This window comes from Vitis vinifera, chromosome 8, assembly GCF_030704535.1.
Source record: "Vitis vinifera cultivar Pinot Noir 40024 chromosome 8, ASM3070453v1".
Taxonomy (NCBI): domain Eukaryota; kingdom Viridiplantae; phylum Streptophyta; class Magnoliopsida; order Vitales; family Vitaceae; genus Vitis; species Vitis vinifera.
Window position 1 is genome coordinate 13572585 of NC_081812.1, and position 71055 is coordinate 13643639.

A 71055-nucleotide genomic window follows, 5' to 3' on the forward strand; every position below is an offset into this window, starting at 1 on the left:
TAGCACTACAAGAGAGCGACAGTGATAATGACATTCAATTTTGGATTCATGTAAAAGATATTCCCTAGATACAAGTAAACTAACTCAAAAAGGTAAACCTTACAGTTATGTTTAACCACTTTTTGTTCCAGCAATACAACGTAGAATACTCCAACTTATCTCATTTACAATTTTGATTTTCATTTAGCATTTTTCTTTTCTTCTTGAAAAGAAGCTGTTTTTACATTTTAATATGAGAGAAAACAATTCTTAGTAAGTTCTATATTTATGACATCTACAAGTAAATTTATTGTCGGATGTCAAAAATTTACATAAGGCGCAATCTTGTCCTAGCTGTTGAGATATGCTTCTAACAAATGGAAATGATGGTTGCTCTCTATATGAAGTAAAACAATCAAATTTTTTGAAACAAGAATAATTTTAAAAAGAACAATATAGTGGAATAAAAGTCACTGAAAATCAATGACAATAAATTGACAAAAACAAAGAATAATCTCTCATTCTTTTCATATCAAGAAGTTCAGGAGTTGAAGCTATATTTTATGCAAAATGCGTCAATGATTAAACAGTTCAGAATGAAATGAAGTTATTTTATTGAAAGGCAATCAACTAAATTATTATCCTTAAGACATACGTACCTTTATAATAGAACCATGGACCTATATGAGATGGCATGAGAATTTCATCAATACCATTAGCATAGCGTTGACACTATATGCAGAAGTATCACAAAGCACATAAATCAGCTGGTGCATGGTATAATTTTGTGTGTAAGACTAATATCCCATTTTTCTGAACAATAGCATCAAATATGATACACAATAGATGAACATTTTTTTTTTTTTGGTTTTGTTTTGTTTTTCAAATAAATACAATAAAAGAGTGTAGAGGAACAGAGAAGGAATGGTACAAAGGGGATATTTGACATGGTTTCTGTCAATAAAAGCAGAATTTACTGTTAGTTTTGAACTATCTTTGACCAATATTTTATTTCTTAGATGAAAAGGCACGGTTCTCTAAAGTATGATATGTGAAGGCAGCATGGAAAAGCAATATAAATAGTTAAAAATGACATGTGGGAATATTTCATATAGTTCATCTATTCTAAAATTAGTCAGACAAACTACTAAAATTATTTAGTAGACAGGAATTATAATATTCTCACACTAATCATAAGAGAATGAAATATAGATCTTTAATAACTAGCATGAAATATTCTCACACTAGCATGAATTTCGCATAGCAAATCAAAACTAGTAATTTGGACCAAAAATTCTGTACTTTTGATCAATCAATCATTGCATGGTTAAAACATCCATCCAATACCTATACATTAGATGAATGATAATAACCTGAAATTTGACCATAAAATCTCCCCACAAGAAAATTGGGCTTAATTGAATATATCAAGTGGAGCAGATAAAGGATCAAGCTAATATCTCACTGAAAGAGGGCTCATATAAACAACATTAATGTTCAGTCTAGTCTCAAAGAAGAGAAAAAAAAAAAAACCATTAAGTAAGAGATTATATACAGTTTTGTAGCCAACCCAGTTAGTGATGTGTCAATCATAATTCAACAGCAAATTCATTGACAAGGAAACCCGCAATTTGATTACATGACAATGTTAATGCCATCTTTCAACATGCATGCACACAAAATAAGTTTTGTTTGCGGTTTACGCAAGTCTGTCCAAAAAATGTATGTTCTGTTTTGCATGAGATACGTAAGTGAATTCTATTTTAGGGATTTGATTTGGACAATCAGTAATTATTCATTTTCAAATGGTTAGCTATGGTAGTTCCATATATTCTCTAATTTTACTATTACTTCTGTAATTTCAAATTCAACCTAGCCTTAATTTGTGGTTCAATTCAATTGCCTTTCAATTTGTTTGCTAAAATCATTTAGAAAAGGTCAAAATAGAAATATAATGACACCACTTAATAGTAAAATGTAAATATATAGATATACATATTTATTTTCCTTTTCATGCAACTGGAAAAAAAAAAAAAAGACAAATAAATGGAGAAAAGCAGTTCAATCCTTTTTTTTTTCCTCTCCACTTGGACCAATCCACTTACTCGGCTTCCAAAATTTTGCCTAGACAAGATATGCCTTATTTGCAAGATGGAAGACCTTGGATGCTAGACAAGAAATGAGAAATGACAGCTTGATTTCGGTTTGTATGTATTTGAGATATTGCTTTTTCTTGCTGGATTCCAGTCTCAGAACTAGTAAAATATGGCAAGTTACTCAATTTAAGTTTATCCGCATAATGGAGAGAGGAGAACTTAACTACGATTCTATAATAATTCAGAGTAAAACTTCTTAGCACATTGTCGGCAAGAAAAGCCAGATATCCAGCCAGCACATTTATACATTGCAGCACGCCAGCTTGCATGTCTACCGTGTGTCTATCAATATCAACACTCTCAACTTGACCGTTCACTCATCGTACTACATTCTTCCACCTAAACCCCAAGTCCGTGTCCCCATTGTCTCTTTAACTTTGCCCCATTCTATTTAAGGCGAAGCTTGCATCCCACAATACAGCACCCACTCGATAGCTGTTGCCCTCATCTCCTATTGCTTTGAGTTGCTATCTTCTCAGGTTCATGTTTTGAGAATCATTCTTCTTCATAATATAAACCCTAGTAACTATGAGAAATTTAGTTCTTCAAGAGCCTGAGGTGAGAGTGACCGATGATGTTACAAGCAGTTTGAGCTATGCCTGGCAGTGCATACGAGTTCCAGTCATTGCACCACTTCTCTGGTTTGCAATTTTCGTGTGTGCAGCAATGTCTATTATGCTTTTCATCGAGCGGGTTTATATGGCAATTATAATCTTGTGTGTGAAGGTGATGAGGAAGAAAAGATACACCAAGTATAAGTTGGACACCATGAAAGAAGACCTAGAGCTTAATAAAAGCTACCCCAAGGTGTTGATCCAAATTCCTATGTATAACGAAAAGGAGGTATACCTAACTTTTCCCAAACATTTATTGTTGCTAGTTTTATATAGACTATACACAAAACTTGCAGGGTTATATATAGAAACATGAATTATCACAACCTTCCATCCAAAAAATCCACATGAATCTAAATTTTGGAGCAACAAATAAAACAATCATTCAGTTATAACAAAATATTGTTCAATGACCAAATTTTCAGATCAGAGATGTCATTCTGTATTGAACGATAAACAATCAATAAATTTCTTTTTTATCGTCTGCATGTCAAATTCTATTCTCATTTAATACAGAGAAAGAACTTTCTTTCTCAGAAAGATCCATGCACACATATATTTGCACATAAAGATATGCACTACAAGCAAATATGACAGCAAATGAAGAAGAAAGATGAAGAATAATTCGTGTAACAAATCTTACATAGTTGGGATAAGATTTCTAATTCTGCCACAAAGTTGGAATTCAGTAAGATTTAGTAAGCTGCATATAAATATAAACTTATGCATATGCATGGATTACACTTCTTAAACAATTTTTTATTGTTGCTCCTAATTGTTTTTCAAATGATAATTCTACCCTGTCCTCTTTAGATTTTGTTGTTTTTCTTGCCCCTTTTTGTGGGCGCATTATTAGAATTAAACCCCCAACAATCCATCTCCACCCCCTCACCCTCTTTCAATTATACACATATTATAGTTCACTTCAAACTTTTTGTTGAGATTGAGGATGATAATTTATTTTCTTTTAATCTTAAACATTTTTATTACCATAATTGCTTAGTACATGTGCTAATATAATAAATGGTTTATACACTTGTACTGTTATTCAAGCTTAAGAATTTCCAAACCTAGGCTAGCTTTATAACATTAATTGCACCCCATCTTAATCACGCCCACAAGCAGGTAGATTCCTTTGCAAAAGCTGTGATCTAAATTGTTCCATTCCAATCTTTAGCTCTAGATACAAACATCTGTATATAAGCATTATTGATGCACCAACAAACAAAAAAGAAAAACGCAAGTGCATCTGAACAGGACGCAACCATTTTGTGCTTTACCGCAGCTTACCAACAAAAGTAACGAAAAGACCAGTCGGTGATGGACTTTTCTTACTGACGCCATCAGGACTGGCCGTTTCCATGTTTGGAAAATCATGTGGGGCCAACCAAATGGGGCTTAGTGTTGTCTTAATAACATGATTATGTTTGCAGTTGTGGAATAATTGATACTTCCCCTTCTCCTTCTCCAGGTTTACAAGCTTTCCATTGGAGCAGCATGCAGTGTTTCATGGCCTTCTGATCGCTTCATAATTCAGGTTCTTGACGACTCCACCAATGAAGCCTTGAGGGTATTTTTCAAACTAAAAATAACCTCAACTATCAACAGTTTTAAAGCGTGAATCCACGATAATATATATATATATACATGTATTTTTAGGTGATGGTCGAGTTGGAGTGCCGGAAATGGATAGACAAAGGAGTGAATGTGAAATATGAGACTAGGAACAACAGGAATGGCTACAAGGCTGGTGCTCTTCGGGAAGGTTTACAGAAGCAATATGTTGAAGATTGTGAGTTTGTAGCAATCTTCGATGCAGATTTTCAGCCAGAGGAGAATTTTCTTTGGAGGACCATTCCTTTCCTGCTAGAGAATCCAGGGTTGGGCTTGGTTCAGGCTAGATGGAAATTTGGTAAGACCATTAAACAAGATTATAACTACTTCGTTACTTGATAAGCGCTGATAATTGTCCATTCTTTGTTGATGATTATTTGATGGCTATTAAGACCCATGCATCATTTTGCATAGTGCAAGCATGTCACATTCGAAGAGAATTGCTCCATCAGTTCTCTTGTATTGAGGCCAAGTTGTCAAGCTGTTTCTTTTTTCCTTGTTTTTAGTGCTTCAACAGTTAACACTCCACTGGAAGAGCTGTTGTTGCTCAGCTATAGCTTTTGGTCTTGTTCATTAGGTACTATACATCACATAATGGTCAGGTTCACCTGGTAAGCTCAACCCACAAGCCTGTTTCCATGACTCTATAGATTAAGATGCTAGTTAACCTCAGCCACAGCTGTCCCTCTCGACAAAGTCAAATACTAAGTTCTTTACAAGCAATTTTACAAGTTTAAGGTTTTTAACTGTCAGTTTTTACATAAATCTATGCTTTTATTTCTATTTAGAATATGATAGTGAGAACTCTGTCATTATTTTTAATATTTTATTCTTCTACTGTTTTTGGCTGTTATTTTCATTGAAACCACCAAAATAAACCGCTACACTACTGTCCGTGAAAACTCACCATAATCTAGTATTAACTTTTTATTCTTGTTTGATTTTCTGTTATCTAGGCAATTCTTAGAACAACAAAAAAAAAATCACAAATTTCCAAAAATTTCCCTTGTTTTGGGCATTCTTACCATAGTTTGCTTTTGCCTATTATTCTCTGCTAACAGAAATATTAGCCTGAATATTTTTACTCATTATTTCATGAACAGAAAAATCAGCTCAAAATTTTCTACCCATTATTTCATGATATTGATCTAATTAAGCTACTTTGACATTGCTATTTTACAAGATTTCATGTAAAACTTCCAAAGTTTTAGAGTATGATCAAGTTCAAATTTTGAAGTTACTTTCTTCAGGCTGGGTTTCACTCTATAAACCTGACCCATGGCTTACTTACACAAGGAACTCAGTATCTATCAATTGTTCTTTTCCCCATTCTACTATTGATTGCATGATTGCTTAAGGTAATTAATATTGATTTTCTCTCCATAGTGAATGCGGATGAATGTCTAATGACCCGACTCCAGGAGATGTCACTAGACTATCACTTCAGTGTTGAGCAAGAAGTGGGCTCCTCGACATGTTCCTTCTTTGGGTTCAACGGTAATCTAAAATAGAACTAAGCTTTTAATGAAGATCGTTATTTTTATGTGCTTACAAGAAAAACACCAGCTGAGCTTCTAGTGATTATGTTCATAGGTACCGCTGGTGTTTGGCGGATTCAAGCAATAAATGACGCTGGCGGATGGAAAGATCGAACCACAGTGGAAGACATGGATCTTGCAGTCAGGGCTAGCCTTAAGGGTTGGAAATTTCTCTTCGTGGGGGATTTATCCGTAAGTTTTTCAAGTTCATTTTTTAATTCACAGCAGCAGTGAATGTCTTTTAAGCATCAATATATCATTAATCTCTCAACACTCACACTCTTCCTAGGTGAAAAATGAACTACCCAGTACCTTCAAGGCATATCGATATCAGCAGCATCGCTGGTCTTGTGGCCCAGCTAACCTTTTCAGGAAAATGACCAAGGAAATCATTCTCTGCGAGGCAAGTAAACCCAAAACTTTGGCAATAAAACATCTAATTTAGGTTAATCCTACTAAAATAACTTTTAGATTGTATTAAAAAATCCCTCACAATGAAGAAATCACATAGAACCTTTTATCTTCTGCAGAAGGTATCAACCTGGAAGAAATTTCATGTCATCTATGCATTCTTCTTTGTGAGGAAGATAATCGCGCACTGGGTCACTTTCTTCTTTTACTGTGTGGTTATCCCATTAAGCGTTTTAGTTCCTGAAGTCGCTCTCCCAAAGCCGATAGCCATTTATATTCCAGCAACCATTACATTTCTAAACGCAGTCTGCACTCCCAGGTAAAAATAGAATTAAAAATAAATAAAAATCCAAACACAACCTATAAAGTCATTTTTTTTCCCCTCCCATGTTTCCTCAAATTGTCAATAATGCTCAACACAGGTCTTTGCATCTGGTTGTCTTTTGGATCCTGTTTGAGAATGTCATGTCACTCCATCGAACTAAGGCGGCAATTATAGGACTTCTAGAAGCCAATCGTGTCAATGAATGGGTTGTGACTGAGAAGCTAGGCAACCTAATGAAACAAAAGAATGCCAAAGCATCAAAGAAATCACGATCTCGAGTAGGAGAAAGGTATTTTTTCATTTTTATTTTTATTTTTTGTTTCTTGTCTTTCACACTTCATCATATTTCGAGGAGGTTTCCCAACCACAAAGATGACAAGTAGACCAGTTAAATTATGGAACTTTGCACTCTCATAACACAAACCATGATCACTAGCACCTAGTTTTAATTTCTAACTTTGTGATGTTACAAACAGGATCCATTTATTGGAGCTGATAATGGGGATGTTTATGCTACACTGTGCAATCTATAATCTCCTATTTAGAGAAGACCATTTCTTCATATATCTCATACTGCAAGCTGGAGCTTTCTTCATAATGGGATTTGGATACGTGGGGACATTTGTATCCAACTAGAGCATAAGACAACCTGGGTCAAGCCATGGACAGTACAAAAGCATAGAGAGCAGGCAGATCAGTTCTTTAGATGCGTGTATCACTAAAGGGGAGAAAATGGTTAAACATACCTAGTAGAGTATTAGTGTACAAGAAAATGGTTAAATCTACCTAATGGAGTATTAGTGTATGTGTGTTTAGAATAGTTTGAACAGTTTCTCAATCTTATATTCCCACATGATATGTTATAGAACAGCAACTGAATATTGTGTTGCAAGTAAATGTGTTGCCTAGTTTGTTCTTGAAGATAAATTTCTTCCATATATGTGTCGTTTCATTAGTAAATGACTATTATTATATATCAATCAATGAAGAAACCTGAAAGGACTGTTGATCTACATTTCTTACACTCGGGGATTTTCTCTACCCAATTGTTTGACGATACATGTGAAGTTTCACATAGAATAGCAATCAGCAGGAACTTAACAACTTCCAACAGATTACAAATGATCACTAAGGATATCTTAATTTCCAGAAGACACCAAAAATAAGGTATTCTCCTCCTTCACTGATGCACCGAATGCCAGCAAGAAAGGAGACTCCAGGCCCCAAAGGACACCAAGTCATTCCATGTTCCAGAAGGATGTTCCAACTTTTAAGGCCCACAAACTCCCAACTTTTAAGGGAGGAAAACCCTTATCAAACAAGAAGGGTAGTCCTTTTGCAATTGGATGAACAATATATGACATTTTTTCTATAACTGGGGCCATAATTTTCTTAAATCATGAAACCAATCTCCAGGTTCTCAACTCAAAGGCATTTGACCTTCATGCCAATGGAGTTAAAATATTTAAGCGCCCTAATTTCATTCTCATTTGTCACCCATTGGGTGCTACCTTGAAGTTATCACAAATGCAGATTGATTATTTATCATCACTTGTCTTACCACTTGTCCAACACAATGTCACATTTTTTTTGATAGGTAAAGATAATTCATTAAGAGCCAAAAGGCTAGAGAAAGGGTATACACGGAGTATACCAAGATACAAAGAGGCAAAAAGCAAAAAGATAAACAAGCCAGACCCTTACTTGGTGGCTAGCCAGTCTACAAAATCTATCAAAGAGAGAGTGTGTTCCTCTATATACACCCTAGCTCAATTCACAAAAGTGTACAAAAAAATGGATTTAATATCTTGGTCGTTCCTCTCAATATCATCGAAGACCCTCTTATTCCTTTCTTTCCAAATGGTCCACATCAGGCAGAGGAGGGCAACTCTCCAAGCTTTCTCCCTTTTCTTGCCCACGAAAGATCCATGCCATCCTAGGAGGTTCCTTTTCACAGAGGATTGCATCACCCATTGCACCCCAAAAAGGGAGAAGATCAGAAGCCATAACATTCTGGCCTTCTCACAAAACAAGAGAAGGTGATCTGTGGTTTCGTCCTCATATTTGCACAAAAATCAACTGTTGGGGATGCTCCAACCAAATCTCTTCAGGTGATCAATGGTGATCAACCTACACCAGGCCGCCTCCCACCCAAAGAAGCTAGTCCTAATTGGAACCCAAGGCGTCCAAATAGTTTTAGCCGGGAAGGGGGGCTTGATGCCCCTTGAGAATGAGTGTAGAAAGACTTGACAGAAAAGGTCCCATTCTTGTTCTCTTTCCACCGGAGCGAGTCATTCACACCTCTTCTAATGGTCAAAGGATGAAGCTTGCTTAATAAGCTTTCTACTTCTCCCACCTCCCAATCATTAAGGTGCCTATTAAAACGAAGCCCCCAACTACCCCCAACTTCATTTTCCTCCCAAGCCTCAGCAACCCAGCCTTCTTTGTTGACGGAGAGATTAAACAAGAAGGGGAAAGCTTCTTCCAGAGATTGGTTTTCACACCACAAATCCTTCCAAAACTTCACTCTAGTGTCATCCCCTATGATAAAGCAGGAGTGAGAGCGAAAGTTCTTCCAACCATTTCTGATGGCCTTCCATACCCCCACCCCATAACGGTCTCTTACTCCTTTGGAGCACCATCCCCCCTCTTGAACGTCATACTTACTAGAGATAATTTGCTTCCATAGGGGCTCATTCTCAGCCAAGCCTTCGACAGAATAGCCATTCCACCAGCTTCTTACTAAGTCTTTGAAACCATCTATTTTCAGCCACATATTTTCAAAACGGAAGGGGCTTTTGCTTGAGGAGAAACCACCAGCTTCAAGGACTATTGGGCTGTGATCAGAGACCAAACGAGGGAGAGCAGATTGTGTGATGACTAAAAAATGGTCCTCCCATTGATCCGAAATCAGGAAACGGTCCAATCTAGAAGCAGCTTGAGAGTTCAAACCTCCTATCCAAGTGAAAGGACCTTCGGCCAGTGGAAAATCCCTCAGGCCCAGCTCCCCAATCACCTCTGAAAATCTCCTCATTTCAGCTGTGAGCCTAGAGGCATTCCTTCTTTCCTCTGGGAATCTTATAGCGTTGAAGTCCCCTCCTATGCACCAAGGGTCTTCCCAGAGGCCACGGATGGCTCCAAGCTCCTCCCAGAAATCTTCCTTTTCACTGCCCATCACTGGCCCGTACACTCCAAAGAAAATCCAAGAGAAGCCATCAGTGCAGTTTCTAAAACGAACAGAGATGGAGTACCCCCCGCTTTCTACCTCCAAATTCTCCAAGACTCTGTTATCCCAAAAGAGAAGGAGGCCTCCTGCCACACCCCTAGCATCCACTGAGGCCCAATTAAGGAATCTTCCTACTCCTACACTTTTTACCATTTGCATAGATATTTCTTTCACCTTTATCTCAAAAAGACAAACCAAATCTGGTTTTTGATTCCTCACCATTCCCTTGATCAATTTTCTTTTCTCACAATCGTTAAGCCCTCAGACATTCCAACAAAGAATTTTAATTCTCATTAATCAACTGGAATCAAATCCCAGGAGCTCTGACCGGATTTTTTAGTTGTCCCCCCATAACTGACAGAGCATTCAAGTCTTTTTAACTCTCTTTCGAAACGGGTGGTGCAAGATTTTTTCTTCTTCCTTCTCTTGCATAGGGAGTTACTTCCAGTCCTCAGCTTCAATTTCATAAGCATGGCCAGAATTTCGACTTCATTCCCTTCGACAGGCATTCCCAAGACTTTACTAAAGTGAAATAGTTTGGAGAGCTCCTCTTTTGACCATCCTTCTTCGCATGGGGGGACAGGCGACAAGTCTTTCTACTTCTTCACATCTTTTTCCAGATCAGGTCTCGGGGTTTCATTCAGAAACACTATCGACCCATCTCTAAGCATCATGGCCAGAGGGTTCGACGTCGCTCCGACCTCCCTTAGCGTCGATTCCAACAGACCAGAGCAAGATCCCCTTTCCCTCTCAAACCCTGAATCTCAGAATGGAGTAGAAGAAGAGGAAAACTCTCCTCTCGAGGAGAACGGAGGTTGAGAGAACATACCTTGTGGTTTGCGAGCTTCAACGAGGGGACGGGGGGAAGCTCAATCACAGGCGGCGACGCCAAGCCATGTGGATTGCGATCTTGAACGGGTGGGGAAGGCTCATTTGCAGGCGACGACACTTCCAAATGGGGCGTCGCTTCCATCCGGCGGGTCTTGTGAGCTTTAACGGGGAGGGGGGGAAATCTCAGCCAATCCAAATGGGGCGTCACTTCCAACACAATGTCACATTTCACCAAGCCTATTGTATTGACCTTTTTCTTATGCATTTTGTTTAATAAAACCCTACCAAGTACCAATGTCAAAAACATTTTGCTCTTCCCAATTATTGCAGTCATCAATATTCATGCAAATGACAGATAATCATCTGCAAAATATCTCATCTTGTCACCATTTGACATTACTTTCAAGCTCTAATGAATATACTGCTTTCTAGTTATTCAATCCTTTGTATTGGAATGAGTCTAAGGCTATTCAAGAAAAGGGAAAAAGGGAAACAACAAAAAATTTAGAAATTTTTATTTCTTTAGTCATAATTAGTAAATATTTTATTTTAGTCTCATTTAGAATTGGGAGGTTGTTTCATTAGAAATTTCCCGGTAAAAAGAGTTTTTATATTTCTAAACTTTCTATTTTCCAAAAATCACTTTTTCTAAAGGTTTTATTCTTAATAACTGAGGAAACTTTCATGATCGAGCCTTTCACACTCTTCATAGGGACCCAAACCTCTCGATGCTAACTTTGTTGGCCACAACCAATACCAAGTAATCTAGGTCATTTAACTAGTTGTAGGAATCAAACCCTAGACTGTGCATCTCTACCACACGTCCTCGCATTCGCCCTAACCAATTGGGCACCCTGATGGGGATTAAAGTTTCTATCTTCTTAAAAACTGTTTTTTCTTTAAAAAAAAAAGGTTTCTCTTTTCTAAATAGCTTTTATTTTCTAAAAGTTTCTATTTTCTAAAAATTATGTGTTTCCTAAAAAATTTTACTTTCTATTTTCATTTAAGAAAAAGGTATAATAGTTCTAGGAAAGAAAGGGGCCAATTGATACTTGAGATATGATTCCCTATCGGAGGTGAGAGTTGGTTCACAATGGAGTCAAAGTCCTTTGAAATCAATGTTGAGAAGGTCGCTTAAGAGGAAGCATTTTGAAGAGGGGCAGAGGTTCTTCTAGTTGGATTAGATTCAGAAACGTGAGCTTATCCCAATTGTTAGAGGGGTTGGAAGCTTGTTGCAATAAATGGGAAGGACTTTGACGTAGGACAAACGAAAGTCTAATGTCCCACATCGATTGATTAGTAACAGTGGTTTGGCCTTATATATGGAGCTACCTCTACCTCCCATTAGCTTAGGCTTTTGAGAGTGTATGAGGTCCCACATCATTTGGTATCAAAGCAAGGTTCCTAGCTCGCTAGCACGGGCGTCAACAGATAAGTGGGGGAGTTGGACATAAGATGGATGGAAGTCCAATGTCCCACATGGGCCACAGCAGCTTATTACTAACATTGGTTAGGTTTTATATATGGGGTTATGTCTACCTCTTATTAGCCTAGGCTTTTGGGAGGGTATGTGGTTTTGCATCATTTTGTAAGGTTTGGGAGGAAGGAGGGAGGTCTTTTAGAATGGAAAACCATTCAAACGAAGCTAGAAGGTTTATTCAATATTCGGTTAAGTCCATGGAGGCCAAGAGGTTCACATTGATCTACCTTGAAGGTACGGTACTAGACGGAGAGTGGTCCATTCTAACCAAGAAGTTGAGGGTTCTTGGCGTGGTCTCTTTCTCTCAATTTCAACAATGAGAGATGATACACTAGAGGTCAAAGGAGGGGAGTAGAGGGCAAGTAATGCTTGCAGGCCTTTTGCTAGGGTGGGATGGAGGTAAAATGGTGTAATGGATGAAGGGTTGTTGCTTCAATTAGTCTTTGACTAAGGGGCAGCAAAGGGAGGTGATTCTAAAGAGTTGTTTAGTGGGGAGATGGGGGAAGTTTTCTAATTCCGTTCTTGATTTGCCTTCATTGAAGAGATGGTCTACTAAGGCTTGGCACTTAAAGGGAAAGAAAGGCAGGTAAGTATGGGTGAGGCTATCCCTGCTTGGACATGCTCTCCTTCTCTTTGATTTTGAAGAAAGCTTTGATGTAGTGTCTGTTTTAAGTAGTGGACAGAGGAGGTTCTAGAACAAATTATTATTTTTGGATAGTTCAGCTCTTGAAGTAGGATATTTCCATAAAGGAGTGCATGCACAAAAAGTTTGGATGAGTATTTTGGGGATACTGTTGCATTTGTGGTGTTGGGAGGTGTTTAGAAAGTTGGATGACCAGTGTAGAGGTTTTGTGGTTGTCAATGTAGATACAACTCAGTGCAACAATCTGCAATAGGCAAGAATTTTAGTGAAATCTGATGGAAGAAGAAAGCTTGGAACTTTGCAGCTGGTGCTTAGCCAGACATGTTTTGCTGTCTAGTTGTGGTAGGAAGTTTCCCCATGGCTGTCTTAGGTGGTTAAAAGAGAATCTGGCAGCAGACTGGAGGTTAGGGGTAAAGAGGTGAGTAAGCCATGCATTGGGGGAAGAAGCGTGGGTGGTTTCTCTGTTATTAAAGTTTGGCATAGGGAATGTATCACTAACTGAAGAACTATCAAGGCAGAAAACAAATAGCTTGCTATGATGTTGCTATAGAAGTCTCTGTAGGTAAAGGTGGGAGTTGAGGGAGGTAGTAGGTCCACTAATGTTGATATGAATGACAGGGTGGGCCGTAAATGCATCAAAAGAGCCCAAAGAGAAATGGAGTGAGCAGCAGGTGGTAATGATGGAGTGGGCAACGTGATGTGTTAAAACTCCTAAGATGAGCTAGTAAAGGCTACAGTGATGGACCAAGCTGGGGTAGGCCTTTCAAAAGGGATGGGCAAGGGAGAGCCCTTTCTTCAAGAGGGTTCTAGGGTGGACCCTCAACTTACTAGTTTTAATGGGCTTGGTTTTGGGCTAGGAGAACAAGCAAACCAAGCCCTTTTGAACTTTAAGGGGCTTAGGGATTCTTTTTCCACTGAGGCCTTCTTTATAAGAGGAATGGAGAATATAAGGGAGAAGTATGGAACTACCATGGAGGAGGAGATGATGGTTTTACTGGTGGAGAATAGTCTTTTGAGCTCTGACGTGGCCCTCTTCGCTGAGGTGACAAGGCTTCCAAGTTCTATTCCTCTCCCTGCTTCTTTTTGGGGATGAAGGTTTCTCTTTCTTCTTCTTTCTCTAAGGGTACTTAAGCTCTTAAGGGTCATGAGAGGGTCTCTGATGTAGTTTTGCACGATGGTGGTAGTGGCCCGCTGAGGATGGTTTTGGTCACGGTGGAGTTTCTAGGGAGGGAGACAAGGTCACTTGATGCTTTGGTGGAGATCATTAAGGAAGAGGGAGTGGTTCATAGTTTAGCCTTGAGAGGGGATATCCTTTTGGAGGACTGGTCTTCCAACAGCTTACCTGTGTTCAGTAATTGGCTTGGAATGTCAATGAAAGGGTATGAAACAGAGATTTTGGAACTTCTTCAGAAGATAAAAGGCTACAAAGGAGGTGAAGTGTCGGGTTGGTGGAAAGAGGAGAAAGAACTCCATTTCTTTGAAATTCGAAAGGGAATTAAACAAGCTTGAGTGCTTTGTGAAGTATAAGGGTTGTCTGTTAGAGGTGCCAAAAATAGGGATGAGAAAAAAATCATAAAGTCAATTATTAGAGCTAAAAAAATAGACCTAGTTTGTATTTGGTATGTTTTAAGGAATCAAAGGTGCTTTTGTTGTTGGTCCCAATGATGAGGAGCCATGAAGTAGGAAGATTCTTTGGTTCAAGTGCAGAGAAGGCAAGGTCAGTTGGGGGGGCTTTCTGTTTTACTAGGTTGTTATGGCATTGGTTTTGTATTGAGTGGTGGTTGTTGTTGCCTTTTTCCTTTTGCTTGCCTTTTTGACATTATTTGTATACTTTGTGTGTACTTTGGTGCACCTTTTTTCAAGCACTTCCAATTTAATTGCTGATTTTACCAATAAAAAAAATCATAGTTATAGACTATTAAGTTACTATACAGATTAGGATTTTTTTTTTTTCAACATGGTTTATAAGTTTTTGGGATTTTCTAAAGTTTGTAAATAAGACTATTTGATGTAGAAAAGAGATTAATAAATGAATGATGAATGATACCAATTTTTCTGCATACTTTACTATTTCTGATGATAGGACTCCATTATGTTTCTTCTAATAGATAATCTTAGAAGACCTTAATGAGACTCTTAAGGTTTTCTATCTTTTCTTCTCTATATCCTTTTTTTTTTTTTTTGGCACTTTTATTGCATATGGCCATAGTTTTAATTCCTTGTTCCTTTCATTCAATCCGAAACTAGTGGAGTTCCAGTCCACCTATTTGATTATAGACAACCACCCTAGGATTGTTTTATATCATTTCTCTTGCTATTTATTCACAAAAAATCCTTATATCTACTGTTCTCAATACATGTTTCTTAAGGGCCCAGCTAAAGCTAGAGCATATTTCTCTACTCAAGGAAACAGTTGAGGAACAGGATGAATGCACAAGAAGAGTAAACTGATAATTACAGAAACAGAAACTGAAGAATATCTTTTATTTTTTGATAGGTAAACAGAGCAAATATATTAAAAGCGCTAGGAAAAGGCATACAAAGTACACATGGAGCATGCATGTAGCAACCTAATACAAGCAAAAGGAAAGAGAAATCACAAACCAGACCCCCAAAGTAGAGGCAAAGACAAACCACAAACCAGGCCCCCAAAGTAGAGGCTTCGCCTCAGAGCTAGCAAAACAAAAAACCACAGACATAGCAAACAAACCCTTAGGAGAAACTGCCACAACCCCTCTTCCTTGCCCTTCCTGAAACTACCATCTTTTGCCCCCTAGGAAATTGTAGTCCCAACACACACCTTACAGGGTCACTGACTGACCATCTCCCCCCACTACTCCAGCTCCTCTGACTGAAGAATATCTTAGTTCAGTCAGAGAAGAAAAGACTAGCTTTTTTTTTTATCACATTTACATTTTTTTTTTTGATAGACAGCTTTTTTATCACATTTACACTGCAAGCTTGAGTTAAATTTCACCATGACATCAGGGGAACAAATGTAACTCACAAAAATTTTATCCCAGCTTTCAAACATTAAAAGAGTACATAGGAATCGCTAAGACAATCAAATTCATATGTTTCATTAATTATAAAAAATAATAAATTTCTAATCACTCTAGTTCATCAAGTTTGATTTCATATTGCTCCCCAGACGAGAGGATTTTTACACTAACCATACCTCTTTGCCACTCAGAATTCCCCACCAATATCAGCCTTTGTGCATTTGTCCGTGCTGCTCGTTTGAACACCCTTGAAGATGAGGCCAAGTGGTATGCATATTACCAAATCAGAAACCACAGTCAAGGTAGGAAGCTATAAAAACCCAAACATGAAATTGCATACCATTTGAGTGGTTTGCTCTCCAAAACCAAATCAACACTTTGGCCTTTTTCCCTGAGTCTTGTAGCAACTGCAGCAGCTGCTCCTTGAAGATAATGATCCAGAGCGCAGACAATATTCTCTACTTGGAGGCTGAGCTCTGGTAGAAGCCCCTTCTCCTTGAGCAACTGATAAAAAAATTAAAAACAAAATAAAATAAGAAGAAAAAAGAACAAGAAGAAAAGAGGAAAAAAGAACCCATACCCATCAAGAGTGAGATCCCACAGAAAGGCGGAAAAAGAAAAAAGAAACCATCATCCATCAAGAGTGAAGTTAGATACATGCACGTGCATAAAGGGAGAAAGAGAGTGAATGAGATAGAGAAGCTAAGTAAAATATTTTAAATAGGTTGAAGATCAAAGTGAAATATTTTAATTAGGTTCAAGATTATAGGCATACTTTAAACAAGGCAGGTCAGGCACAAACACACAAGGGTACAGGCATGGCATTTGATTATGACATGCAGCTTCAGGATGCCAAACAAATGTATCCAGAAAAAGAACAAACAAATATGACACAGATATGGAATTAGTCCGTTCTTTGTTACAACGGTACTTCCAAAATGAGTAAAGCACCACTTTTGAACATGCAAAGCTACACATACTTTATTGCACCCTGAAGTATTAAAGAAGAAGATTTGAACATTCTGTCAATCCAGTGAGTCTCTTTGCCCTAGGATTTGGGGCCTGGACAAATTCATCATCTACTTACACACCTGCACAGGAAACGCGTAACTGAATCCAACATAGGTATAAACTACCAAACAAGATATATAGCACATGTTAGTGACTGTGAAGTTCAGTCGGTCATTGACTCAAATGTCCCATTGAAGGAATTTCATTTCAATGGGCCAAAAAAGGAGAAAAGAATACAAAGTTTAATACCTATCAAATTTAAAACATCAAACCAAGGTAAAATATATACATAAATAAAGAAAAAGTCGATTATAGTCAAAGATGACTCAGCTGGCATAGCATAAAGGTTCAGTCCCTCCACTGAAAGATTAAAATTTCTTGCCCTGTAGATATATGTGTTATAGAAAGAAATGTAAGTTGCAGCTCGTAAGTAGTCAGAACATTCATCATCGTCTCTGAAAATCAGTTGGCACGATAACAAAATAAGGGAGGGAAATTTTTTACTAGGCTCAATATGCTTGTCGTACAGAAGCTGGTTTATCTCAATAATAATGACACTAGGGAAGCCATTTTGGAACAGGAGAAGCATCTTCTGCCTAAATAATATAACATCCAAGCAATTTAATATAACAAATTCACTTCATTAAAGTTCTTTGATATACAAGGCATAAACTCACTTCAATAATGACAGCATCACCAAATCCAAAGCCACAAGCAGGGACGTCATCACCTCCAAAAGTAGAGAGTAAACGGTCATATCGTCCACCACCACAAATGGCCCGCAACTTTCCTTCTCTATCAAATCCCTGATGAAAAGATGAATTCATTGGGAAAAGAAAATAAGAGGGTCTACTGTTTATGAACAAATTACACCATGTGCATGTCTATAAAGAGAAGAATAATCATCAGTAAAAGAAATTAGCTGTTTCAGCTGCATACTTAGCCCTCATTCAGTAAAACTTAAATTTTGTTTTCAAGACATGCAAGACTAGCAATGGCCATATGTGCTAAGAATAGCATATTTGCAGCATCTGGAATTTCAATAGTTCAGGATTTCACATGATCCTATAATGTCTATGCCTCTTGATTCAAGCATAAGCTGAAAAACAGTACCAAAATCAATGTCTGCATATCTACTGACGCAGATATGAAGTTAGTGCTTTACACTTGGAATTGGAAAAACTTCGAAATATACAAGTGTAGGCACTCCCATAATTGATAAGAATGCTGTAATGCTAACATCGACATTTTCCCACATTTGTTTTCAGCTAAACATACATGTGTTTCATTAATTCAAAAATCAGAACCATAAATCATCAACTCAGTGACAAGGGGACACCATCTCCCCTTATCTGTTCTTGCTAGCCATGGAAGGGTTTTCTTCTCTTTTTGAAGCTGTCATTCAGGAAAAGCCTTTCTATTATCATCCCAGGTGCTGCAGTTTAGGTATATCACATATCATCTTTGCTCATGATTTGTTTGTTTTGGCTGGGGCTACTCCTAGATATCTGACAGCAATTAAGGCAGATTTAGTTGAGTTTGAAGAATTATCAGGCTTAGGCCTAATCTGCAGAAAAGTAATCTATTTTTTGCAGGGGTTGATGAAGCAGAAAGAGGTCAGCTTTGTGATATCCTGGGAATACAAGAGGGGTGACTTCCTCTTAGGTACTTAGGTCTACCTTTGATCTCTACAAAATTGGATGCAGCTGCTCATAAGAACTTTTTGGATGAGATGATGAGTAAGATAAAAAGTTGGAGTACTAAGACACTGTCATATGCTGGTAGAGTTCAGCTTATCAAGTCAGTACTATCTAGTGTGAAGATGTAATGGTCTGGGTCTTTTATTCTACCTAAGAGAATGCTTTATAATCTTGAATGGTAAATAAGTTAAGAGATTTCTTGTGGACAGGTGCTGATCTTAAACACACAAGTGCTAAGTTGATTTGGGATATGTCTGTAAGCCCCTTGAGGAAGGGGCTCTAGCATTAGAAGGTTGGATGAATGGAACAAGGCATTTATCTTGAAGTACATATGGGCTATCCATGCTAAAAAGGACTCACTTTGGGTGAAGTGCTTTTGCCTAAGGAGAAGTAAAGGAAGAATAAAGCCTCCGCCTTTGCACCCACTTGGTGCGCTATTAAAGAAAAAGAGCATTTCTATCTAATAATAATATAATAACAGAACGCTTCGCATTGGCTAGCTTGCTTGGCTACACCCATATCGATTCAAATAGCCCATTCAAGTCGATTCTGTGCATTGGATTACTTCTTTTTGCAATGATTCCAATATGTCAAGCTTCAATTGTATAATGACGACAAACGACCAAGTCATCACTTTCATCTACATATATAAAGTACAATCAAGCAAGCAGTCTTTTATGTAGTACAATCAATCAAGCCCACTGCTGATTGTGCGGCCACTGATTTTTCATTTTTAAGAAGCTCCTCCAAACTAGAATTCGTGAATCTTTCCAACTATACTCACTCTAAAAAAAAAAAAAAGGAGAGCTTAACGACTTCTTTTGAATGAAATTCCTTAACTTTCAACCCTCAAGGCCTCAGCTTCTAGCATGAAAACAATCTTTGCTAGAATCACAACATCAGCCTATTTGCTAACTCATCAACTCATGTGGACAGCACCATGTTTCAGAAAAAAGGTGTCATAAAACCCTCAATCAGTAAAGATATAAATAGCAAACCTAACCTCAAATACAATTCCAGTATAATAGGCAAGGCCACGGACAACAGATGCATCGAATTGAATCCACTCAGAGTAGCCAAACTTTTCAGCAAGGGAGAACAGTTGTTTCAGATCTGCAACTGCTTCCCCAGCAGCTCCAAGTATCTCTGCACAATTATAAACAACAATCCCATCACACATCTGTCTAATCAACTGTTTCATTCAAGAAAAACTTACTTCAATAAACTCACATTAGCAGACATCAAATCATGTTTGATGTCTCTGTTGTACTAGTAAATCATATAGTGCAGGCTATTGCATTAGCCATACAATAATTTTTAAAATGCGTAAGGATTCAATTTGGTAAGGTGTTAAAATTTTATTTAATTCTATTTTGTTAAATTTTTATACTTGAACCTTTTTGATCTTTGTTCTTGTATTTTATTTTTTATTTTTAATTTTAGTTAGATAGTTTACACTATAGTTTTTCATATTTTTTAGTTTAAGTACTTAGATTTTTAAATGGAAGATAAAGCAAATTTTTAGTTTTAAACTTTTGTTAGAATGCTATGTACTTTTTTCAATCACAACATATTTTCAATGTTTAAATATATAAGGATTTATTTTGGTAATTTGGTACTTTGCTTGTTTTTTACTTTCAATCTTTGTTTTTCTTTTTAATTTTTTAAAGCCTTCATCACTCTAATTATTTATCTTCTTAACTATAAATACAAATGTTTAGTGTTACATTTTTGTAATAATTCTATCATTTTTTAATTACAAAACATTTATGTTAATTAATTAAACTAGTGCATGTTTGGATACACTTTATGTTTTCTATTTTTAACTTTTATATAAAATATAGTAACTTTCATATAAAATGTATGAACTTACCAAATATCTTTAAAAAACACTTTTAAGATTTGAGGTGGTAAAGTTTCTTTAAGATCTCAATTTTTTTAAACAGTATTTAAAAGACATCATCTTTTTAAGTAACTCTCAAAAAGGTATTGCATTTTATATAAAAGTTATTGTCATTTTCTATTTTTAAAAATATAAACAAGAAGTGTATCCAAACAAACAACACATTTTTAAATTTTTAGTATCTATAAGGTAGAAGATTATATGAACTTTTAGTTTTATATTTTATTTTACTTTTATAATTTACAGTATACAAGATTTATAAATTTTTAGGCCAAATGGGTTGTAAGTGGTTGGGGACATAATCATGCCATATCGACACAATTAACTAAAAAAGTTCCATGGGTTGGACATCCAAACATAAACATGACTTGTATGTTAAAGGGGTTACATTTATATATATATAAGAAAGAAATTGTATTAAAAAGGCACAAAAAGAGCGCAAGAGTATACAAGTTGCATACAAGTAAAACAAATAAAAAGTAGAAAAGAAGGTACAAAAAAATACTCCCTCCCTCACCCAATACCCAACCACTCTGAAATCAATTAAATACATATAACCACCACCTATATACACCCTAACCCACATAGAGAAATTGTTTTGGAATAAACTTTTTAGCCTTCGATCAGACAATGCCTCACCATAAAAAAATCTCCCTTATATTCCATTGCATTTTGCTTTACAATTTCTAGGGTCCTATAATGGAATTTATCCAAATTTCTTAGTACAAAATCTTAGATCAACTTTTACAAGAAAAGAATAATATATGGCAAGACATTGATTTTTAGGTTATTCTTCTAACACTCCCCCTCAAGTTGGTACAAAGATATATTTCATCCCTAGCTTGTCTAAGATTGCATAAGATGCTGAACTTGATAAGCCCTTTGTTAATATGTCTGGAAACTGTTTAAAAAAGGTAACAAACAAACTGCAAATCAGCCCGATGTCAAGCTTTTCTTTAATGAAATGTCAATCTATCTCCACATGCTTGATTCAATTGTGATGAGTGATATTTATGGAAACTTTGTTATTGCAATATAGCTTTATGGGTCCTTTCAAAGTGATGTCCAAGCCTATAAAAATAATCTTTAACTAGAGTAGTTCACAAATCCCTTGAGCCATGACCCTAAACTCAAGTTCTGCCCTAGATCTAGCTATTGTTGATTACTTTTTACTTCTCCAGGTACAATATCCAATAGTAAACCTTCAATCAACAATTGATGCAGCCCAATTAGCATCACTGTGAGCTTCCAATTCCAGCAGTCAGCATCACTATATACTACCTCCATGTGAGATTCATGTGGTGAATGCATGGATTGGATTACCACACCTATAGCATACACAATGTCTGGTTGAGTATGAGATAAATAAATAGATAAATTGCCCCACGAATCTTCAATGGATCAAAGAGGCCACAATCTAACATATCATCCTCTATTTTTCCTTATAGTTTATGATTTTGTTCAATTTGAGTCTCTGCTGATTTACATCCTAACATCCTTGTGCTCCACAAAAAAATCAAGGACATATTTTGTGGGGAAATAAATATTCTTCCTTTTGAGTGTCTCTTCAATCTTGAGGAAATACTTTAGACTCCCTAAATCCTTGATCTCAAATTCATTGGACAGATAAGCTATTATTCTTTGAATTCCCCCCTCAGAATTTTGAGTGACAATAATGGCATCCATATTAATTATCAAGGTGGTAAACTTAACAGAGGAGTTGTGTTTGATACACAGTATGTGATCCCTGTGGCTTTGATGATAGTTCATTTTTATCATTGATTTTGAAAATCTCTCAAACCATGCTCTTAGAGACTATTTAAGTCCATAAAGGGACTTCTTAAGTTTGTAAACTTTGTTCTTCAAAGCCTTGTCACCAAACCCAAGAGAGGTATCCATGTATACCTCTTCTTCCAAGTCGCCATGTAAGAAAACATTCTTCACATCAAATCTACAAAGGCAATCAAGATTAGCAGCTAAAGACGTGTAATACAAACAGTACCCATCAAAAAATATATAATAATAATAGTGTTCATTTTTCCATGGGTGCAAAGGTCTCTTAGTAGTCATCACCATAAGTTCTAGTGAATACCTTGGCTACCAACTTAGCCTTAAACCTTTCCATTGTCCCATAAGCCCTGTATTTAATTGTAAAAATCCACTTACAATCTATTGTTTTCTTCCCTTTGGGCAATTCAATTATATCTCATGTCTTGTTCTTTTTTGCATCTCTTCATTAATTGCTTTCCTCCAATTCTTATTTCTAAGTGCCTCTCAAACTGTGTTTGGAATTTCAATCGAAGACATTTGGATAATAAGGGCTTACTATGTAGAAGACAAATTTAATTCAATTACTCTTTACCTATAAAAAAAATGTAGAAAATGAGCGATGTAATAAGGTAAAATTTATGATGCATATATCTTCTAATGCCTTTCTTGATGGAATAAGCCAACACAAATCATCGTAGACACTAGAATGATGATGGGATATGGGAGGATGCTATAGATTTTTCCTTTCTCGAATGCCCTATTAGTTTAAAGGTATTTGCTCAAACTATGTGTTACCTCTCCTTGACTTGATCCTCATATTCATTGGTTGGAATTTCAATGGACAAATCATCTAAAATTTCCTCAAAATTTGATGCTAATTTATTCGAAATTTATTGGAATTTCTCATGTTCATTGGCTAATCCATTAAAGGCATCCAAGGTTGGAACATTTGAAACAACAAGAAACATTGGTGCAAAATTTGAACATTATGGGGCTGAAAAATCTTAGATAATAGGGAAAATTGATGTGAAATCTAAAGTAAAGACATTTGGCACATCAACCAACTGGGGAAGGACACCCTCATCATTCATAGCAACAACTTTTGATATCTTATCTTCAATTCCTCCAATCTCCCCCTTGAAGATAAGTGTGTATGAAATAAGATTAACTTTCAAAGAAGGTGTTATCCTTGGTGATATATAGTCTTTTTGTGAGATGATGGTAGCACTTATATCCCTTTTAAGTAGAGGAATATCCAAGAAAGACACACCTAAGATCTCTTGGATCAAGTCTATCTCTAGATTGTTTGGGAATGTGAATGAAAGAGACAAACCCAAGTGTTTTTTGAGGAAGGGATTCAATACCCTTAAAGTTAGGAAAAGACTTGGAGAGTACACAAATAAGAGATTGAAGTCAAAGATTTGAGAAGGCATTCAATTTATTAGGAATATAGCAATCAAAATGACTTCACCTTAATACAATTGTGAATCATTCATTTGAAAAAGTAAAAGCACCTAGCAACTTCCAAGAGATGTCTATTTTTCCTCTCTACTACCCTTTTTGTTGAGGGGGTATCTACACATGAAGATTAATGCACAACACTTTCATATTGAAGATAAGTGTCCCTCCCATTATCTAACCTTCAGGTATGGATTTTGGCACCAAATTGAGTAAAAACCAATTTATGGAATATTAGGAAAATGGAATTAACTTCATATTTGAAATTTAGGAGATAGACCCAAGTGGGTAGGAGTGTAGACATCAATGAAAGTAACAAACTATCTAGAACTCGAAATATTTGGTATTCTGGAGGGAACATCCAAAGGTATTAAACTAAAAGGAGAAAAAAAAAATCCATTTCTTATTGGAAAAGGCACATGGTGGTGTTTTACAAACTCATTAACCTGGCAGTGAAAATCCCATGCCAAACAATGCAGGAAACATTTTTTCCAAGAGAAAGAAAGGTGGGTGTCCCAACCATCTGTGTCATAATTATATTTGATCAACTTTTGAGGGATTATTAGTGGTAACAAGAGCTTGTGGAATAGGATCACTAATCTTCCAAAGTGTATTAAGGTGGTAGATCCACATTTACCCTTACCATGCTGTAATGTTACTAACAAATAAGAGATTACAAGAAAAGATTGGAACATGAAACACATTTTTCAAGAATAAAGGAGTAATGAAGAAAGTGTCATTGGGAACATGTAAAGCATATTTCAAGGACAAAGGAATGGAGATTATGCCTTGACTAACCATGGAAGAAAAGTAGAAAAATAATTGGAGTTACTTGTCATAGGGTTGGTACCACTCGAATCTATGATCCAAATACTAGATAAACAATCCTTATAGACACTTAAAGCTTTGATATTACTTGTTTGGACAAATGAACATGAGGTAGTATTTGCAGTAGGACTTTGTGCATGTGTTTCAAGCCGGCTAAGAAGTGTTTTCAGCTTTTCAAAATGGTCCTCGTTGAGCAAAATAGTTTATTGTTTAGTGACAGGGATGGTTTCATGAGAAACATCAACAATGGCCACTTGATGCACCTATCTGGATCTTATGGCATGTTTTCCTCCTCTACCACTCCCCCTTTTTACTTCCTAATGGAGGTTTGCCATGGAGTTTCCAGCAAGATTCATGTGTATGTCTTGGTTTATGACAATAATCACACCAAAGTGAATCTTTATCATTTGGTATCCTTCCTTCTCCTTTAGGTGCCATTGGCTTCAAATTTCCAACAGTAGTTAATGATAAATTTTTTAGAGTAAAGCCTCCAAGCATCACAACTCAACACCTCACTTCTCCAATCATGTAGGTATACACCTCTTTCATGGATGGAAGAGGTTGTTTCCCCAATATTTGTTCTCTTACTTAATCTAATTCTGGATTAAGACCAGCCAAGAATTCAAATACACCCTCTTGCTCCATTATTTTCTTCACTATGGCAGTATCCACAACAGCTACATTTCTGTGTCAATAATAATTGCAGCCATAAACTCAAAGTTTGTGGTAATATTCAATCAGAGCCCAACTTCCCTGCTTAATTAGCATGAATTTAACACTACAACTCATATATTGTGCTGTCATTCTAATCTTTGAATAAGTTTGACTGACACATCCCAACTCTCTTTAGCAGTGGAGAGAAACAAGTACATTTGGCTAATCTTCGACTACATGGAGTGTAGTAGCCAAGACATGATTGTTGAATTTTCCTCATCCCAAAATTCATATCTTAGATCATTGGAGTCAGGTTTTGATTTAGAACCTATGATATAGCCATCTTTCCTTTTTCATTTGATGAAAAGTTTAGTTGATTGGGACCATTGCAGGACATTCTGGCCATGGACTTTTTGAGTGGTGATTTGGAGTGTGGGTTGTCATTATGAATAGTGGATAAAAATGGAAGTATTTAGAATATTAGAGGGGGGTTCAAAGGTAGGGTTGCTCAAGAGGATGATGTATTTTCAATGGGTTTTAGACATTTTGGGGAAATGAAGACAAAGTATCTAGTTTGTGGAGAAAATGAGTCTCAAACTCAAGGGAATTATAATGGGGAACTAAGTCACCAACAATTAATGCTAGTTTGGGAAGAAAAACAAGTGAACAATGAAGGTTGTTTATGACTGAGCAATGAAGTCTCTACGAATCATGGTCGTGTTAGACTTCTCTTATACCATGTTGGAAAAAAAAAGGTAATCTCCCTTGTATTCCATTGCATTTTGATTTACAATATATACAAAAAAAGGGTTGACAAGATCCCTTAAATTATGCAATCTGATTTCTAGGTTCCTATTATGGAATTTACCCATTTTGACAGGCAAATCAGGGGTGGCAGTAGAGGATGGAGGATGGAGATATAGGAAGCATACAAGAAACAAGCAAAAGAAAATAAATCCAACAAATAAAGGCTAAGCCATGGCCTGCACAGAGCATCAAACCACCTCTAAATCAAGAAGTAGTTACAAGCTTGGCCAAAATATATCAGTGGTACTTCTCTATCAAGATGCAGCAACAACCAACCTTCTAACTTTGTCAACGACTTTATTGAAAGCACTTGCAGTAGATCCTTGATAGCTTCTTCTGACATCCCAAGAGACTTTAATTCTTTGGTAATCTCGTCTATGGGTATCTTTTCCATCTGTTTCCAAATTCACACCACCCGAAGAAAAAGGGAAAAATTATAGGATGAAAAAAACAGAGAAGGAAACATCAACAATCAGGAGGCGCATGCACAAATGTATTCATACAAGCAATGAACAAAAGACTAATAAATAAGATGGCATAATCCTTTTGCAAGGAAGGCATCATTAAACTGAATTAAAAATTGTCATCCAATGAAAGAACACAGTTCAAGGACCCCATCACAAACTCAGAATAATCTGATAAATGTTGAACTGGAAGTGATGCATGTTCACAAAAAAATAATAATAATAATAAAATAAATAAATAAATAAAAACAACTAGCTCCTTCCAACTGGACAAAAGGACAAGTATATAGGTATTTGTGCACAAAGCTCACTTTGAGTAAGCTACTAATTCATGTCACAAACAAATCAATAAGTAAACGCAAACTGGGTTCATTGAATGAATTTTTTGACCAGAAGATAATCAAATATTGCATCTTAAACAAATCAAGAAGTAAACGCAAGCTTAATCAAGACATACTATAAAAACTACAATCCGGGCTCAATGCCTCCAAACTGTTGCAAATAAAAATAGCTGTGAAGCTGACAAACCCTTGTTGCCACAAAAATGGGGAATTGAAATCATCCACAATGAATAGTCTCAGAAAATGAAGTAGACCAAGTCCTACAAGGCATTGACCAACCTCACTCATTTACTTTGCCAAACAGTGTATAAATTCCCCTGATTTAAGGGCAGAAAACTTTATATGCTATAAGTCTATTGGAAAAACATTTTGGCAAACAAAACAATTTCCTTCCAAGAAAAGAGCGCAAAGGAAAATCCAAAAGTGGCATTCCTATCAAAAAAAAAAAAAAAAAAATCCAAAAGTGGCACAAAGAAATCCACAACATGTATGTAGATAAAAATAAACTGGATAGCCATCCAGTTATAGAGAGCAGTTCTACTACATCCCCAATGCCAAGAATCTATCTCTAAAACATGATAAGAAACAAGCCATGAAATAACACTCATTGGCCATACTCTACATCAGCAAAACTTTTGAGTTTGTTAAAAGTCAACAACTGAACTTTCACTTTTTAGACTCTGAAGTTGCTAAGGAAGAAACTATCTGTCCATTTATCCCCAGATAATTGGAGGTGAACAATTTTATTTAACATTCATGGTTGTATTTATCATTCCTGAATGATTGAATATCAATGAGTCATTCTTGAGTAATCCTAAGAAGGCACTTCCATTGGCCTAAGCCTCTATTAGGCTCCACTATCATAGAATGAAATCAAGTTGCAACACAGCATCCAGCATTTTGACCAAAAGCAGGAGGATCTAGTGATATTTGGTACTCTAACAAAAAAATTTCAATTTAAATCTGTATCAAATAGGAATTTTCAATAAGAAATTATGACGAATTTTTCTCTTAGGCTATACTTGGCTCCCCGAAAATTTGAGGGAAAATGCGAAAAAAGAAAATAGAGAGGAAAAGTAAAATGAAAAAAAAAATTAAAGTTAATAAATTATTTTTAGATATCACTTTTTTTTAATAGAAACAGAAGATACATATTAATAAAAGTTGAAAAAAAAGATGAGAGATCCTTTCCACAAAATAAAAGAACTGATCAAAGTAGGACTACACTTCTCCACCATACAAGAAGAACTATACACATAGGCATACACATCTCACTTCGAATTCATTTCACTTATTTTAACTCTTCTATATAAAGATTAGATTATTCGAAGATACATAAGTTTCTAATTAATATTAATTTCATTTTATTTTATTTTGTACTTTCAATAGTAAAATGAAACAAAAGAAAGTCATTTTCCTTAGCATTTTTTTTTCTTTCTTTAGTATTTTTTAAGAACAAAAGCTAGTCTTAAAGACGGAGAAAAAGAATAACCAAATTTTTTAGACAGTTGAACTTCCATTAAAGAGATAATTTGAAATAGAAAATTAAAACTTTGCCCATAGGTTCAAATTTAGCAATCGAAGAACTAATACTCCTGGAAGAGGAAGTTATACTCCTAATAGGGATGCACATGGTTCACTTTAGGTCAGCTTTTAACCAACGCGAGAACAGATCCAAGCTAATCGGTTTTCGCTTAGGACTAATTTATTTATCGACTGAAACCAACCCAATTTAACATTGATTCAATTTGACTTGGTTTGGTTTATTCAGTTTGGGGCCAATATTTTTTGGAAAAATGGCAGGCATGGATTTACTTAAAAACTATAAAGGATAAGTTGAGTAAAGAAAATTCATTTAAGAAAAACAAAGAGAAAGTTGGACGTATAATACATTTCAAAAAGATGCTTAGATTAAAGTACTTGTTAAGAGAGAGAGAGAAGAAAACCTTGATTCTCATTCATTGTGTCTACTTACAATTGAGAAAATATATATATACAAGGTTAGGAGTCCTAACTACCATACATGTGACCTATATTAAAAAGGAAAGATTGTACACTATAAATTCATTATATCCAACACTCCCCCTCAACCTGGAGCATATACGTCATATGCACCAAGCCTGTTACAAATGTATTTAATCCTAGGACCTCTGAGAGATTTAGTGAAGATGTCTGCTAGTTGATCATTTGAATTAACAAAACTTGTAGCAACACATCCTGATGCGATCTTCTCTCTAATGAAGTGACAGTCAACTTCAATATGTTTGGTCCTTTCATGAAAGACTGGATTGGATGCAATATGTAATGCGGCCTAGTTATCACAGATGAGTTTCATCTGTTCATCCTTTCCAAATCTCAACTCTCGAAGAAGATGTCTCAACCATATGAGTTCACATGTTGCCAAAGTCATAGCTCGATACTCAGTTTCAGCACTAGATCTGGCCACTATATCTTGTTTCTTACTCTTCCAAGATATTAGATTACCTCCAATAAAAACACAGCACCCTGAAGTGGAACGTCTATCTGTGGGTGAGCCAGCCCAATCTGCATTTGTGTAACCAACAACCTGAGTATGACCTCTGTTCTCGTACAACACACCTTGGTCTGGTGTACTTTTGATATATCGAAGAATGCGGATTACGGCATCCCAATGGCTATCACATGGTGACTGTAGGAATTGACTAACAACACTCATAGGAAAAGAAATATCTGGACGAGTAATGGTGAGATAGTTCAATTTACCTACGAGTCGTCGATATCTCCCAGGGTCTCCTAAAGGCTCCCCCTGTCCTGGTACAAGTTTGACATTCGGATCCATAGGTGTGTCTATCGGTTTACAGTCTAACATATCAATTTCTTCCAGGATGTCTAAAGCATACTTCCTTTGGGAAAGGACCACACCGGAACTGAATTGAGCTATCTCAATTCCCAAGAAATACTTGAGTTTCCCCAAGTCTTTGGTCTGAAAGTGGGTAAAAAGATGTTGCTTTAGTTTCTGACGACGATTCGACCGACCGGAAAGCTTTGGGGTTTGGGGAAGGTGACCGGAATGAAACACGGTCACAAGAAGGTTTCCTGGAATTGATGACACGGGGAAACTGGAAAGAATTAGGTTTTCTCCCTTGGCTCTGATACCATGTTAAGAGAGAGAGAGAAGAAAACCTTGATTCTCATTCATTATGTCTACTTACAATTGAGAAAATATATATATATAAGGCTAGGAGTCCTAACTACCATACATGTGACCTATATTAAAAAAGAAAAATTGTACACTATAAATTCATTATATTCAACAGTACTTATTAAGAGTTATTCCTCATACAGATAAATAAAAATTCAACAACTAACGATTCCTTTGTTAGTTCAACAACTAAACATTTGGTAGAAAAAACAATTAATTATTTGCATTGTGCATTAGAGTCAATTCAATTCAAATTGGTTTCAAATATTGATAACCCACAAACCAAACCAAAATTTCTAGCCAATAAAATTGAAATTTTTGAAAAAAAAAAAAAAAACAACTTGATTTAATTTGTTTTGGTTCTTTTGAGTACACCAATTTGCCCCTTTTTTGGCCCCACCCCTTAACTTCTACTTGGTGCAAGTTTAACAAAATTCACTAACAGGCCTTTATACAAAACTTACTTCTATATACATTTTTTGATAGGAAACAACAAATATATATATTGAAAGAATAAGAAGTACAAAAGAAGGATGAGGAATCCTCCCACCAAAGATAAAACTAAACAACACATTAAAAGAACAAGAAACTATACTATGAAAACTACGAACAAGCTCTCTTGGCTAGACCATCCTGTTGGAACTACACACTGCTAGCCAATCTATTTGTAACACGTTAAGGGGAATGCCCTTAAAAACCGCTGAACAATAAGCCCAAAGAGAAGCTAGGAAGTGAATGGAATCCCATAAATTCTCTGAATTCCTAACTTTGTCCTCAAATATCCTAACATTTCTTTCCCACCATACAACCCAAATTAAAGCAATGCACGCATTTTGCCACAAAACTATCTCTCTTTTGGAAGTGTCAAAACCTTTATAATTGATAAACATCATGTCTGAAATGCTTCTCAGAGGAACCCAATCCATCTTGGCTAGCTGAAATAATCTGTGCCACAACCCCATGGACAAGGAACAATGTAGGAAAAGATGATCTGCTGATTCTCCTTGCTTCATGCACAACTTACAAATGTCAGGACTAAAAGCTTTGTAGGGTCTTCTCAATTGTATCAAGTCATTAGTGTTTACCTTCTTGTGTGCCACTAACCAGACAAAGGACTTGACTTTGAAAGGGACTTGAGAATTGCATACAAACTTAGTAGGAAAACAAGGAGATAAATCGAGCACTTGGGACAAGGCTATAAAGAAAGACTTTACTGTAAACAATCCTGGAGAAGATAAAGACCAGGATCTCGCATTTGAAGCCGAGGTGGATAAATGCATACAATCAAGAGATTGCATAAGGCATTCTAGATCTTCTATCTCAGAATCGGAAAGATTATGACGAAAATTAAAGTTCCAAGAGAAAGGGCGAGCAGAACCGAGAATCGAAAAAATAGGACTATTTTTATCCGTGACTACTCTAAATAGTCTTGGATATTGGGATTTCAAAGGCTGGTCCCCCCACCACAAATCTTCCCAAAAGCGAATTCTTTCCCCATCTCCTACCACAAACCGAGTATGCTTAAAAAAATCCTGAAAGACTTGTGCAATAGCCTTCCAAGGACAACGATGTGACCATCTGACTAAAATGTTGGCATCCCAACCATTTGTATGTGTCCCATAAATGCTTAGAATGACCTGATGCCACAGAGTTGTACTCTTCCTAGGATATCTCCACAACCACTTCCCTAAAAGAGCGAGATTCCTTAAAGAAATCTTCCCAAACCCCAAACCCCCTTTTACCCTCGACTTACACACTATATCCCAACTAACAAGATAATCTCTTTTACCTTCCCCAACCCCTGACCAAAGGAAATCCCTTTGCAATCTCTCAATTTTTGCAACCACTGAATTGGGAATCTTAAATAGAGAGAGAAAGTAGCTAGGAATGTGAGAAAGACAAGAGTGGATAAGAGTTATCCGACCTCCGAAAGATAAGTAAGCCTTTTGCCACCCGTCTAATCTTCTTGAGATTCTCTCAATCACTGGATCCCAAAATCTACAAGCAATTGAATTCCCTCCCAAAGGAAGACCCGGGTAGAGTATGGGCCAATCAGAAGCCTTGCAATCAAGCAACAAGGCTAGCCTAGAGAGATGATTCTGATCAAGGTTGATCCCAAAGAGATTGCTCTTGTCAAGATTGACCTTAAGCCCAGAAATTTGCCTAAACACTAACAATAAACTCTTAAGAGTTTGCAATTCTTCTGCGCAAGAGTTAGAAAAGAAGATGGTGTCATCTGCAAATTGCAAATGGGACACCCTAGTTCTATTCCTACCTACCCTGAAACCCTCCAACAAACTTCTTTCCTCAGCTCTCAACATCATTCTACTCAACACATCTGCGACAATAGTGAACAGAAATGGGGATAAAGGGTCACCTTGCCTTAATCCTCTAGAAGCCTTGACCCACCCTTTAGCATTTCCATTCACTATCCAAATAAATAAATAAAAAGATGAAGAAGAAAGAGAGAAGAATTTGAGATTGCTCCACAAAATTGATGTTTCTTTCTTCTTCATTTTCTTCATTAATTTCCTCCAACATATTGTGGAAATCTATAGAACATGTTTAGCGACAATTCTATGATCAACTGAGGCATATTTTGGAGGGAGAGAGTCCATCATTATAGTCAATAAAATTCAGTGCCATCTGGAATTTTTTAACTCCATACAATAAAAGAATTAACAGATGAAATCTAATGAAAAGTTAAAAAGGCAATTGGCAAAGTGTTTACAGTAAGCATAAGAGATTTTAGCTATCAAGTATTTTCTCCCAAATTGAGATTAGTTCATGGATGTCAGATTAAGTTTGAATCCCTATTTGGAATCTGATGTCCACTTTAATTCAGGTTTTCAAGATGGTAACCTATACAAAATAGAGTCCATTTCAGTATTCTTTTCAAATGCATTTTTAAAAGAATTATCAAGGACTGGAGCATCTTTAAAAGAATTAGATGCATTAGTTTACGAAAAATATGAGAAGCCATGATTTAGAAGAACAGAAACAAAATTTAACTGCATGTCAAAGCCTGCAACTTTAAAAAACTAACCTTGTCTATGATGACACAAACTTTTCCAAACAAGTTTTCAGGAATGGAGTAGCACCTCAATACTTCTTGTAAAACCTGTAAAGAATGGAAAAGGACACATATGATAGAACTGTACAATTCCAACAAAAATTGCACAAACAAAATATAAAAATTGTCAACTGCAGGGAAAGAATGAGCACTGTTGGAAAAGACACAGCATAAAATAATGGATTTGCTGGCACATGTTGGAAAGTAAAGGTACATGCAGCTTTTTATTTTGAAAGTTCAATAATCATGGTTCCTATTGCTCTTCCTGACAAAGCTGAAAACAACCATATCATAGCATATTGAAAAGCATCTACAATAAAGTATATACAATAGATAGTATGAAATGCATGGGTGTTGGCAAATGAGAATTACTAAAAGGGCCAATCAAGGAAAGAAGCACACACGTACGAGACAGAAAGTATACATCAAAAAAGTAAAACACCGCAACCAACAACCACAACCACAACCACAACCACATTCTAAATACTTAGAGCACAACCACTCTCTATCAAGGATGAGGACCCAACTTGAACATCATCTTGTAGAGTCCTTCAAGACCATTAGTGTAGGTTCCAAATAAGGGAATCCTTAAGAGATTGATTTGAATGTTGCACCTCTTCAAAGGTTCTTCAATTACACTCCCATCAAATTGTCCAGAATAACCTGCCTTCCTTTTTTACCCACAAAACTCTCATGATAACCCATTAACAATTCTTTCACTGAAGAAGGAAGAACCCACAAGATGCCAAATAAGGAAAACCAAAAGTGTTGTGGCACTCTCAGCTTTCCCACAATGGATAAGGAGATGGTTTACTGATTCTTCTACATTTTTACACATATGACAATAACTCACCGAAATCCATTTTTGTCTTTTGAGTTGGTCCATGGTTAAAATCCTTCCCCAAGCAGCCTCCACACAAAGAAACCCACTTTAATAGGAGCCCAAGAGCCCCACACTATCTTAGAAAGGAAAGACTCTTCTTCTTCCAATTCTAAGGACAAAAAAAAGTCTTCACTAAGAATTCCCCACTCTTACTAGCTTTCCACACCATTGTATCTTTCTCCCTATCACTCCTTCCTAACACATGTAGCTCTCAAAGCAGCTCCTCAACATCATTCATCTCTCAATCTTGGAAATATCTTAAGAAGCATAGGTTACACAAGACCAACCTGCCCTCTATCACCCAAACATCATCCAACCAAGCTTCCTTGGAAGCTTCAAAAGAGAATAGAGATGGAAAAGAGCCCTTAAGGAACATCACCATACCACACACCACGCCAAAGTTTGATTCTTCCCTCATTGCCTACCTCAAACCTTGTCGTAGGCTTAAAAATTCCCCATCCTTTTCTTCTCACCTTCCACAAGTCAATACCACACCCTTCCCAATCCAAGAGTGCCATTCTCAAGGCCCTTCCTTAGACTTTCCCAGCTCCAAACGATATCTCTCTCCATAGCAAATTTCTAATACCATCTTCCTAATTAGTCTTTATTAAGAATGAACAACTCCTTGATATCTAGACCCCATTCTTTTTATCTTTGCATATCGACAATCAATGCATTAGATGAGGTTTCTTCTCAAAAGCCCTAGCCCTCCCCCTCATCGGATATCCCTTTGAATTTTCTCTAATCTTAATGCTATTAACTTAGAAATAACAAAAAGGGACATGAGGCATATTGGCAGGCTCTTCAGAGTGTTTTTTAGCAAATTGACTCTCCCATCCTTTAAGGGGTATCACCTATATCATAGTATTAGTCTTTTGGTATCACTTAGGTCTTTATCTTCTTCAGGTTTATTTACAGTAAAGTCTTTCTTCGTGGTCTTGTCTAATCATTTTGACCCAATTCCTTTCCTTCCTACTAATTTTGTTTGGAAATCTCATGTCCCTCTTAATGTTAAGTCATTTGTTTAGTTAGCAGCACAGAAGGAGGTGAACACTAACGACATATCACAATTGAGGAAATCTACAAAACCCTCGGTCTTGATGTTTGTATGTTGTGTATGGAGTGTGGAGAATCGGTAGATCATCTTTTTTTGCATTGCTCTTTGACTATGGGGTTGTGGCACAGATTATTTGGATTGGCTAAGTTGGACTAGGTTCCTCTAAGGAGTATTTGCATATGATAACCATTGCAAATAAGGGAATGGGAAACTCCAATGGAGGATTGGTACTATGGCAAAATGCATGTATGGCTTTGATTTAGGTTGTGTGGCATGAAAGAAATACAAAAAAATTTTAGGATAAGGCAAGGACTTCAAAGGCTCTTTGAGATACTATTCATTTCCTTGCTTCCTTTTGGGCATCTTGCATCACAACTTTCAAGGGCATTCCTCTTAATATGATCCAATTTAATTGGTTGTTGGTGTGTAGGTCAAAAGGTGTGAGCTAGTAAGAGAGGTTGTTTTGTGTAATTGCCTCACAAAGTATAGGTTTATTTAGTATTTTGGAGGTGCCATTTGTTTAGTTCTTTGTTTTTTAGAGGATTTCTCATCCTTCCTTTATACCTTTTAATCCTTATTTAATATATTAATATGTTGTTTCTCATCAAAATAAAAAATAAAAAATAAAAAATAACATGAAGCAACCCTTCCTTGCCCTTCTCAAAAGAATGCTAAATGTCTCTATCACAAAAACAAAAAACTCCCCCCTATCTCAAACCCCTTGAGTTCTGAAAAAATCCAAAAGGTGAACCATTAACCAAAATTGAAAACCTTACAATTAAATCTAAAACTAAATCCATTCAATCTATTCTTATTTAAAGCCCATTTTTTGCATCACCTCTAAAAACTGCTCCAATTTACTTGGTCGTATGCTTTTTCAATGTCTAACATACAAAGAACTCCCTTTCTATGACTCCTCAATCTCAAACCATTACTCTTATCAATAATAAGAATCATATCTAGGGAATAAAGATAAAAAATCACTGAAAATCTTAGCTTTGGGAGATGAGAGAGAGCGAGCGAGTGCGCGAGAGCGACGGTGATGAGGGAAAAAGTCGAGCGGAGAATCGGAGAAAACGAAAAGGGAGTAGCTTTGGGGTGGAGTCAAAGGTTTTTGAAGTTGGAGTTGAGGAGAGAAAAGGCAAACCCCAAGTAATCATCGTGGAAAGTAAAAAAGGGGTTTCGTCATGGGTCCGACTGGGGCCGGCGAGTGTAGGGCTTTTTCTGGAGGATCTGAACCAGTGCATCAAGGACAGGAAAGAAGGAAAATGGGAAAAGGGATGGAAGGAAAAGGAGAGAAGCTACTCCCTAGTGCGTGACGCCAATAGTGCGGGCTGCTTTCTTCGGTTAGGGGTTGTCGACCTGGAGAAGAAGAGATACAACATATGCATCTCGAAAGGCAGTGGAGAAAAAGGGGGATGGTTGGCTATGGCGGAGAGTTTACGAAAACTGGATGTTTGTTTCGACAAAAAGGAGAACAAACAGGAAGAGAGGGCCTCGGGAAGGTCGTATGTTGAAATGGTGAAGAGGTCGTGGAGCAAGGCCAGTAAAATGGTCAGAGTGGAGGTAAAAGGGGAGGAAATAAGCAAAAACTTGAGTAGATTGGAACATTATGTAGTCGGAAGCTGGAACACTGGTTTAGTAGGAGGAGAGGATTTGGAGAGGTTGGGGTGGCTAATGGCAAGTTCTTGGGGGTTGAAAGGAAAGCTAGGGTTGGTAAGGTTGGGGAAGGAACGGGTTCTATTGGAGTTCGAATTTGTGAAAGAAGCCAGACGAGTCCTCATCTCTGGGAAAAGGTCAGTAGGAGGGATTTAGATGGGATTGGAGTGCTGGAGTCCAAGGTCTGGGTGTTTGGAAGAAGGTGAATTAAGAAATGAAGACTGGGTGAGGATTTTGGGTCCCGTCCATTTTGAGAAGAGTGGGAGAAGTGTGTGGTGGATTCTTAACCATCGACCCACAGACAGAGAGAATTGAGGAACTACAGTGGGCTCGGATTTTAGTTAAAACGAACGGTGAAGACTGGCCAAGCTCGTTGGAGATCGAGGTAGAGAAGGCGACCTATTACCTCTCCCTTTGGTGAGAGGTCTTGCTGTCGCTGAAGCAGAACACGGTGAACTGTCGTGGCTCAACTGGTCGACCAAGTAGAGAGGTTAGGGGTGATGTTGTTGCACGCGCTGGCCCGCGAGTGGAAGAGTTGGCAAATGCGAGGCTCGAGGAGCAGTTCCGGTTAGCAGATGGGACTGGAGGGCAGGCAAATGGGGCGGGTAGTGAAGAGATTGAAAATCGGGTTCAAAATGGGTCGATGACTCGGCCTTCTTTTGACCCTTCAGTTGCTGGGCCGTCTTCGTCTGGCCTTGCCGTGGGTCTTGTGGGCTCGAAGAGGACTGTTAGGCCTCTTTCACAAAGCCCATTAGTGGGAGAACTTTTAAAGGGGGTTGTGGCTGATGGAGATGGGCCAAAGGTTGGGTCGTCGTGTTCCAAGGGTAAGGGGTGGGCCGCCGTTGAGGTGAACGCGTCGCCTATTGGGCCTTTTATCCTGTTAAGGGACAATCCTGGCCCGTCCTAGACCTAGCTTACTGCAAGTGGGCTTTCATTGAAGGCTTGCTCCTCAGTTCTCACTGGAACCTGCAAGGAGTGTAACTCAGAGCTTGAGTTTATTATGATGCGAGAGAAGGAAGACTGGAGGAAGCAGCAAGTGGATATCCACTTCACAATGACAGACCGTGCGCTAGTGGAAGAAGCTTCGAGGTATGGGTCTGTTTTAAATTCGTGGGGCTTAAGAGTCTCAAGGTCTTCTCCTTCTAATTCCTTTTCTTTTGGTCGGACTCCAGAGGGGGAGTATTACGACCATTCTGGGGTGTTAAGGAGGATATTCAAGAAGGAAAATTGTCAAGTATCCCAGTCGCAGACGGGCCCGCTGAGAATGGCAATGGTTGTTGGGACTTGGTTGAGGTTAATTGTGTCGGCTATTCGGCAAGGAATTAGGAGTGGGGTTTAGCTCAGTCTGAGCCCCAAGAAGTAAGGGGTGAAAAGAAGATTAATTGGGAGGAAAGCAGTCTGGCCAAATTCAACCATTTTTTGGGTTTCTCAACTGAAGGCCTGGAAAAGGAAATCCTGAGTTTCTTGGTCAAAATCAGAAAAAGGCGGGAAATGATACACAGTAAAGGTCTTTTGGAGAAATCAAATTTTGAAAGAGAGCTTAAGAGGCTAGAGTGTTCAATTAACTATGAAGGGGAATTTAAGAAGAAATGTCCTCTTCAGGGCAGAGGAAGCCAACTAGCGGATGTCCAATGAACCTCAAAATTTTGAGTTGGAATGTGAGGGGAGCGAATGACATTTCTAAAAGGAAAATAATTAAGTCTGTCATAAGAAAGTAAAAGGTGGATTTGTTGTGTATCCAAGAGACAAAGATACAAGCAATGTCTAAAGGGGTGGTGAGAAGCTTAGGATCGGGGAGATTCTTAGAATGGAGGGCCTTGGATACTACTGGATCGACAAGAGGCATTTTGATTTGCTAGGACAAAAGGTCTATGGAAATTTTGGATTGGGAGGTGGGCCAGTTCTCCACCTCCTGCAGATTCAGGAATGTGGAAGATGATGTTGTCTGGGTATTTAGGGGAGTCTATGGTCCTTTCTCCAGAGAAGAAAGGAAGTGCTTGTGGGAAGAGCTTGGGACGATTAGAGGAATTTGGGAAGAACCCTAGTGTTTAGGGGGTGATTTTAATATTATCCTCTCCCAAAGTGAAAAGAGTAGACAAGGGAGAATAACCTCAGCAATGAGAAGATTTGCTCAAATTATAGACAACTTAGGGCTTGTGGATCTCCCGCTGCAAGGGGGATTATTTACCTGGAGCGGGGGCCTTAATAATCAGTCCTGGGCCAGACTGGATAGATTTCTCGCGACTCCCAGTTGGCTCGATCAGTTCAATAGTATCTTCAAGAGAAGGTTACCTTGGACTACCTCGGATCATTTTCCAGTCTACTTGAGGGTGGTGGACTAAGAAGAGGACCCTCCCCATTCAGGTTCGAAAATATGTGGCTTAAAATTGAGAGGTTTAAAGATCTAATTCGTTGTTGGTGGCAGGGGATGGTGGTTAGAGGCAGTGCTAGCTATAGATTGGCTACTACGTTGAAGGAGATTAAACAAAATTTAAAAATTTGGAATAGGAAGGTATTCGGGAGACTGGAGTGCAATAAAGTTGCAGTTCTCCGACAAGGGGAGTCCTGGGATCTGGTGGAAAGGGAGAGAAGTTTGACGGAGGAGGAAATAGTCTGTAAAAAGGAAGCCAAGGAGGGATACACTAAGTGGGTGTCCATGGAAGAAACCCATTGGAGACAGCTATCAAGGGAGTTATGGCTAAGAGAATGGGATAGAAATACGAGCTATTTCCATCGTATGACAACTGCTCATCGAAGAGTTAATTCCCTGGACAGAATCAAGATAAATGAGGTGTGGTTATCAAAGGAGCAAGAAGTGAGGGAAGGGGTAGCAAACGCCTTTCAGCAACTGCTCTCATAAAAGTTCGGATTGAAAGACGAACATAGGGAGACTGCAGTTAAAGCAGATCAACTAGCAAGAAGCGGAGTTGCTGGAGCTCCCTTTTTCTGAGACTGAGGTCCATGCTGCTTTAATGGATATGAATGGGGACAAAGCTCCAAGACTGGACAGCTTCACTGTGGCTTTTTGGCAAAGCTGCTGGGATTTCATAAAGGAGGAGATATTGGATATGTTTAAGGAGTTCCATGAGCAGAATTCTTTCCTCAAAAGCTTTAACAATATGTTTCTGATCTTGTTACCAAAGAGAGGGAGGGATGAGGACCTTGGGGATTATAGACCCATCAGCCTATTAGAGGGGCTATATAAATTGTTGGCTAAGGTGCTGGCCAATAGACTCAAGAAAGTGATAGGAAAAGTGGTTTCCCCCGATCAGAATGCGTTTTCCATGGGGAGACAGATTCTAGATGCCTCTTTAATTGCAAATGAGGTGATTGATTCATGGCAAAAAAATGAGAGAGAAAGGCCTAATTTGCAAATTGGATATCGAGAAGGCGTATGACAGCATTAACTGGCAGTTTTTGCTGAAGGTTTTGCAAAAAATGGGGTTTGGGCCAAAGTGGTTGGGATGGATGTGGAGTTGTATATCTACAACCAAGTTTTCAGTCTTGGTGAACGGAGTGCCAGCCGGGTTCTTTCCAAGTTCTAAGGGGCTGCGCCAAGGGAACCCTCTTTCCCCCTACCTATTTGTCATGGGAATGGAAGTGCTGAGTGTTTTAATTAGGAGGGTTGTTGAAGCGGGTTTTATCTCTGGGTGTAGCATCCAGCGAGGTAGAGACAGGCTATCAATATTTCACACTTACTCTTTACTGATGATACAGTCGTTTTTTGTGAGGCAAAGAAAAAGCACTTAACGCATTTGAGCTGAATTCTTTTCTGGTTTAAAGCTGCTTCAGGGTTAAGGATTAATTTGGCCAAAAGTGAAATTATACCAATTGGGGAGGTGGAAGAGGTGGACGAGATGGCAGTGGAACTAAGGTGTAGGGTGGGACAGCTGCCTGCAGTCTACTTGAGGCTGCCTTTGGGGTCGCCTAATAAGGCCGCTTCTTTGTGGGATGGGGTGGAAGAGAGAGTGAGGAGGAGACTTGCCCTTTGGAAACGCCAATATATATCCAAAGGTGGGAGAATTACACTTATAAAGACCACGATGACTAGTATGCCCTTGTATCAAATGTCCCTTTTCCGCATGCCAAAGACAGTAGCAAGGAGGTTAGAAAAGTTGCAAAGAGATTTTTTGTGGGGAGGGGGTAATATGGAAAAGAAAGCCCACTTAATCAATTGGGAGGTGGTTTGTGCGGATAAGGAAAAGGGGAGGCTTGGCTTAAGAAAGCTAGCCCTCTTGAACAAAGTCTTGCTTGGCAAATGGATATGGAGATTTGCTTGTGTTAAAGAGGATCTTTGGAAGCAGGTGCTTGTGGCAAAGTATGGGCAAGAGGATCTTGGTTAGAAGACAAAGAAGGCAAATGGGGCATTTGGAGTAGGGGTTTGGAAGGAGATCTTGAAGGAATTTGTTTGGTGCTAGGAAAATATGGCATTTAAAGTGGGAAAAGGCACCAAAATTAGATTCTGGACTGATCTTTGGTGTGGGTATACAATGTTGTCCCAAAGATTCCCGTATCTTTATGTTATGGCTGTTCATAAGAATGCCACAGTGGAAGAGATGTGAGACCAGAATTTCGGCCAAGGCAGCTAGAATTTAAGGTTTCTTAGGGACTTTAATGATTGGGAATTGGATATGGTAGGCAATTTGCTTCTTGTTTTGAGGGGTCACAGGATTACTTTGGAGGAAGACTCGGTTTTTTAGAAGGAAGGAAGAAACGGGCAGTTTAGAATCAAGAAAGCGTACAGCTTGTTAGTAAGCTCCATTGTTGTCGTTTTCCCAAAAAGTAGCATTTGGGTGGATAGAGTTCCAACCAAAAAGTGCGTTCTTCGTGTGGGAAGTCGCTTGGGGGAAGGTGCTTACTCTTGATAGACTCCAGAAAAGAGGGTGGTAGCTTCCTAATTGTTGTTTCTTGTGTGGTTGCGAAGAGGAAACTGTAAATCATATTCTAATACACTGTACAGTGGCTAGAGTGTTGTGGGATATTGTTCTTGGTTTGTTTGGCGCTCAGTGGGTTTTTCCAGAAACTGTAAAGGAGATTTTATTTAGCTGAAGGGGCTCTTTTGTGGAGAAAAAAAGAAAAAAGATTTGGAAATCCATTCTACTGTACATTTTTTAGACAGTTTGGAATGAGAGAAATAGACTAGCTTTTAGGGAGGGGGGGGGGGGGGGGGGGTGTTAGTAATTCAGAAGCTTAAAAATTCTTTTGTTTGTAATTTATTGGGTTGGGTTAAATTGTATATTGGAGAGGAGTCGCTCTCCCTTATAGGCTTTTTGGAGTAGTTAGCTTCCAGTTAAGGGTTGGTGAGTCTTTTGTTTCTTCTTCTTTTGGTTGCGAGGCCTTAGCTGCCTTGTATACTCTCTGTATGCTTTGTGGCTTTTTTGTCTCTTGTTAATACATTCTGCGCTTATTTATCAAAAAAATAATAATCATATCTAGGATTTGCCTCTCTTCTACAAATACATTCTAAGAATCTGACACCACTTTCCCAATCACTTGTTTCAACCCATTTACCAAAGCCATAGCTAAACTTTTATACAAATTACCCATAAGGCTAATGGGTTAGAAGTCCTTTGGACTTTTCTCAAAGGTATTCCTAACAAAAAAATCCGTAAGACCTAAAACCTCCTCCTTAACGAAGTCCCAAAATTTGTGTCAAAATGCCAAAGAAAAAACATCTCATCTAGGAACTTTATCCTTATACAACCTCAGAAGAGTATCATCAATCTCCTCCTTAGTGATGTTATGTTGATGGCCCTAGTTAGAATTTTAAAGGCGAGTAGAGTCTTAGAATTGGGTACTCTAGAAGCAATGAGAGTAGCCAGAAAAGTGGTGGCTTTTTGGGACAAAAGAGTGTTGGAGCTGCTTGAGATGGAGATTGGTTCTTATTCAATCCATTGTCATTTCAAATGTTGTGAGGATAACTTCACTTAGGTGTTTTCTAAGATTTATAGCTCAAGGGAAGAGAGAGAACATGAAACTTTTTGGGAGGAGAGAGGGTCATTAAGGGCTCTAGAAATACCCTTGCTACATTTGGGGGAGACTTTAACATGGTTAGAGAACCATGATATGATTTTGTGACTTGATAGATGAGCCTTCCTCGGTCAATCTCCTTTTGATAATGGGTTTTTTCACATATTGTGGAAGACTGAACAATCGGTTGATGCACTCTAACGAGGCTAGGGTGGCAAACTTGAAGGTGCACTCTAATGAGAGGGGTGTTTGGATTCCCAACTTCTCTAAACCTCTAAATGACCGGGACATTGAGATTGTGCAGTGCTTTTTGACAAGGCTTCAAGATAAGGTGGTTGTTGTGGAAGGAGAGGACAAGGTGTCATGGGTGAAGACAAAAAGTGGATCCTTCTTTGTTAAACCCCTTCACTCAATTCTTGAGGCAAGAAGTGTAGAGTCGATCCCAACAAGTGTTGTGTGGAATGTGTGGATTCCTCCTAAGGTAAGCTTTTTTGCTTAGGAGGCAACTTAGGGGAAAATTTTGACTTTAGACCAACTACAAAGGAGGGGTTGGTCATTGGCCAATAGATACTTCCTTTGTCATTCTCATGAGGAGACCACATTCTTTTGCATTGTGGAAAGGCGAGGGTATTGTGGGAGCTCTTATTCTCCTTGTTTGGGGTGTATTGGGTGATTTATTCCATAGTTAGAGAAATGCTCTTAGGTTAGCATGGTTCTTTTGTTGGAAGAAAACAGAAAAAAGTTTGAAAGCAACGCCTTTATGACTTTTCTAGACAATATGAAAAGAAAGAAATAGAAGATCTTTTGAGAACATGGAGCTCTCTATTCAAAGGCTAAAATTTTTGTTTTTGTGTAGCTTATTATCTTGGACCGATTTGTTTATAGGAAAAACATCTATGTCCTTAGTTGATTTTATTGATTGGTTGTTCGGTTTAAGGGAGGGAGTATTTTTTGTTTTCCCTATCCTTTTTTGGTGCTTTTAATCGTCTGATGTATACATCATGTGTACTTTGGTGCACCCTTTTTTGGTGTTTTTAATACTAATTTTATTTACCTATCAAAAAGAAAAAAAGAATTGACCATTTCCTAATCATGGGTGATTTAGAAGAGCCACCTTACAAATACAACACAAAACTTGTTGCCAAGGCAAGTGTATGATCCTCACCCTATCTTAAGAAAGGGTGGCCTTTTTTTTCACCTGGCTTCCATTTTTCTTAGAAGAGTCGAAATCTCCTTCTCAAAACTATTGATTGGTATCCTTAAAAATTTGTTAAAGGTTGCAAACCTTTTAGAAGACCAACTTCAGTGAGCTTCTTCCACAAACTCACAAAAACCCCTCTTCTAAACTGTTCAAACTAAGAGATTCTAGAGGACCCACTGCTAGAGAAGAAGATTCATCTCACCACATTTTCAAGGGAGTCTAGTGACCTTCCATCTTATATAATCATCCCCACTAGAGCCAACTTAACACCACCCTTCAAATTGCAATTAACTAAGGCCAATTTTCCCAAGCTTTGTACTGCAAGAGTTGTTAAAGAAGTTCCCCCAAGCACCCCTAAACAACATCTTTAGTGCCTTCATTTTTCTACTAACCTCATCCTCATTATGCTAAATCCATAAAGCGTCACCCACTAATGATAAGGGGAGCTTTGTGGCTTAAACTTAAGTTCTATGCTTTAATCAACTCACTTGAATTGATGTTGCAGCCACCTTAAAAATAGGGACAATTGAGCCAATAGACACAAGTCTACAGGAAATGGAGATTAATCCTAAGTTGTCCATCTTCTTTGCCAAAGTAGCCCAACCAACTAAGTCAACCCCCTTTGAGAAGATAATCGAGAACCTCCTAGCCTTCAAAGAAAAGGCTACCAACAAATTATGACCAGTTTTATTACTTTGCAGCTCTAGCATGTACCCTCTCCCTTTCTCCTTTAACTCCCTAAAAAAAGGTTCACCCTTGTTCCTTTGGGAATAATATTCCACTCCATCCAAAGGCCAAGGGAGGCCCTTTACTCCAAACTCCACCAATAAACACCTTGCCTTCTCTCCAAAATCCTATGAACCAAGCTTTTATTTCCTTCTTCCATAGATACCTAAAATAACTTCATCTCCACTGAGAACCAACTTTTCTAAGGAGTCACCAATCACCAATCACCACTCCATTGTTCTCTTCATCTAAAGAAGGCAAAGACAAAAGGAGAGAGAAGGGCCCAAAGAGGAGTGAAGCCTATGAAAGAGCAAGGAACTAGCTTGGGTTTTAGGGCAAGAGATGCGACACAAGAGGGAACACAAGGAATAAAAAAAAAAAGGCCATATGGAAGTCAATAATGTATGGATACTATTATTAAACTATAAGGCCCAAAAAAGGCAATGGTTTATAATGATCTTGTCTACAAGCAGAAGCTAAAATCCACACAATACAAAAGAATACCATATAATACTAAACTAATTTTAAAAAGGTTTCTATCAGAAGAAACTTCAAAAACAGCTATTCAACTAAGATCCCATTCTTTTGAGTTGGATTTGTCCAACTTATATTTCAAAAGCCAAAAGGCATTTAATTAGCTATAATCATCTTCAAAGTTCACAGAATACCATATAATACTAAATTAATTTTAAAAAGGTTTCTATCAGAAGAAACTTCAAGAAAAGCTATTCAACTAAGATCCCGTTCTTTTGAGTTGGATTTGTCCAACTTATATTTCAAAAACCAAAAGGCATTTAATTAGCTATAATCATCTTCAAAGTTCACGGAATACCATATAAAACTAAACTAATTTTAAAGAGGTTTCTATCAGAAGAAACTTCCAGAAAAGCTATTCAACTAAGATCCCATTGTTTTGAGTTGGATTTGTCCATCAACTTATATTTCAAAAACCAAAAGGCATTTAATTAGCTATAATCATTTTCAAAGTTCATGGAAGAAGAACTTTCCATTAGCTCCTTTGTAATGCTATTGAAACAACGATCTTTTTTAGTTTTTTTTATAGGTAAATTCTTGTCCCTATTGGGACTTGAATTTGGAACCTTCCACAAACCCTCCTCAACCCTTTACCACTTGAGCATCTTGTTGTCCAAGTAGATCAGTTCCGTTCTAGTGAAATAGTTTGCAAAAAAAATTACTAAACTAGTCATGCAATTAATAATTTATTTCATTAAAAAGTGAAACTGAGAATGCATTTTGGAGAAACCGACCTTTAGTGCTAAATTTAATGTATTTAATAGGAGCAACTCATTCCAACATAAAATCTGACTATGAAATATCTTAGAAAGCTTCAATAATACAAAGCCTTACACAAAATACCTTGCAAAGATAATAATATGCAACTAATGTTAGAAGGAACACACTGGCTGTTTAAAAGCATAAAAGGAAAATGCATTATACCTTTCGGCTAGAGACCTTAAATCCAACATCCGATGCTGTGATACCAACTCGCTTAAAAAATGTTACAATAGAAGAAATAAGCTCCGCCTCAGCCTAGAGAATGAAGAGCAAAGATGTAAGCTGACATATAAAATGAGTGCATGTTGAAATATAAGTATAGCACAATCATTTAAAGGACACATTATCCAGCTAGAGAATTTTAATTAAAGTTCTGATCCTGCAACAAAAGAAAAGAGGAAGTTGCGAGAAAAAGGGAGAGTTCAAAAGGATGCTTCAGAATCAAAATGAAACTCTCAGGATGTTCTTAGAAGAAAAAGGAAAAGAAGAAAATTGCACTAAAATAAGTCTTCTTTTTAATGTTTCAGGCATTCTCAAACAAATGCTCACCCCAGGGAACACATCCTAGTTTTATGAGTATTTAGTTGTATGATTGATCAAGTGAATCACAGAAAGCACAATCTGACTTCACATGTGACCCGCAGGAATAGTTTCTTTCTTTTGTTTAAAATAATGATGCATTTGCGGCTTTTTCTTTCTGCTAGGCAAATAGGGATATATTAAAAGGGGCCTAACTAAAAAAAAAAAGGAGGCACACACCCCATGTACATTGGAAGTATACAAGAGGCACAAAAAACAAACAAGTATAATCTATACCAAAATCCTGCTTCCCAACTTAGACCATCAATAAAATCAAAATCACTCACCATCTCCAATGGGACAATAGACCCCTTCAAAAGGGATTTAATGAAGACTTCCTTTAATCTTTGATCAGAAAGCTCCTCCTCATTAGAAACCTACTCATTGCACTCTCTGCAAATAACCAAAACAAACAGAAGGAAGGCATTCAACACACTTTTTTTTTCCTCCAAGTATCCATATACGAATATGCAAACCTTGTAGAAGATCCTTAACTATTTCCTCCACTGAAGCCCAAAACTTGCAACGATGATATCCCATGGTAATTGGCCCATCAAAATTGAAAAGATATCCCACAGTAATTGGCTTTGCCACAATGAACTAAAATATTATTGCTATTTTTCAACAATATTAAAAACAACATTTGTTCACTCAAACCCATCCCCTCATCATGAGTAAAAGAGAGAGAGACCAAGAGGAAAGGGGAGAGGGGAGGAGGGGTGGGGAGGAAGGAATCGGAGAGAAGCAAGCCCTTAATAATTCATACCTCAATAGCATGGTGGTTACAAATCCCTTAACATTTGCCACCGAATCACCAAAGCTCTAAACTTCCAACCACATGTTTCCAATCTAAACGAGGTTCTTCCTTAACCATCACTCTTCACCAACCCTCACCCCCAATCCAATAAAATAGGTGAATGGTTTGACACTAGTCTAGGCAAAATTACCAGAGAAATAGAATAAAAGTGATCCTCCCAATCCTTGGAAAAGAAAGAGAATGGTCTAACTAAGAAAAGGATAGGCCTTTTGCCCCTGCACCCTGTGTGTACCCACATCTAATTAAAGGACTCACCAACTCAAGCTCCTTAATGAACTTTGAGAAAGCTCTCATAACAAAAGGCATCCAACTACTAAGTCTCTCAGAACACTAACAAACCACATTGAAACCCAAACCCCCTCCCCCTCTTAGGATGGTCCCAAGCACTATCACTCATCCCATCACCCTCTAATTACCCAATCCCTCTATATCCCTTCTTTCCATCTTCGTTAGTGGACCATAGATCCCTAAAATGGTCTAAGTGACGTCATCTTCACAATCTCCATTAAGTAACAAGTGTAACGGCTCCAAGAAGAGGAAGATGTTGGTTTATCGTGGAGTCTAAGTCCTTTGAACTCTTGAATGGGGTAGTTGTTGGGAAGCTAAGAGGTTCATCTTAGAGAGAAGCAGAGGTCTCTCCTCTTGAATTAGGTTTTGGGAGTTGAGTTTGCATTGGTTTTTGAAAGGTGTGGAAGCATGTTGCTAGGAGGACAATAGTAAGAGGTACTACAAAGGCTGAGAGGATGGGAAAAGGAAGTTCAAGTTGGAGTGGCATTCAAATGAGGCGGGGGGGTTCATTCTCTGATTTGCTCTTCATTTGGAAGTAGAGAGATATTGACTAATCTTCCTTGAGGATAAAGGGCTTCTAGGGGGTTGGGTTATTTTGGCTGAGAAGCTTCCCTTTCTAGGTGTAGTTTCCCCAGCAAAGACAAGGCATCCTACTACCTTAGATGCATTTAGGCCTGAGAAGAGTCGAAAGGTTCCTTTGGAGCCAACAAATGGGTCTTTTGTTGATGTAGCTAAATTAAAGATTGCGAGGGTAGGAGAGGATTGAGAAGTGTTTGCATTTGGAGAAGCAGGGTGTTTTCAAAAAGGTGTGCATTCTAAGGAAGTTTGGGTGAGGGTGGTGGGACTTCCTCTTCATTTATGGAGATGGGAGGTGTTTTGTTTTGAAAGCTAAGGGATTGTTCTAGAGGGTTCGTTGCAATGGATAAAGATATTGCTCTTTTTTCACAAGTACAATGGGTCAAGATTTTGGTGAAATCCGAAGGTAGAGATTTGCTTGGCTCAGTACAAGTGGTGGTGGGAATGTCTTGCTATGCCATTCAGCTGTAGTGGGAAGCTCCACCATGGTTTTCGCAAGTGGCTCCAATGAGTAGGAGTAGTGGGTGCTTTGATCCGAAGGTTAAGGATGACGAAAGGAGTGGTTCACGTGATGGTGCTAGAGTGAGACAGGTGATGTCAGTCTTGCAATCCATAGTTAATGGCATGCCATTCTTTGATGGAAGGAGAAAAAGGAGAGCAAACTTTGTAACTAGTAGTTTTGAAAAAGGGACTACAAGTGGGTTAGAGCAAGGTATTGGGAAGGAGTCTAGTCATAGGTGGAAGAGACTCAGTGGAAGAGGCATCCTCTAACGAAGACTTGAGTGGGGTTGGGTGCAGGATAGAATTGGACCAACAGGAAACGATTGAGGCCTAAGTCTTGCAAGCTTCTAATGGGAATGAGGCCAAGGTGATTAGAGGCCCTATGGAGAGGGGCGTTGGCTTCTAAGCCCACAAGGTGTTTAGCTTGGACCAAGCTATGTTGGTAAGGGTTGGAAGCAAACCTAGCTCAATTGTTAATGTGGGCCAAAGATTTAGGGAAGCGAAGGCCCTCTTAGCCGTTTCAAAGGGGTTAAGGCTCTTGAGGAGTCCCAAATTGTTGTGGAGTGAAAGGTTGTTGAAGGGCTTTTTGGTAGGGTCAAGAATGATGCAATGTCATCAATGTGGTCATCGACAAACTATCATTCAAAGATAACAGACAAAGCTCTCTTAGTAGAGACATCCAAGTACCTTGGCCCTTTTCCTTGGTCTTTTGTCTCCTTAGGGATTACCCTTTCTCTAAGTTGGATTGGGCCTTGGTTTGTTGGCAAGGGTGCTTGCAATGATTGTTGTGGCATGGACAACTTGGAAGGGGAGGTTATCCTTGATCCTTTAAGGATTATCTTGATCAATGGGAGGGCTTTGGGTTGTACAACAAGTCTAGAGCGTGAATATGTTGAGGCAGGGGCGGGTTATTTAAGGAAAATGAGATGGTTGACAGGTCTCATAAGGGAGTAGGGAGGCCTCTAAATTGTTGGTCCTCTAGTTGTCCGGTAAAATTCAGCAATTTCTTAGGCATGCCAATAGAGGGGTTTAAGGGGGAGATTTTGAAACTACTTAAGAGAATGAAAATGAGAAAAAGGCAAAAGGGTTAGAAAGGGAACTTAAGAAGTTAGGGTGTTCTGTGAACAACTTTGCAACGGGTTGTGAAAGTGGGCTCAACACGGAAGGTGGGGTCATTGCTCCAAGTTACAAATGAAGTTAAGAATTTTATCTTGTAATGTTAAAGGGGTCAATGATAGGAACAAATGGAAGGTTGTTAAGTCAATGATTAAATGTCTAAGTGGATTTGGTTTATTTACAAGAAACTAAAATTCAAGAGATGTCTACCAGGTTGGTGCGAAGTCTAAGAGTGGGAAGATGCTTAAAGTAGAGAGCAGTCAACTCAAGGGGTGCAGCAGGCAAGGTCCTTGTGTTCTAGGATAATAGGGTGCTTAAGGTGGTTGGAATGGAAGTGGGTTAATTCTCAATTTCGTGTTTGTTTAAAAATGCAAGGATGACTTCTTCTGAATTTTTAGAGAAGTATATGACCCTACGTTGAGGAGGAACAAAGAAGAAATGGGTTGTCCTCAGCCATGGGGAGGTTCTTAGAGGTCATTAAGGATCTAGAGCTAATAGACTTATCCTTGTAAGGGGGCCCTTCCACCTAGAGTGATGACATGAATAATCAATCCAAGTTGAGGCTTACTTGATTCTTGGTTTCTGAGGGTTAGGAATGTCACTTCAGTGGGGTTGTGCAATATATTTTACCCAGACTAGGGTCTAATCTTTTTCCCATTTCACTAGATGGGGGAAGGTTGAGGAGAGGTACCTCTTCATTCAAATTCGAAAACATGTTATTAGAAGAGGGTTTCAAGTATTTGCTGAAAACCAAGAGGGCGGGGTTCAATTTTAATGATTCATCAAGCTTCATTTTGGTTGCCAAAATTGAAAGCTTTAAAGTCAAATTTGAAAGTTTGGAACAAAAAAGTGTTCAACAAGACTAAAATTAGAAATGCAATGGCCCTAAACCAAGTGGCTTTTTTGGAATTCTAAGAAGTCTAGTGTCTTAACTCTAGAGGAGGTAGAAGACAAAAAAGAAGCAAGGGACGATTTTAAAAAATGGGTCCTTTTAAAGGAAATTTCTTGTAGGCAGAAACTAAGGGAAGTGTGGTTGAAAAGAGTGATGAAACACTAAGTTCTTTCATAAAATGGCCAATGCCCACAGAAAGAGGAACTTTTTGGTTGAGATTAAAATTAATGAAATTAGGCTCTCAGAGGATAACGAAATAAAGGATAGAGTAGCTAGACTCCTTAATTCCCTAGGCCTTTCAACGATTGGGAGGTGGAAAGTGTGGAACGATTTCTTTTGAGAATTCAAGAAAGAGGGTGTATAAGGATGAGGAAAAAAGGGTGCTTTAGACAAAGACAAAGAACGGAAAGTTTTCCGTCAAAACTCTCTATTCCACTTTGGAACCGAGAGTCTCTATTCCAATAAGCATTATTTGGAATTCCTGGGTCCTGCCTATGGTAGGCTTCTTTGCTTAGGAGGCAACATAGGGAAAAGTCTTAACCTTGGATCAGGTTCAAAGGAGGGGGTGATCTTTAACAAACAGATGTTTCTTTTGTCATAACAAAGAAGAATCCATAGACCACATCCTTGTCCATTGTGTAGAGACAAGGGTTTTATGGCAATTGTTGTTTACTCTTTTTGGTGTCTTAGATGCTATTCTCTTCAATTAAAGAAACCTTCTAGGCTAGCATGGTTCTTTTGTGGGCAAAAAAACGTAAGGCCTAGAAAACAAATACACCTTTTGGAAAGTTTAGAAGGAAAATAACAAAATTACTTTTAAAAATGAGGAGCTTTCAAACTAAAGGCTAAAAAACTCGTTTATTTGTAATTTATGATCATGGACTAAGTTGTTTATAAATGATGGTCTTGTATCTTTAATTAGCTTCACTGATTAGTTGGATTCTCCATGAGGGAGGATGGTATTTTTTGTAGCCTTTTCTTTTTCTTGGTTATGCCTTTTGGCGATCAATATATACTTCTTGTATACTTTTGGACACTCATTTGGCACCTCCTTTTTATATATACACTTTTTTACCTATCAAAAAAACAAAAAAAATCTTCACAATTTCTAGCCCGGGAAGACAAAGTGATGTAGGATAACCCTAGGATGGTTGCCTACACTCAAGGGTAGGTGGGCTAGGGTTTTATTTTTAGGGTGTAAGGAGAGGAACAAAGAATAAATTTTATGGTAGAGAAAATTATAAGATAAGAAATAGAGAGAAAGAAAAAACAATGAAGAAAAAATGGAAAAACCTTAGAGTTTCACTAAGGCCTTAGGAGTCTCACCTAGAAGAAAATCAATGGAGTCTCACCGTTGAAGGTTGCAACCTTACAATGAAAGAAAGTATAATATTATTCATCAAATTCATCCCTTTGATTTACATTGATTAGCCTATTTATAGGCTTCTCTAAGAAATCCAAAGTCTACTAGGACTCTAATAACCTATTATGATTCTAATTCTAATTATAACATCCAAAGTCCACTAGGACTCTAATAGCCTATCATAACTCAAATTCTAATTATATTATAACTCAACTAGCTAATCCTAATTAGACTCCAATAAATACCAATCTCTATTCAATTCTAATTAATATTAATCCTACTTAAAGTTTACTTAGGTCTTCCCTTTCTTTCTTGAATAAACTTTAAAAGGCTTTCCCCCATCAATTCTCCACAGCTTGAAAGAACTCGGCTCAGATGAGTTAGATGCTTGATACAATTCATAGAGATCGGGGTTAATCTTCTGAAAATCCGTTGTCGTAATCCATGTATTCTCAGAATGTGGTTTGCCTCGCCATTTCACCAAAAATTTTTGGTATCCACCTTGTCGAGTAGACACAAGTTGATCATCAAGAACATACTCGATCTCAGGACGTGGGCTAAGAGTAGGTGGTAATTGAAGATCCAACTCTTCACTTACATCGTTGTGATGGCCATGGTAAATATACAAATCTTCCACATTAAATATTGGACTAAAATGCAAGTTTGAAGGGAGCTCTAACAAATAAGCATTCTCACCCAACCGCTTTAGTACCTGAAATGGACCCGCTTTCTTAGCTTGAAGCTTTTGATATGTGCTCGGATGAAATCTTTCTGGTCGTAAACGAACCATCACTAGATCACCTTCTTGAAACTGAATATATCTTCGATGTGCATCTGCTGCCTCTTTATAGTTCTCATTGCTGATTTTGATTTTTTCTCGTACATTTTCATGTATATCTTGTATATGACGTGTAAATGCATCACCATCTTGGCTGGTGTGGACAGAAGTAGGTAATGGTATAAGATCAACAAGTTGCTTAGGTTTCAGCCCATATGCCACTTCAAAAGGTGAGTACCCAGTAGTACGATTAGTGGAGCTATTGAAAGCAAATTCGGCTTGTGGTAAGACATTATCCCAATTTCTCAACTGATCTCTCACAATGCATCTCAAAAGATTACCAAGACTGCGATTGACAACTTCTATTTGTCCATCAGTTTGAGGATGAAAAGAACTTGAAAATTTTAATTGAGTACCTAGCTTGGCCCACAAAGTTTTCCAAAAATAGCTCATAAACTTGACATCACGATCAGAAACAATAGATTGTGGTAATCCATGCAATCGAACTACTTCTTTAAAGAATAAGGCAGAAACATAAGAAGCATCTGAAGCCTTCTTACATGGGATAAAATGTGCCATTTTGGAAAATCTATCAACCACAACAAATATAGAATTCAAGCCCCGTTGTGTCTTTGGTAATCCAAGTACAAAATCCATGCTCAAGTCTTCCCAAGGTTTGGAAGGAACTGGTAATGGCGTATATAACCCCGCATTTTGCTTTGAACCTTTTCCTACTTAACATGCTCGACATTGTTTGATAACCTTCCAAACATCGTTCTTTAAACTAGGCCAAAAGAAGTGATCTTCCACCAAAGCAATGGTCTTATCTCATCCAAAATGTCCACCCATTCCGCCTCCATGAAGTTCCCATATGACATGATCATGTAGAGAAGTCCTTGGTAAGTATAAACGATTTTTATAAAACAAGTACCCTTCTAAAATCTGGAAATCAATACAAGTTGCTTTTGAACCACTCAAAAGAGAGGAATAAACATCCCCAAAATTAGCATCATTGTCATAGCAATGCTTTAATTCTTCAAATCCAATTGTAGTGGTTGACAAGTTTACTAAGAGAAGGGTCTTCCTACTAAGCTCATCAACTGATATTAAACAAATATTGGGATAAAAACCTCATATTCATTTCACTTTTGGAATTCATTTCTGGAAATATGATTCTCATTCCCAAGTTTGATGTCAGCAGCAAAACACACTCCAAAAGAATTAGGAACTCCCCTTTGAAATTAGTGAACTCTTGTTATGCTACATGTAGTATATATGAGATCAGAGGAACAGCTAATGATGATGATTAAAAGACATATAATTGTGAAAAAATCATAAATGATGTGTACTTGGAGCCTTCTCTCAAGTGGAGCTCTAGAGATGAAAATTTGTCAAAAGATTCCAAGAAAAATAAAGAGAACGCAATGCCCAAAAAATAAATTTTTTTTTAGACAAACAGAAAATATACAGTGACAAGCACCAAAGAGAAAGAATCTAAATAATGTTGCAATATTGGGAAAACTTCAATATAAAAAAAGGACAAAGAAATCATAAATTGACAACCAAGTTATAATTATTTAAAAAGTTCAAAACCAGATCATGGGAGTTCCATCAAACATCTGGACATTGAACAATAATTTTGATATAAAAATATCATAAACATCAGTACTTCCCTTTTAAGGATTCCACTGTTGAACATTCAGGGAAAATTAAGAACATTGACACTTAGTTAAAAAAATAAAAAAGTGAAGTACTTGTGTGGTGCCCCCTTTTGTTAGGTGCTTTTAATAGAAATTATATTTCTCCCTATCAAACAAAAGGAAAAGGGAACATATAGCAGAATCATCTCAGTAGTTCACACAATACACACACACAACAGAGTCTGCTATTAATTTTATTTTAAATATAAAATTATAAAAATAAGCATAAAAATTAAAAATTATGCAACAGTAACTGACATTTACAGGGCAATTAAATAAAGAGGATTGAAAATAGTGTGGAAATTGACAAATTGATGTTAATAATGTCTTAAATACATCTTTATGCTATTTAACTGTGAAGGAGCTTACATAGTAAATTCTCATTTTATTTTGTCACCAAATTAATTATCATAATTAAACAGGGTTGGTAAGTAATTTAATAGTGTAATGATTGTTTGGAGCGATGGAAGAGAGAGAATCTTTCCATAGACTTAGGTTAGGAAGACACACCATAACCTCTGGCACACCAATGATATCCATATTCCATTGGTAGTGCTCACGACGGCGTCCCCTTGTCATTCTCTCATAACGCCAACACTGTCCTACAGCAAACCATTTCAATGGAAGAGATACAGATTTTCTGGACAGAAAAAAACATGGAGATCAAATTCTGGCATCTGTACCTGGATACAAAAATTATAAATAGATAAATGAATGAACCAAAATTCTTTGAACAGTCAAATTTTTTAGTTGACACTACATCATTCAGAAAGCAGAAGCAATGAAATACAGAAGAACTAGTATCTTAGTACCCTTTCTGTATCACAAGTCTTGCCAAAGAAGGAGTGAGCTCAGGCCTTAATGCAACACGGCGATTTCCCCGATCCTCAAAACAGTATAGCTGCATCAAAAAAGAATTTCACCATAGCTCCTCATTGCCAATAGGTAACAAAAAGGAGCTAAGCAGTAATTTTTTTGAGCACATTAATTAGCATTATAGTGACTATACCAAAAGGAATCCTACTGTGCTTGTGCGCACATGCATGCATGCAAACGATAGTGGCTGTTATAAAACTTTGTAATAGCTCTAGGAAATGAGCAGTCTATAGAAGGATGTATCAAAACAGTGCATACTTAAGAGCTAACTCTAATATCAAGCACCTAAAAGCAAAAGGTTATATTCAGGTGTACATTATCAATGCCAAGGAGAACCTTTTCCTTGTAGGAAAGATCACTTCAACTCCAAAATTATTCTCCATTAGTAATATTCTTACCCAACCATCATGCTGCATGAATATTCAAACAAGCAATCACACTTGGTTTGACAAACTCAGATACGCTACTTGACCTTCCGGTTTCTTCTAATCCATGCATCGCTTACCTTTGTCCCCAACAAAGTGGAGAAATTGTCTTATTCTTGTATTTTGATCATACAATTATCAACAAAAATGATATCATCCACATATATGAATTAAATAATAAACTTCATATTCAATTTCAGAGAAATACAATAAAGCACTTCATGGGGAAGGCAGAGTTAGGCTTGAGAAATATTTATGCTTAATAAGGCAGTACTTGGAAAGTGGTTGCAGAGATTTTTGAAGGGTATTAGCTTGTGGAGGAGAGCTATCATAGATAAGCTTGGGAAGGTGAAAGAAAGTTGGTGTTCCAAAGAAAGGAAGGAAGGAAGGGTATATGGGATGGGGATATAAAATCTATTAGAAGAGGGTGGGAAACATTTTATTCTAGAACAGACTATGTTCTTAGGTGTTAGTTTTGAGGAGTGTTGAATAGGATTCTCCAACAAAAAAGAACTATCCCATTTTACTCAACATGCTTCACACTAGAATGTTTGGGTGGTGGGTTTATGGGCTGAGAGGATGAGTCAAGGTAACCAAAGCACTTATATCTTTAGGATTTTTCTCAGTGAAGAGTTGGAGATGATCAAGTTGGTCCTTCAATGTACTTAGTCCATGGTTTTAGGAGGGAATTTTGAGGACAAAATTTTATTTTATTTTATCAGAAACGAACAATTGAGTGGGGTTTTTTCAGTTAGGTCCCCTAAGTAAATATTACAAAGCAATTCCTATTAGATTCCAACAAATGATTGAGGGGTTCACGAGCTTCATGGACAGTTGATTTCTCTACTTGGAAAGCATCATGGGAGAAGGTTCTGACGACTACTCACTCATTAGGTTTGGTCTCTAATTGAGTGGTGTTGCCCATGAAAACAAGGGAAGGAATCTGCGCATCTTCTGACACCTTTTGTCCTTATTTGGACTCCCTTAGGTGCTTCAGCAAACAAGGGAAATGCTTCTAGGGTACCATGGGAGATTTGTAGCCAAGAAAGGAGAGATGGTGTGAGGAATGGCCTCGTTATGCTTGTTTTGGAGTATTTGGAACTAGCATAAAGTAGGATATTTGATGATTTGGAGTGTTCTAATAAAGGTTTCAAAAACCATTTACTAAAATCCTTGTTTAAGAGGCATGGGGAAGCCTTCAGGATTGATAGCCTTTCTTTGTTAGAATTCATTGAATATATCTGGTTTAGACCATGATTTGGCTTTCTTCATAATACTTTTGTTCCTGCAATTTGGCGATTGTATGTATACTTCATGTGTATTATGATCATGCCCCCTCTTTGTTAGGCGCCTATTTTATTATATATTTCTAATTTGGTGCCTATTTTTCTATATTTCTAATTTGCCTATCAGGAAAAGGATACTTAATGGGCATCCAATTTGCTCACTCCAAGAAAAGGTTACTAAATGTAGGACAAATAGGCTTTGTTAACCTATTGTGCAGCTGCACCAAAAAATAACCTCTTTACAGTCGAACCATTGATTCTCCTGCTTTGATTACAAGCAGAATAACATATTACTTATGTTCATAAAGTAATTATATGAACATTTGACAACATGTACATTTTGGCAATTGTAAAGAAGATTCCAAGACGAAACAAACGGCTAACCTGATCCCTAATCTCCTCGCCAGCTTTTCTAATAAACAGGGCCTCCGACTCAAGCACCGGAAAATCAACTTCTTCGAATCCAAACGACCGCGAAACCTAACATTCCAATAACCGGTTAGTCTGTAATCCGCCATTTCGTTGCTATAAAAAATAACAAGGTAAAATAAAGGATAAAACCGAGACAAGAAAAAGGAAAATAAGAAAAATCAACAATAAATATTTCGTGGAATCATGTTGTGTTTGTGTTGATCTGAGAATGTCAAAATTGCGTCCATTTTCTTTCCCTACCAAGGTATTCAAGACAAAGAAAACAAATTTAAAAAATACATATATATATTCGACGAAGTAAGATAGGGACCCTAACCTCTCTGAAATGGTTAAAAAGCCAGTTGCGGAGGCGCATATCCTCGGGCGGGAAATCTCGGGTTCCTCTGGGAGGATTGACATCAATCTTCTGTACCGAATCTTCAATCGGCGGAGGAGATATAGCCCCGGACCTGCCGCCTCCGACATTGTCACCGGAACTTGAGACAAGAGAGTGCGTTGGAGATGATGCTGCAGACGACAAGGAAGAGAGGTTTCTAGGGTTTGGGAAGGGGCGAAGGCGTATAAGTGGGAAAGGAACGAGTGCAGAGGAGAGAGAAGAACGGAGGAAAGTTGTGGCTAGGGAGGGCTTGAGGATAAGGAGAGATGCGTGCACAGGCATGGCTGCTGCAACCTGTTTACGCCAGGAATTCAGTGCGTAAAAATCGAATACGAGGAAAAGGGCAAATACAACAAATTAAAATAAAAATAAAAATGGAAACAGTTGACACAATTTGATCTATATCATTGTAATTTTAAAAACTATTATAATAATTTAAAATTTAAATTTAAATTATTTAATGAATTTTTTAATTTTAAGAATAATTTTAAATAAAAAAAATTAATTAATTATAAATTAAATAAAAATAAATAAATAACTATGCCTATAACTAAGTATTAAATGTATGAATGTAATAAAAAATTTAGATCATTTATATTTTAAAAAAATAAAAATATTTATTTTTAAATTTATTAAAAAAATAGTATTAGTAAGTATTAATTTTGAATTATCATCATTTATTTTTAACAAAATAAATCAATTTTTCTTTTATAAGATATTAATATCCATTTTTTAATATTTATAAAATAAATATAATTTATAATTTTATTATAATATTGCTATTCATGTTTTATTAAAAACATTTTATTTTCCATAAAACTTGAATTAAATGTAATTCATATTATACAATTGAATTTAGAGTTTGTTTTTCACAAATAGAAAATAAAATTTATTTTTAAATACAACTTATTTAAAAAAAAGGTTTTGATTTTTTAATTTTTGAAATATATGTTTAAAAATAACTTGTATTAAGGAATTAAAATACTTCATACAATGAATAGTAGATTATGAACCAAATGAATAAATTAAATTGGATTTAATAAATTCTAATTTCAATATAATGATATAGAATACTATGGTATAATTAACTCTCTTTAATAAAATGTTGAGTAAACTTCAAAATTGGATCTTGAGAGAGCCAATATTTTTCCTATGGTCCCAATGGCCCTCACTCTTACTCACATTCCTTGGTAGTACATTAATTGAAGGATAAATGAGTTTCTTATTCATAATGTACATAAGGATGTTTTGATAAATAAATAATATATATATATATATATATATATATATATATATATATATAAGGTTGCATAGGAGCTTATGAATGGTTTTTCTGGATTTAACTAATTAATTAATTGAAGCTCAATAATACTAATTAATTAATTAGAACTCGACAAATTAAATTAATTGACCTAAACCAAAGATGGGCTTAAGCCACTGAAGTCCACAAGTAAATATAGGTAAATCCCTTAGGCCATATTTGGTTTGCCACATATAGCATGAGATATGATAAAAGAATAAAAATTATATCATATCCCATGTTTGCTCAGTGATGTGATAGGATAAGTTATTCCATCACTTATCATGTCCTATGTTCAACCACACATAGATAGGATAAGTAGTGGATTATAGTATCCACCCCTATTTTTTTCATCCCTTTCACATGGGATAAGTTAATCTCATGGTATAATATGGGATATACATATCCCATATATCAAACATTCATTTTTTTTGTCAAATTTTTATTTTTTAATATACTCGTTTTTCAAAATAGATTTTTTTATTATAAATTAAATTTATGATTAAAAAGAAAAACTAAAAAAATATTTATAAAATAATATTAATATATGATATATAAATTATTTTTATATATTAAATAACATAATATCAAAAAATATTTGTGAAGTTTGAATATTTTAATCATGAATATTGTTAAACATAACAAAATTTTCATTTTTTAAGTAGAAAATATTTGAATGTGATATAATTTTTATTTTAAACATTGAAATTAATATATATTTCATATTATTTTTTATTCATTTCACAAATTAAATATAAATATAATATAGTATATTTCATTTGATATGTTACCTTAAAATATAATGTTCATGGGATATGTATATCCAATGATATCACATCCCATTAGAAATCATATTCTAAGATATGCATTTCCTATACAATGGGATATGATATCTTATGATATACATATCATATCCTATTTTATCCCATCAACCAAACGTAACCTTAGGGTTTAGGACTTATAATATATCAACCATTGTGTTTTCCAGAGAAAGAAAGAGCCCTAACTTCTATCCTCACAAAAAAAATTTCACCATTCTCATATGTCAAGGTTGAGGAGGGAGTTATTGGATAGAAAATCATGAGGTTTTGATATCTTTATTGTGAAAGGATTTGGGTTTGGGAACATTCAAACCCCGAGTATGATTTCTAACACACCTTATCAAGTAAAAATTGTTTGTTATCCCTCTACCGTTATGCCTATGATTTTAGATGCATACATCCTAAAGCCCAAATAAATATTAGATCACTCAACAAATCCGTCACAAAAATCAAACTTAAGAAGATTTCTTTTTCATTAGAAACAATGGATGATCTTATATGGATATCATATCAAATTCCATATTTCAAATGATAAAAGATAAAAGTAAATACATTTCAAAGAATACAATAATCAAAAGATGACTTAAGTTATTTAGAAAAAATAATAATATATCAAGTAACCAACAATATTTATTAAGTTATAAGCATAAAATATGATGGACCTAGGTTCCTAAAAGAATGATCGATCGTAAGGCCAATGATAGAACACCAATCAATGATGTATATACCTAAAGGTTTTCTAAGGGAGTCAAACATAAGGGAATCTAAAGGCTTAGAAATACTATAAAGTACAAATCCATGACTGAGACTCTCACACACAATGAAGTCCTAATAAGAAATATAAGTTGGAAAACTTTTATTACTCCTAAAATTGGCGTAGCTCCAAGGTTTAGAATGAAAACACCAAGGCAATACCCTAGTCTATTGAACATAATGTGCTATGTGGAAGAGAAAGCTCCTAAGATTTTATAAGAGTAAAAGTTTCAAGATAATCTAAAGGAATAACTTTTGAAATGGCTAAACCCTTACTCTGAAGTTTAATGAGGTTGTCTTTCCTAACCTAGACTTGTTGGACTTTAGGAGGTGTGATAACCCGATTCTTCTTATTTCTAGACTTGGTGTGAGACATTTTACTTTTTTTTTGTATTTAAGGTTTGATTTATAAGGAAGTTGCACTCTTTCATTAGCCTAATCATACAAGTTTGAAATTTATTAAAGAGTCTATTATAACACCTACTTTGATCATGTCTAAGTTTGTTCCAAAATGGTCAGTGGGAGTGGTGTTAATAGAGGCTTCCGGAATAGAGAACCATCCTTAACTTGGATAGAATTTAGTTTTCCACTAGTAAGAGTTTTAATCTTATTCACATAACTTGACCATCTTTTGTCTCGAGCAAATTTTCCTTTGTTAATCATTTAATTTAACACTTTGGCCCTTAGGTTAAATATTTCATTTTTAGTTTCGCAATCCTTCCTTGTTCCTTCAATTTCAGGAGAAAAAAATATTTATTTTTCTCGAATCTCAATCACATTCTCATGTTCAAACTCCAAAAATTTTACTTTGTTAAAAAAAAAAATTCTCAATTTTTAAAGTAAAATCTTATTCAAAATATTGTCATTTTGTAACTTAATTGAGTTATTCAAATTAGTTACTTTTAAAGCCCTATTGTCCACTTTAACACTTTCAGCCTTTACTCTTAGACTTTTATTTAGAAAGGCTTCATAGCCATCATATAAACTATCAAATTCACATTTAAAATCAGTATCAAACTTTATATTATGCACAAGTTCAAAATCAAAATTAATCAATGCTATAAAAGCAACAAAGTTATTATTTTTATCATACCTTTCATTTAACTCATAATCACTCCAAGTCATATGCATAGTTTTCTAAAACATTTTGGGAACTAAGACAATCTACGACCATTGATCGCTCGGTTTTTTGTCGTTTATTGGATCAAAACAAAATTTATAACCTAATTCACTATTCTATAGCAGTTTGTACCCAATCAAAAAGTGGTTTTAGTACAAACTACTATAATATAGTGGTTTTTAGGTATCGTCCACAATGATGGATTATTTTTGGTAATCAAGGCTTGAATGAGAGGAGAAGAAATGATTGAGATAAAGTGAAGATGATTTGAAAATTCATGACAAAAGTTCAAAATAACAATGATTTCAAATTGAGAGTAAAATGAAATGTAAAATAGAAGAAAATTAATAGAAAATGAAATTATCGGAGTTAGGATTTTCTATAAAACAATTTCCATGGTGAATAGATATTGAAATCTAATTTTCATCAAGTTAGATTGAAAAACCTAAATTTTCATCTAAACCAATTTGTGATTTAGCTTTAGGTCTAGATCTAATTTTTCTTCAAATCATCATTTAATCCAAGAGATCAATTCAAATCATATATTCAATTCATCTTAAATTATCTTATAATGATTCATACAATGCAACTATTCAATCTCATCAAATCTAGCATTAAAAATCTAATGAATCTACCAGTTTGCATTGTAGTAATCATCCAAGACAATTTGAAGAGAAAAAACCTCAAATTTCAATTAATCAATCAATTGGATCAAATTACATTTGCACTTCAAACTCATTTCTCTAATTCACCATAGATCTTGTCTCTATATCCTCATTCTTGCGAGAAAAACAAGATTTAACCACTCATATTTGGAGATTTGATATCATAAGGCATGTTTGGCTAGTGAGAAAATGAAGGAAAGTAGAAAATTCTATAGAGAGAAAATCTGAAAAATTTTACAATTAGAAAATGTATGTATATCTCCCTTAAATGAGTAAATCAAGTTTCTATTTATAGGCCAAGGTCAAGTGGACACTTGGCATCATCTAAGAGGTCTTCCGAAGACTTTTTTCACAAAGAAATCTGGAAAAAAAATGCAATTTTGCACGATTGTGCGAAGTGAAAAATGCATTAGCACTAATTTCGCCTTCCTGGAGTATTTCGCATGATTGTGCGAAATTTTCGCATGGTCATGCGAAATCAATTTCCAGTTTTCCCTTTGAGTCGCAACCAAATTCTTTTCTGGTCCATTTCGCACGATTGTGCGAATTTTCCGCATGTTCATGCGAAATGGAAAAACATAGTTTTTCAACTTATTTTTGTCATTTCTCACATTTCTTTCTTTTGAATCCACCTCAACCACTTTCAATTTAGCTCCAAAGCTTGGTCTAAGTGCATTGCTTCTTCCTCGTCATCCACATTGTTTACCTTCCTCGATTCCATTTCTCTTTTGTCGGTCAATACTTCAAAAATCACCTTGAAATATCTCCAAAACTTTACAAAAACCATTAATATCTCTTATAAGGGTATATAGCAATGAATTACTTGGGCATATTAGGCATAATTGCTACTCAAAATGTACAAAACTCATGAGAATTATTATCTAAAATATGCACTTTTTGAGTAGTAATCAACCATGTGTCCTAATTCTCCACAACGTTCAACTTTTTTATTATTTGATTAACCATTTTTATTTTATTTTAGATTATTTTCAACTTTTTTTTTCTTTAATAGAGTTTAATTTTGGACAAAAATTACAAGTTTTCATTGCATTTTTAACTCTATTTTTTTAATTATGAAATCAAACTCATTATAATTGATCATTAGATTTTTCATAATCTTTAACTTCATTCTTAGAAGTTTTGAAGGTTGGCACCTAAGGCTTCTAAGAACTAGGTTAAAATATCTCGTAAGTTTCGAAAAATCTCATAAATTTGTCAACTCTCATGGAGTCGATGTCCTAATTTTCCTCTATGACATTTACCTTAAGTTTGAACCCTTAAGGAACATACATAAGGATTTTCCTTACTATCTTAGAGTTAGGAATATTTCCTCTAAGGTTGAAGCTTGAGTTGATAATATCACTTAATTTAGCATAAAATCTAAAAATTGTTTCAACTTCTTGCATCATTATGCTTCCAAATCTTGCAGTAACTATTGATCTTAGACAATTTTAAAGACAACGTGCTTTTTTGTATCACTATAGAATGTTTGAGTTTTTTTAGCATGTTTATATGTGGTTGTCCTATAAAACTCATCAAGATTCACCTAATTACTCATGTTATAAAAAGCCCAAACATCATCTTCATTGCCATTATCATCCACTTTATCTCATTCTTGTTTTGGGCTTTCATTCACTCATGGATCTATTAATTCTCTCAAATTTACTTTAATGGTGGCATCCAACTGATATTCACATTTCATACTTGTGATTATTTATGGAAGACCTCACTCTTTGTGATTTCAATGATTCCAGATCTTTGTAAGGTTTTTTTTTTTTTTTTTCCTATTCTAATACCAATTAAAAGTTCAAGTCATAGCACTACATAGAGGGAGTGAATAGGTAGTCATTTTTATTCTAACTTAAAAGTCAATTTTTATGAATTCTTTTATATGGTACAACTAATCAATAAACATAAAGAAAATCCAATTGCATACAAGACACCTAATTTACATGGAAAACTACCCACAAAGCTCCCTAATTTAGGTAGGTATTTCCATCCAAATTATAAAAGTATAGAATTAATTAAGAACTTATGAATTAATGTTTGCTACTTTAATAAAAATATGTGATCCTCACTTAGTGCACTCACCATCTTATATAAACTATCATAATGACAAACTTAATTAACATTTTATTGATCATTTCTAATTTCCTCTTTTGCTTAGTAAAAGAGAGTCTATAGACTTGATAAATAGGTAGGGAAACTAGACAAGTGTTTGTCTCTATAAAATTGAGGGAAAAGGCTTACACATTAAGGCATCATTTCCCTACATCAAGGTTAGAAGTTGCTAGAAGTGTATAAGGACCCACGGGTTCCCCCAACCAATCATAAGTTTGAAATTTTGGAAGGCAAACCTGACAAGGATTTTGGAATGTTAAGATATGAGAAGCTAATGGTGTCTTAACTAACACTTGAACAATCTTGGTAACCATCTGTTACGTAGTTTTTCCCTTTGGCCATGTTTGATTGTTTAGATATAACATGAGATAGGATAAAAGATGAGATATTATATTGCATCTCATGTTTGGTTGGTGATAGAATAAAATAAGTTATTCTATCATGTATTCAGTCAAACACGAGATAAGAAAAATAGGGGGATATATTATTCATCTTATTTTTTATATTCCTTCTACATAGATTATTTTAATCATATATCAAGATGGAGGATATGTGTGTCATAAATTTATTTATTTTTTATCATTTTTTTATATTACTTATTTTGCAAAATAAATTTTTAATTATAAAATAAATTTATGGTTAAAAAGGAAGAACTAAAACAATATCTAGTAAATATTATAAAAAAATATTATTATATGTAATATTTAATATTTAATATATATATATATATATATAAATTATTTTTATATATTGAATTACAAAATATAAAAAAAATTTATAAAGTTTAAATATTTTAATCATGGATATTATTACACATAAGAGAAATTTCATTTTTTTTAAATAGAAAATATTATAATGTAATATAATTTTTATTTTAAACATTAAAATAATATATATTCTATATTTAAAAAAAAAATAAGCATAACATAATATTTCCCATTAGATATATGATACTTTAAGATATCATGCTCATTGGATATTATATCTCATTGGAAATCATATCATAAGATATACATTTTCTATTAAATGAGATTTAATATCTTAGCATATACATATTATATCCTATCAACCAAACTTAGTCTTTGTAAATTTTATTGGGCTTTTGACTCATCAAGTTACAGTTCTAACATGCCATCATCTTCGAATGAAACGCATTGTCCTATTTCTAATTGATTTGTTTTTCCACATCAAATGAAGTAGAGTTCACTCACAAAGAATGATAATGGGATATGTGCATGGCTTCAATATAGTGTGGGAGATTGTCGTTCCATCAACTTTGCCCTTGTCACTAGTTAGCCTCTTACGTCATTGCATCAAAATTCTCATCTGATGACAAAACTAAACCTTTTGTTATTCCATGTGTTCCTATAATTGTTACAACATCAATTCCTCTACTTGGAAAGGCTCCCACCGATCCCTTTCCCCCATAGCCAAAGAACTCATTTTTTCCATTTAGCTCTTCCCCAGTGACAATGCTAAAATGGAGAAATCGACTTTAATACTTATAAGCCCTCTTAGATGGTTTATAAGCCTATTTTTCTTTGACAATTATGGTGGTTCGTCATCTTTGTTTGTGCAGAACCAACTGGAGTCAAATATGTCTAAGTTAATAGAGGTTAGATAGTCTTCTTCCCTACGTTGTGCCTCTTAAAGCTTCTACCCATCAGTAGTAAAACTGAGTGAACTCTTTTCTTGCACAAAAGGATGTTCAGATAGGTGGTCTGGGCACGCCCCTCTGAAGCTTAAGTCAGGCAAATATAGTTTAAGCTCCTCAATGGAAAGAGTGAGTAGGTCAATTTATGCGTGCATACCTTGTTTATGCTTTTGGAGGGTTTTTATAGTGCTGAAGATAATGTCACTATAGTGTTAACTAAGCATTTTGACATTCTATACAATAATGATTGTCTTGCAGGTAGCAAGGCAAACATCACAGTTTTGGGCAGCTGGTAGGTATTGTCAGCTGATGTGCCATGATGTTTAACTATGTAGTTGCCTATCCTTTCAGCCTATTGATGGTATGGGGTTATGTGTAGCAATTAATTGACATGGACTTGAAGGCTATCAGAGGTCTCATCAGCCATTCCCATGTCAGGCGTGAATGATCATGCAGGTTAGTGGGTATTGAAGGCTTGACTAGACAGTCTTGTTCGTTTAGGAAGCTCGACTTCTCCTTGCCGCCTAGTCCTGTAGGAATAAGAAACCTTTTTATGCCTGATGCCAGATGGAGTTGATCGTGGTCCAGATGGGATGACCTAGACGGATTACATGTCGGTGATAGCCTGTCAAAGTGTCTAAATTAGGAAAATGACACGTGGGGGAGCCCCCCACAATCTTCAAAGTTGACAGAAGGGCTTTGTTCAACCAAAGTAGTTGGGGCATTCATAAATACCATGTCCCATATGACTATGTAAAAACGAGTTGCATGACCAAATTTAAAGCTTTGGAGATTTGTCTAACCAATAGATGATTTGGACCACGTTTCTCATAATAGTCTTCATCTCTAATATTTGACACATATATCTCTAGTCTTTTTAAAGGAAAAGAAAATATTTTTACAAAAAAAAAAAAATGTTTTCAATGAGTACTTTGAACCTCAAATTTAAGAGTAGTGAGAGAAGAAAAAAAATCAGCCTTTCAATTAAAATTTTGAATTTATTTTAATAGATAAAGTGTTGTTTATATACACTTTTTATTTTCTATTTTGAAAAATAAAAATAGATAATAATGTCTATATAAAATGCAAAACTGTAGACCCCGTATTTCGGCTCATGCATTTTCCACTCAATGGCGAGCTCGATTTTTATTTGAAAATGATTTTATTTATTAAAAAAAATGACTTGGAGTCACCACTTATTTTTGTTTTATTCTTTAAAAGGGTAAACAAAATAAGAAAGAAAACCCTAAGTGTGACTTTTTATTTTGAAAAATGTGGTCTGTGAAAAACCGGATCGGGCTCGGGGGTCAAGTTACTTATCGGGAATGTATGGTAGAGACCGTTACACCCCTCTAAGTCCCTAAAGTCAGGTCTCTACTAGTAAAATAAATTTGACGTGACAATCAATAGGGAAATCAATAGATACTCAAATCGATCATGCACATATGAGAATCAAAACATGCATAGAGAATGACCAAAATGGGAGTGGATGCGTACCTAGGCCACGAACGAGCAATACACTATCATAAAAATGGGGTCAGTGTACAATAAAGAGTACAAAACATATCACATGCATCACCGAACAGAAATTAAAACTGTTCGAGGAAAAACTGGATTTTGAAATTTATTTGAAAATTGGAGTCTTAGAGATTTGAAAATTGGATTTTTAGAAATTAAATGTAAGAGTGAGAATTTTAGAAATTAAATTTGAAAGAAATTGGAAATTTGAAAATTATTTGAGAGTTTAGGATTTTAAATAAATGAATGGAATAATAATAACGACGAAATAATAATGATTGGATAAATAATTGCGAAAGTTAGGATTTCTGAAATTGGAAATTGAACTCAGGGATTGGAAATTTAAAGAATTATTTAGAGATAGAATTTTAAATAAATGAAGAAGTGAATAAATAAATAAATGGAATAATAATAATACTGACGAAATAATAAAGGTTATGTAAATAATCGTGAAAAATAGAATTTTAGAAATTGAAGATTGAATTTAGAGATTGAAAATTTGAGAAATTATTTAGATATGAGATTTTAAATATATGAATAAGTGAATAAATAAATAAATGGGATGATAATAATAATAACAAAAATAATCATTAAGCAACTGAATGTGAATAGTGGAATTTTTTAGATTGGAAATTAAATTTGGAAGTCAGATTTTTGAAGAATTGAACTTTAATGATTGAAAATTTTAAAATAAATAAATAAATAAATATGGAATAATAGTAATAATATACAAAAATGACATTTAAACGAATGAAAGTGAATAGTGGATTTTTTCAGATTAAAAATCAAATTTGGAAGTCAGATTTTTTAAGAATCGAACTTTTATGATTGAAATTTTTAAAAGAAATGAATAAATAAACATGGAATAATAATAATAATTAAAAATAATAATATTTAAACAAATGAAAGTGAATAGTAGAATTTTTTAGATTGAAAATTAAATTTGGAAGTCGGACTTTTGAAGAATCGAACTTTAATGATTGAAATTAAAAAAAAACAAATAAATAATTATGGAATAATAATAATAATAATTAACAAAAATAATATTTAAATGAATGAAAGCGAATAGTGGAATTTTTTAGATTGAAAATTAAGTTCGAAAGTCGGATTTTTGAAGAGTTGAACTTTAATTATTGAAAATTTTAAAATAAATAAATAAATAAATGCGGAATAATAATAATAATAACAAAAATGATATTTAAACGAATAAAAATGAATAGTGGAATTTTTGAGATTGAAAATTAAATTCGGAAGTCGGATTTTTGAAGAGTTGAACTTTAATGATTGAAATTTTTAAATGAAATAAATGCAGAATAATAATAATAATAACAAAAATGATATTTAAACGAATGAAAGTGAATAGTGGAATTTTTTGGATTGAAAATTAAATTCGAAAGTCGGATTTTTGAAGAGTTGAACTTTAATGATTGAAATTTTTAAATGAAATAAATAAATAAATGTGGAATAATAGTAATAATAACAAAAATGATATTTAAACGAAATGAAAGTGAATAGTGGAATTTTTTATATTGAAAATTAAATTCGAAACTCGGATTTTTGAAGAGTTGAACTTTAATGATTGAAATTTTTAAATTAAATAAATGAATGAAATAATAATAATAATAATAATAATAATAATAATAAAAGAGTAAATAAATAGATATGAAAGATGAAATTTTGGAAAATTATTGGAAAATGGAAAATAGGACTTGAAAATTCTAAGGATGAAAGATTATAGAGTTAAATTATTTGGAAACTAGATTTTCGAAAATCAATTTTTAAAGTTTGTGGGCTTTGGAAAGGGGCCAAGAAAGGTGGCCATGTGAAATAGAACTGTGCACCTGGGCTTGGGTGTAAGTTGTAACTAGCATTGCATTTAGAGGTTCAACATGGCCCATGCTCCCTCACTATTCATATATTCAAATAATGCACTCCCCTTTGCAAGCCTAGTACAACGTCCAAAAATTCAAATGCAAGCATTTAACTTATTCAAAACTCACCAAGCCCATCTTGCAGGTCGTGCCCATGTGTGTATTCCTATCTCTAACTCCCCACTTTTTGATCCCCTTAGGTCTTCACCTCACCACCAATGGAGCGCCTCTCACGCACGGGATCATAAAGAAGGCTCAACGTTCTCGGTACCTCCTTCCACCGGTACCGCCTGCACCATTAACAACTACTATAAAACCAACACACATAAGAGCCAAAAGCAAGCCAGTACCCACTCTCACTGTGCATCACTCAGCAAATCTGTCATCTTCACCCACCACCATGGGCGAGCCATGCTCTTGGCCACATGTCTACGCAGCTTCTTCCTGGCAGAAAAGGGGTCCCCCTCATTTAAAAAAAAAAGAAAGAAAAACAACTCTCCCCGAGTGGTCTACAAAACCCTTTTTGGATTTATTTTAGAAAATAATAACATTTGAAAAATATTTTAGAAAAATTATGTTACTAACTTAGTGGGTGTTTGATAAAATAATTTATTAACAACGTGTGATTAAAATAATTTTCTCATGTTCAGTTTTTCTATAAAAAAAATGAAAGAAAGTAAAATATAATTAAAAAAATTTAAAAATATGTATATTTTAAAATTATTTAATATTTATATAGAATAGTTAAATAAGTAAAAAAAAGAAATTTAAATAGTATACAAAAATAAGGTATTGACAAAAAATGTTAAAGAAATAAAATAGAAAGGAAAAGTAAAAGAAAATAAAAAGTAAAGAAAAATAAAAAATAGGTTTAAACTCAATAAATTATATTTACGTACGGATTCATTTTACTTATTTTCCTTTATTATATAAAGATTAAATAATTTTAAAATATATAGATTTTTTGACAAATTTTAATTATATTTTATTTATTTATTTGTTTTTTTCACAATGAACCGGATACAAGAAATACCATTTTTTTTAACATATTTTTTTTATTACCTTAGTACTTTTTGGGAATCATAGATTAAATTCATTTTTTTTTCTACTTTTCCTCTTTATTTTATTTCCCTCTCACTTTATTTTCCTTCAAACTTCTCATGATCCAAACAATTTGTCTACAAATCATGAAATAATGTATAGAATTTTTTTTGTTAGGTATTTTGGTTAGGTAACATAAACTAATACACATATTTCACATGCCAAATTTATCACGCCTAAAAACTATTCAACAGCCGCCAGCTTTCTGGCCAAAAAAAAAAAAGGATTTCTCTACCTTCCCTTTTCTAACACAAAAAGTGCCACTGACTGAGAGCCCTCCCCAGCCCAAACCACCATTCAACCTTTGAATAATTCTATACAGTTC

The 71055-nt window shown here is 35.9% G+C and overlaps 2 protein-coding genes across 3 annotated transcripts; one reads left to right on the forward strand and one right to left on the reverse strand.

Moving 5' to 3' along the window:
- Window positions 1-2293: 2293 nt before the first annotated feature.
- Window positions 2294-7650, forward strand: LOC100263604 (glucomannan 4-beta-mannosyltransferase 1). Of its 2 annotated transcripts, XM_019221756.2 has the most exons (10): window positions 2555-2776; window positions 2862-2978; window positions 4221-4319; window positions 4409-4661; window positions 5750-5860; window positions 5957-6093; window positions 6191-6304; window positions 6432-6631; window positions 6735-6926; window positions 7114-7650. In XM_019221756.2, exons 2-10 carry the CDS (start codon window positions 2865-2867, stop codon window positions 7271-7273), a joined length of 1380 nt encoding a protein of 459 aa, XP_019077301.1. In that variant the 5' UTR covers window positions 2555-2776; window positions 2862-2864; the 3' UTR covers window positions 7274-7650. The 2 variants fall into 2 exon arrangements, with proteins under 2 accessions (XP_002277171.1, XP_019077301.1); XM_002277135.4 differs by having other exon boundaries at window positions 2294-2978.
- An 8223-nt stretch (window positions 7651-15873) lies between these two features.
- Window positions 15874-58197, reverse strand: LOC100256739 (histidine--tRNA ligase, chloroplastic/mitochondrial). The gene is made up of 11 exons (XM_010655310.3): window positions 57747-58197; window positions 57383-57478; window positions 55224-55312; window positions 54922-55051; window positions 45964-46056; window positions 32983-33057; window positions 26227-26344; window positions 19534-19676; window positions 17508-17636; window positions 16160-16323; window positions 15874-16066 (listed from the first exon to the last, which is right to left on the reverse strand). The coding sequence occupies exons 1-11, from the start codon at window positions 58086-58088 to the stop codon at window positions 15928-15930; spliced, it is 1518 nt and encodes a 505-aa protein (XP_010653612.1). The 5' UTR covers window positions 58089-58197; the 3' UTR covers window positions 15874-15927.
- Between the last annotated feature and the right edge of the window lie 12858 nt (window positions 58198-71055).

Excerpts from the sequence above, each read along its gene's own strand:
- LOC100263604 (XM_002277135.4), top strand. The coding sequence starts at position 2,664 with ATGAGAAATTTAGTTCTTCAAGAGCCTGAGGTGAGAGTGACCGATGAT. Across the intron at positions 5,861-5,956 it reads TTCCTTCTTTGGGTTCAACG|GTACCGCTGGTGTTTGGCGG; the intron begins GTAATCTAAAAT and ends TTATGTTCATAG. Across the intron at positions 6,632-6,734 it reads AACGCAGTCTGCACTCCCAG|GTCTTTGCATCTGGTTGTCT; the intron begins GTAAAAATAGAA and ends TGCTCAACACAG.
- LOC100256739 (XM_010655310.3), bottom strand. The coding sequence starts at position 58,088 with ATGCCTGTGCACGCATCTCTCCTTATCCTCAAGCCCTCCCTAGCCACA. Across the intron at positions 16,324-17,507 it reads GTGATGCTGTCATTATTGAA|TTGCTCAAGGAGAAGGGGCT; the intron begins GTGAGTTTATGC and ends TTTTTTTATCAG. Across the intron at positions 16,067-16,159 it reads GAGAGCAAACCACTCAAATG|GGTGTTCAAACGAGCAGCAC; the intron begins GTATGCAATTTC and ends CTCATCTTCAAG.